Genomic DNA, 72,089 nt, shown 5'->3' with positions numbered 1-72,089 from the left:
GGATGGTCCCGGCCACGTTTACTAGCAAAATAATCTCACCTTTAGTGGTTTCGCTCGCCATATTGAAGCTGTTAAGTACTCGGGTTGCGGGAAAAGTTTGATCTTGTAGGCCGAGTTGTTCTTCGACCCTCGATCGAATAATATTGGCCGAGCTACCTGGATCAATCAAAACACGTTTAACTTGAATTTTATTCACAAGGACAGATATTACTAGTGCGTCTTTATGAGGTTGTTCGATCCCTTATGCATCCTCATCGTTGAAAGACAAAGTTTCTTCTGGTAAGTAAGCCCGCCTTCGCTTTTCCTTTGTGATCGTCACCTTGGTGCGTTTAAATATCGGTCCTTGAGGAATATTGATCCCTCCAACGATCATGTGAATCACAGGATGTGGCTCTTCTTGCTCGTTCTGTCTATTTGAATCTTTATTTTTGAAGTATTTTTTGGCCCGATCACTTAAGAATTCCCGAAGGTGCCCCTCGTTGAACAATCAGGCTACTTCCTCCCTTAGCTGTCTGCAATATTCTATTTTATGGCCATGGGTACCATGATACTTGCATATTTGGTCTGGATTTCTCTGGGTCGGATCGGTCTGCAGAGGTCTAGGCCACCTGGTATCTTTGATACGTCCAATGGCTGATACTATGGCGAAAGCATCTATGTTGAATTTATATTTTGACAATCGAGGTGCTTCTTTGGACTCAGCATCTCTATCGAGACCACTCTTGCTCAGGAGTCCTCGGGAGCTCTATCCTCGATCATTCCTTCTATCATTCTGAACAGGGTTGCGTCCAGGCCCGTTATTTCTCAAATCTCCACTGTATGCCTGATATCGGTCTATGTTCGACTGTGGTTCCCGGTCGAAGTCCCTTTTAACTCTATCCACGGACCTGTTAGGATAAACCGACCCGGTTGGAGCCCCTAATTGATCATCCTCGACTCTGATCTTCAATTGATCGATTATGCACATCGGCCCAAGTGACAGCTATATATTTGATCAAATTCTGCTTCAACTACTGTGAAGCTACGGAACTCCGAGTGTTGAGACCTTGAGTAAAAGCTTGAACGGCCCAATCGATGGTAACCGGTGGAAAATCTATCCGTTCCATTTGGAATCGAGATACAAATTCCCCGAGCATTTCGTTATCTTTCTATCTTACTTTGAAGAGCTCCGACTTTCTTGTAGTGACCTTAATGGCTCCGGCGTGTGCCTTTACAAAAGAATCTGCAAGCATAGCAAATGAATCAATAGAATTATGTGGTAAATTATGGTACCATATCATAGCAAGTTTGGCACTCACCGTGAGGCTAGGGATAATAGTGATTGACTGGTACAATTTTCGTAACACACACTATTTTACGCTTGTTCTTTAAAATGTCATTGATTCTAGGATCAACATGTCAAACTCTCAAGTAGCACCCACACACAGACAATGGCCTTAATCTTCATGGCGAGAATGACAACATAGCCGCCTCGGGAAATGGAGTACCTCCGGTCAACCCCGATAGAGCCCCAGTTATGGACCTAATCGACGTCAGCTCCATATTGCTATTAGTGGGAATTTGGCCGTCGATCCTGAAAATAGCATCCGCAGAGATGCTCGAACAGCTGATCAGAATGCACAGAGCAGTGAAGAAGGCAGAATTAGCCTTCGAATGATATTCGAAATGTTGTAGACTCAACAAGCTACTATAGCGCAAATCCAAGATTAGAATCGTGCACCAAGTAGGATCGAGCTCGAGCCATCACAAGAAATTGTTCATAGAGCCGAATTGGTGCCAAAGAGATCAAATGGAGGAGAGTCGGAGACCAATATTGCTATCGCAAAAATGCTCGAAGAACTCACAAAGCGAATCGAGACGGGGAAAAGAAGATCGAGGAAAACGATAAGAGGGTGGAAAAATTATAACTCCAGGGTCGACCAAATCCCGGGGGCACCACGGACCTGGATGCAACCCCGTTCTGAATGATAGAAGGAATGATCGAGGACAGAGCTACCGAGGACTCATGAGAAAGAGTGGTTGATAAATAGGGATTTTGACTACTTATTTGCACTCTTTTACTTTCGTTCTAGCTCAAATTGCTTAAATGTATTCCTGAAAACTGATGAAATGTGCTTACTTGCAGGATTGTTGGAATATGAGTAAAAAAGATGAAAATCAATTCAAGAAGGAGTAATTTTGGACAAGGACTAAAACAAAGCGTAAAGAGCAAAATGTGGACCGCATAATATTGAGTGTGGTCACAGACCATGAAGAAACCTTTGACAGATTTCCTTTGCAAAGTGCGGACTGCACAATTATTGTGCGACCACAAAAGATGAGGTTCAGAGAGGTGTGATTCTGGGACCATGAAGAAGTGCGGACTACACTATTATTGTGCGGTCGCAGAATTCAAAAGTGCGGCCACACTCAAAAATGTGCGGTCCGCAGAAGTCTCTCATGTCAAGCTCAAGTTCAAGAGTGTGGCCGCACTTAGAAATGTGCGGTCCGCAAAATCTGAAGAAGTGCAACCGCAACTCAGAATTGTGCGGCCGCAGAAGTCCATCTTGTCAAGCCAGCTTCAAAGTACGGACCGTACACAGAATTGTGCGGCTGCAGAACCTCTGTAGGGGCAATTGTTTTTGATAATTTCAGCTGTGTATAAATAGTCATTTTTGTCAAAATTAGGTTAAGTTTGAATACTAAAAATAGATAGCCATTTTTCCTTTACTGCTTTGGGTAACTTTGTAATAGTTTATCATTTTAATATTGGATTTTCTTTCCTTTATCATCTATTATGAGTTTAATCTTATTTTCTTCTTTAGTTTTTTCAATTTTCTCTATGAGTAGCTAATTTCTTAGTTAGGGTTGTGATCCAACCCTAGTGTGGGTACCTAATGGGTATTTAATTTAGGGCTTGTTTGTGATTGGGTGAGTGATATTTAGCCTAGTTCTTGCTTGAATTTAAGAACTAATGGTTGCAAACATTGATTCATGCCTAATCGACTTAGTCTCTACTTGAGAAAGGGAGACTAAGTCTAGAAATACTTGGCTACAAGGAATTGGGGTAAACTCAAGAAATTGATAGCCCCAATTAAAGAGTTAAATCTAGAGATAGTAAGACCCGACTTGAGCATCTATCACTTATTTTGTGAATTGCCCATTTGGACTTGAGAAACCAAATTGGGCAAAACCACTCTAACTACTGAGAGGTATCGAGTGGGTAATTGCGTGTCATTGCTATATTACATCCCGACCAATCAAACTTGCCCTAAAGCCCATAATCCATTAGGTAACCACCTAGGTGGAAGTCACGACCCTAGATCTTTTATAAACTTGAAAAATAACAACACCAAAAATATCGTTCTCTAGCTTTTCATTTATAAACCTTAGCATAAAATTAGAAGTATAAAGCAAAAACCAAACATGTTGAAGTGTATTTTGGGCATATCATACACTTAGTCTAGATATATACCTAATCCAATATAAGCTCTATATGAAATTGACCCCGACTCATGTTGGGTAATTATAATTGCATCTACCGCTTTACAATCCCAATTATTGATGTGAAATTGGGTGACATCAGTGGTCTCGATAGACATGACGTTTCCAAAGAAGCACCTTGATTTCCAGAATATAACTTCAATGTAGATGTTTCCGCCATAGTATCAGCCATTGGACGTATCAAAAATACCAAGTGGCCTCGACCTTTGTAGAACGATCCGGCCTAGAGAAATCCAAACCAAATATTCAAGTATCATGGTACCCATGGCCATAAAACAGAAGATTGTAGACAGCTAAGGGAGGAAGTAGCACGATTGTTCAACGAGGGGAACCTTCGGGAATTCTTAAGTGATTAGGCCAAAAATCACTTCAAAAATAGAGATTTAAACAAATAGAACGAGCAAGAAGAGCCACAACACGTGATTCACATGATTGTTGGAGGGGTTGATATTCCTCAAGGACCGGTATTTAAACGTACCAAGGTGACGATCACAAGGGAAAAATGAACACGAGACTACTTATCGGAAGAAACTTTATCTTTCAACGATGAGGATGCAAAAGGGATCGAACAACCTCATAACGACGCACTGGTAATAGCTATCCTTATGAATAAAATTCAAGTTAAATGTTTTTGATTGATCTAGGTAGCTCAACCAATATTATTTGATCGAGGGTCATAGAACAACTCGGCCTACTAGATCAAATTGTGACCGCAACCCGAGTACTTAACAGCTTCAACATGGCGAGCGAAACCACCAAAGGTGGGATTAGTTTGCCAGTGAACGTGGTTGGGACCATCCAGAAAATAAATTTCCATGTAATCAAGGGTGACATGAGGTACAACGCCCTGCTAGGAAGGCCTTGAATCCATAACATGTGGGCAGTACCCTCAACCCTTCACCAAGTTTGAGGGAGTCAAAACAGTGTACAACAGTGATTGAGGAAATCCCTGTACTACTATGAAGTAGCAAGAGAGGTCAAAGCAGCTTTTACCCGAGAAGGTCGGGATCGATTTCCAGAGGGAGCTAGATATTGGAGTTGAGTTTCTATCTAAAGTGGAGTTGTGTATTTGTTCCTAATTGCACTTCTAAACATTTTTGGTTTTGATACTAATTCTAATTTTATAATACTACAATGCTAAATTAGTCTAAGTAAAGTTAAGATTAAACTATTGAGATTTGATCAAATAGATAAAAGGCACTAGGGTAGTAACTTTATCCTAGGTGTTCAATTGACGGATTCTTGAGTCTAAAGCTAGATTGTCACATTCGGGTAATATGATATAACCATTGCACGATTCTACTCACTCTATACCTCTCGGTAGTTCGAGTGATTTTGCCCGAATTGATTTTCTCAAGACCAATTGAGTATGCAAATTTGTGCAAGCAATCAAGGTTCAAGTCGGGTATTACTATCTCTAGGTTTAACCCTTTAATTGGCGCTATCAATCTCTTGAATACGCCCCAATTCCTTATTGGATCAATTTTATGGACTTAGGCTCTCTTTCTCAAAAAGAACCAAAGTCTACTAGGCATAAACTAGTGTTTGCAACTACTAAGTCAACATTAAAACCCTAAATTAGTCCAAATATCAAACACGCATAGACAATCAAGCATCAAAACACAAGACCCATCAATTACCCACACTAGGGTTGGGCCACAACCCTAGCTAATGGGTCTAGCTACTCATAATTATAGAAGAAAACAAATAAATAGATGAAGAAAAGCCCATAATAAATAATTACTAAATAAAACTTGAAGATTCAATGTTGAAACTAAGCTAAAATTACTCAAAATGGTAAAAGAAATGAGTTCACAAGCGCAACTCTACGTCCAAAACTATCTAATGACCTAAAAATGGGAAAAGAAACTATTTATACTAGGCTGAATATTCTAGACAAAAATACCCCTACGGGGCTAATGCGGACCGTACAAAATCAAGTGCGGCCGTACTAAGGCTCTTGGCTTGATTAATCTGCTCTCCGAACTAGGGCTTTGCGGACCACACAAAGTCGAGTGCGGCCGCAGTGGCTTCTATTACGGTCCGCACAAAATGGACCACAGACCGCATTAGGCTTCATCCTCCAATCTAGCAAATCTCTGATCTTGGGCAATGCAGATCGTACGAAATCGAGTGCGGCCGCAATGAACCCAATGCGGACCGCACTAAGCCCTTTGCAACTGCATTGCCTGGTGGCCTGAAAAACATACTCTCTGAACTTCATCTTTGCGGACTGCACAGAATGGTGTGCGGCCGCACTAGCCCTGTTTGACTTTGCTTTGTCTTGTTTTGGTACTTGTGCAAGTTTCACTCCTTTTTGAGCTGGTTTTTGACACCTTGTCACCTTGTTGATCAAACCTGCAATCAAGCACAACTTGTGAGCCTTTAGGATTATTTTGTACACATTTCTAATCAAAACTTAAGCAAGAAGGAGTTTAAAATGCATCATAATCCCTAGTTATCAACTTCCCCAAACTTAAGCTTTTGCTTGTCCTCAAGCAAACAAAATAAGACCCACCCTTTATGCATCAATTCCAAGAAAATCAGCTGACCTAAGGTGACCTCATCTAGCATCAATTGAGACTAACAATTGCCCTCAATTCAAATGAATTATTAACAATATTCACTCTTTTTAAACACCATGGATTTAGTGCGACACAAGAGCATCAAGAGTTGGCTCAACACATCAAAGAAACTCTTTCTATTACTTTGGTCATTGTGGAACCCAAACTTGCACATCCTCAACTCTCCCTAAGAAAACCTCACCTTTATGATAGTGGGCTAGTGGCACTCAGAACGAGGTTAATGGAACTACATTCATTCTCTCAAGGAAAATTCACAAGTCCAGTTCTAAGTACCATATGCTTGCCCCTTATGTGAGTCACCACTAATGTAAGTTTCATTCAACTCAAGATCATATAGGGCTTTTATGGAGACATAGTGAAGGCTTTTGGTTCAGGGTAGAAATTGTTTGGTCTAAGTAGGTTCCATCTTCCCTTTAACACTTCTTTTGCTTCATTTTGGTACACACTCACTCAACTTTTTGAGTCATTTCACTTCTTTATAAGGGGTTAGAGAGACACACTGTCACTCTTTCTTGTCCATTTCAAATCTTTTCTCCTTTCTCAACTTTCCACACCTTTCATTCTTTGCTTTTATTGAATCCCTTCACTCATTTCTACATTGAACATTCTTTTTGTGTTTTTGCTTTTCTTTCTTTTTCATTACCTTTCCTTTTCTTCATTTTGTACCTTTTTACCACTTTGTTGCAATTCTCGTCTCCCCCCCCCAAACTTATACTTTTTCCATGTGCTAAGGGAAGATCGGGTGCCAAGAGAGGGTATCTTTTAGCACGGGTAAAGACTTGTATCATGGTTCTTGAAGGAAAAAGGTCTAAGGCTCAAAAAGGTTGACTAGGGATTTATCATTGGTAGGCTATGGAAGTGTTCAGGCTATCATTTGGATCAAAGAGAGCCTATAATCATGTCTCAAGTCAAATTACACTTAGGATTCGCCTCGACAAACATTCAAGGCAAGTTCTAGACCAATGGCTCTGGACTTGGACTTGCAATGCAATTTCTCACCACACAAGCTATGGAATCGCTAAAGAGACAGAGTCGAGGGCACACAACAACCTTAGATAAGATTTGAGCACACAATGGTCCCAAAAAACCACTTGATGATTATCGTCCAACACAAGAGTCTCAAGGTCACAACTTTCACCATCCTATACACAACGATTTGTTTTTGACTATAAGATCAAAGGTAAATGTGCTAGGCCAAGTGAAGCTTTGCTTGAGGCACCCTTACCACTAACTACTAAAAAGCAAAAAAGAAAAGAAAAACAGACTCAAACCCTTAAGAAGGTTGTCATGTTATCCATCATCGGGAAGAGCCACTCGGTTCACACAAATTCCATCTTTGGAAAGAACCGTGGCATTAAAAAAACCAAAGGCTTATTGCAAAAACTAAAACAAGAAGCTACAAACATAAAATAAGAAGCTAAGAAAAGGAAAAATACGAAAAGTAAAATGAATATGTACAAGAGGGGATTTATACAATAGGGGAGATGAATATATACAATGGAACATAACTTTTATATACATACCCAAGGTAAAAAGTGCGAAAAACGTAATGAAATGCTGAAATTATATACATACCAAAGATAAAAAGAAAGAAAGAAATCATTCATATATACAGTCATCCAAATCCAAGTAGGGCCTACCCCCTCAAATGAAAGCTGACATTGTCCTCGATGCCAACTAAGCAAAATAAGCACCACAAATAGAGGAAAAAGGATACAGAAACTCCTTATGGGCCGTCCATCTGCATGGGATCCTCTGTGGTCCCTGGGTCCTCTATATGCTCGGGAGCCTGTGACTGGCTCCCTGTAGTTTGTGGCTCTGCTGGGACCTGAGCCTGAACTGGCTCCTGGGCTGTATCCTGAGGCTGACTGGAGGAAGTCTCTGGTGGGTCCGCCAACTTGATAACTACATCATCAGTCTGAGGGATCACCCTCTTCCTCTTAGGAGGCCTCCAAGACTCCTGCTCTGGCTGGGGCTGGGCTGCAGGTGCTGGGTCATGCAATAGCAAATCTAAAGGCAGGTGATCTGCCTTCAATCTCTTAACCTCAACCCGTAACTCCTTCAAGGACTCTTTGGAAGCCTGAGTCTTCCTCATCCTCTTTGCCTCCCTAGCAAGCTCCTTGAGAGCCTTTCCGTGTGAATCAACAGTGTCCATGAGCAATTTTTGGTTCTCAAGGATCTTCTTCTAGTTGTCCAGAAGATACTTGAGAGTGTCCTCAATGGACTGTGGGACCTGTGGAGGAGGAGGTGCTGACTGAGCTGCCACAGTAGTAGATAATACAGATAGCTTAGAAGTCGTTGTCTGCATCCAATTGTTGATGCTGGTGAGGGCCTGGCTCAAACGGTGGGCAGTCAATGGATAGGCAGTGGTGGAGGGTATCTTTGGCTCTGCTGAAGTAAATGGGCCTGAGCCCTGGTTTGCTGAAGTGGAGGGAGGTTGTGGAGTAGTTACTACCACTACTGGCTCTTCAGACTGACCAGTTGAAGTAGTGGATTTCCCCTTGAAGTGCTTGCCCTTAGGATTGGTCCTTCAAGTACATGGTTAGGAAGTTGGGGAATGGGTAAGACCTGTCACCCTCATTCACTACCCATGTAATGACCCGGGACATCACATTCCCAATATTTATCGGGTACCCCGCCATGATGGATGCTACTAAGATCGCCCGGTGAATTGGGAGAGAGTTGTCATAGGTGGTAGGATCTAGCCTGCTGCACACAAATATCTCCCACCCCTTCGCCTCGAAGTTCAATGTCCTCCTTAATATCTTCACCCCTATAGTCAACCACTCGGGGGTGGTACCTGGGATTGCCGAGTACTCCACCAACCACGGACGAGCTTCTTCACCCAACTTCATTTTATCCAAGTACAAGGACTCATCCTCCTCCGTGAATCCCAAATAGTCATTGATGGTCTTGCCATCAAAATTCACTTTCAGATTCCGTACTTTGGTGACCGTGGTACCCTTTTTTATGTGGGCCACATTGGTGTAGAATTCTTTCACCAAGTGCTCATTGGCGTCATCCACCTGCCCTATGAAGTAGTCCCATCCAGTTCTTTCTCTGAATTGCCTCACCACATTGGGATTGTGAGGCAAAAGATCCCGGGTGATAATTTTTCTCTCAAGTATTAACCTCTTTTCTGGCCACCACTCTCTGAATTTATGGTAGGCAATCTCACTGACGAACCGGTCCTCCCATGCCTCTGGGTTCCTAGTCCGCTCTACCCCACCAACTTGGGGCTCACCCCCTTCTACTTCTTCCATTTCTTCTGCTACTGCATCCTCTCCGGATAATGAAGCTGTAGGAGAGGTGGAGTACTCATTTTCACATCGGCAGCTGAGCCTTCAGATGACTCAGAAGATACGCGCACTGAAGCTTGAGCAGTGGGAGAAGGTGGGGTATATCTCTCAACCTATTTCTCTCCGGCTAGACAGGAATGTACTCTGGCACGGAGTCTGATAATATATCCCGGGAGGGCTCATACGCACTCCCCGACTGGTCAATGGCCCTATCTGCAACTTTAATGTATTTCCTTGTGTTCTTAATGTGTCTCACTTGTGGGGTCAACTTTATCATCTTTTGTTTCCCACCCCGGGAGGACTCTCCTCTTCCTATTTGTTTACCACCGCAGCCTCTTGATCTCACAATTGTCTGCAAATAACATTCATTCAGACTTTATTAGTATCCAACAAAACAATAAAGTTCACAGTTGTATTAAAAATGTTGCAGACAGTATGAAAATTGCAGAGTGTGGACCGCACAAAATGCAGTGTGATCGCAAAGAAGCCATTGCGGACCATACAAAATCCATTGCGGTCCCCACAGATGTGGGGTTCAGACTACCCACTCTTTGAAACTATGCACCGCGGATCACACAAAATGCCAATGCGGTCTGCATTGAGGCACCGCGGACCACATAAAATGCAATGCGGTCGCGAACCTCAAATGTCAGCTTTTAGGACTTTCACCATTGTAGTCCGCACAAAATACCATTGCGAACAGCATAGGGGCACCGCGGACCGCACAAAATCCATCGCGGTCCGCACTGAATGCCCAATAGTAACACCAACCTAGGGTTCATAATTTGTTCAAGTTTAGTCCAATTTTACACCTATTGATGAGTCCCTAAGTGTTGGTTCAGTGTTTTAGCTACCTTAACCTACTTTAAACAAAAATTAACTAACCTAAGCTACAATATTCAAAGAAAAATGGGTAGGGAAAGAAGAAGAAACAAGGGAAACAAAAATTTACTGAAAATAATAAAATTGAAAAATTGAAAAGGGATTAAAGTACCAGAAGTAAGATGCTGAGATGATGAATAAGCCTTAGTGGTTGATTACGTGCAATAGAGAGATGAACAATGATTTTTTTTATGCTCTGAGAGTAAAGGGATCGAAAAGTTCAAAAGGAGGGTCTTAGGTCCTATTTATAGAAAAAGGTCCTGGGGCCCAGCTTACCTACCCACCACGGTTCGCACAAAATGGCACCGCGGTCCGTGGTGCTCGAAACCAAAAGTCACTAACAAATTGATCACTGCGGACCACACAAAATGTGATGCTACCACAGTGGACCACCGCGGACCGCACAAAATGCAATACGGCCGCGGTGGTAAACTTCAGAGAACCCCCACTTTTGTCAAATCATCAGTGCAGCCCGCATTGATTTCTTGCCCCAGGACAAGGGTCTTTGCGGCCGCACAAAATGAGTGCGGTCTGCATTGACAACTTCAGAGAGTGGTCATTTTCCAACTTTTTCCAGCACTGTATTAACATAATCCTACAGCACCTCACAACTAGTTAGTCCAAAAATAAATCCTACACTACAATGGAAATCAAAGAAAAACAAGGAGAAAAACACATGGGTTGACTCCCAAGAAGCACCTGATTTAACGTCGCGGCACAACGCCTGTTACCATCAAATCATTTGAGATGAAGAAGTGCCACCACGTGGCTGTCATCAATTTTTCCCAAGTAGTGCTTGACCCCGTGCCCATTCACTCTAAAAACTTCCCCATTTTTGTTCTTCAAGTCAAGTGCACCAAACGGGGTCACAAATACCACTCAAAAGGTCCACTCCATTTTGACTTAAGCTTTCTCGGAAATAGACGTAACCGAGAGTTAAACAAGAGAACCAAATCACCCGCTTTGAACTCCTTGCCACGAGTATATTTATCATGAAGGTACTTCATCTTATCCTTGTACAAGACGAACTGGAGTAGGCATGGAATCGGAATTCATCAAGTTCGTTAAGCTGCTCCACACAAAGATTTGCTACCACATCCCATTCAAGATTTAACTTCCTCAAAGCCCACATGGCCTTGTGCTCTAACTCAACCGGTAAATGGAAAGCTTTCCCAAACACCAACCGTTACAGAGACATACCAATCAGAGTCTTGTAAGCAATCCTATAAGCCAATAGAGCATCATCCAACTTCTTTGACCAATTGGTCCTATTTGCATTGACCGTCTTTGACAATATACTCTTGATTTCCCTGTTTGAGACTTCAACTTGGCCACTTGCTTGAGGATGATAGGGAGTAGAAACTTTGTGGTTGACACCATACTTTGCAAGAAAAGTATCAAAAGCTCTATTGCAAAAATGAGATCCCCCATCACTTATGATTGCATGAGGAGTGTCATACCTTGTAAAAATGCTCTTCTTGAGAAATGCAACAACACTCCGGGCCTCATTTTTGATTAAAGCCACAGCTTCAACCCACTTTGAAATATAGTCCACCGCCACAAGAATGTATGTGTTCCCACACGAGCTAACAAATTGGCCCATAAAATCAATGCCCCATACATCAAAAATATCAACCTCAAGAATGGTATTGAGAGGCATCTCATCTTTCTTCGAAATTCCACCCGCTCTTTGACATTCATCATACCTCTTCACAAGTTCACTTGCATCTTTGTACAAAGTTGGCCAATAAAACCCACAACTAAGAACTTTGGAAGCCGTCCTCGCCCCGCTATGGTGGCCACCATAGGGAGAGGAATGACAAGCCTCCAAGATACTATCCCATTTGAGTTTCTTCCTTTGGTTAGAAGAGAGCTCACACGAGATTATACTAGTCACAAGGAAATTAGCAACGTCCGCAAACCATGGCATACCATTCACCGACACCGAAAGGAGCTGTTCGTCGGGAAATGAGTCATTGATCTCTAGGCCATCACGAGGCCTCCCCTTCTCCTCCAAGCAGGACAAGTGGTCCGCCACTTGGTTTTTACTACCCTTCCGATCCACAATCTCCAAATCAAACTCTTGAAGTAACAAGACCCATCACATCAGTCTAGCTTAGAATCCTTCTTCGTCATCAAGTACCGGAATGCGGCATGATCGATATGAACTATGACCTTGGCACCCATAAGATACGACCAAAATTTTTCCATTGTGAACACAATAGCCAAAAGTTCTTTCTGAGTCACCGTGTTGTTCACTTGAGCATCATTCATTGTCTTGCTTGTATAGTACACCGGATGCAACATTTTGTTCACTCGTTGACCCAACCTCCCCCCCCCCAATCGCAACATCGCTCGCATCACACATGAGCTCAAAGGGCAAGCTCCAATTAGGTGCGGTAATGATAGGAGTGGTGGTAAACTTATGCTTGAGAAGTTCAAAGGCTTGCATACATCTCTCATCAAACACAAACTTGGCATCCTTTGCAATAGCTTGCACAAGGGGTTCATTACCTTCGAAAAGTCTTTGATAAATCTCTGGTAGAACCCCGCATACCCAAGAAAACTTCTAACTCCCTTGACAGAGGTAGGGAGGGAGCCTTGAAATCATACTAATTTTTGCTTTATCTGCCTCAATACCGTGCTTTGAAATTTTATGCCCAAGAACTATGCCCTCTTCCACCATGAAGTGGCATTTCTCCCAATTAAGAACAAGATTGGTTTCTTCACAACGGGCCAAAACTCTATCAAGATTTTTCAAACACTCATCAAATGAATCACCTACAACACTGAAGTCATCCATGAACACCTCCAAAATATCTTCCACCATATCGGTAAAAATGGCCATTATACACTGCTGAAACATAGCCTGTGCATTACACAACCTAAAAGGCATCCAAGAAAAAGCAAAGGTGCCATATTGGCAAATGAATGTGGTCTTCTCCTGATCTTCTAGAGAATCAAGATTTGGTTGTACCCAGAATACCTATCCAAGAAATAGTAGAAGGCACGCCCAGCAAGTCGGTCTAACATCTGGTCAAGAAAAGGCAATGGAAAGTTATCCTTGCGGGTCACTTTATTCAACTTGCGGTAGTCCATGCATACCCTCCAACCGGTGACGGTTCTGGTAGGAATCAGCTCATTTTGTGAATTGCAACCACGATCATGCCACCCTTCTTTGTTACACATTGCACCGACGAAGTCTAAGAGCTATCAGAGATGGGGTACACAACCCCGGCATCCAACCACTTGATCACCTCCTTTTTCACAACTTCTTGCATTGCCTCGTTCAACCTCCTTTGATGTTCCAAGGAGGGCTTTGCATCATCTTCTAGAATAATCTTGTGCATATAGAATGCGGGGCTTATTCCCCGGATATCAGCTAAAGTCCATTCAATTGCCTTTTTCCTCTTTTGAAGCACCGCCAATGTGGCATCAACCTGCATGTTAGTAAGACAAGAGGAAAGAATAACTGGCAAAGTAGAACTAGGACCTAAGAACTCATACCTGAAGTGTGGAGGCAACAACTTCAACTCCAACACCAGAGGCTCCTCAATTGAAGGTTTTGTTGGTGGGGTTTTCCGATTCTCAAGGTCCAAAGATAGTTTTCTAGGCTCATAAGAGTAAGATCCCATCCCATGTAAAGCATTCACACACTCCACTCGGCCCTCATCATCATGGCATCAAGATTCAACAATACGGCCTCCAGAGGGTCCTCCACATTGATCATTGCACTGGTATCATCAACTATCACTACCGTGACAAGTCCACAAAAGAGCACACCTCGGGACTGTTGGGCTGCTTCATTGACTTGCACACATGAAAGACCACTTTTTCATCACCCACCCGGAAGGTGAGTTCCCCTGCTTCCACATCAACTAAGGCCTTCCCAGTAGCAAGGAAAGGTCTCCCCAATATGATTGGAACTTCATAATCCACCTCAGAATCCAAGATCATGAAATCAGCTGGCAAGATAAATTTTTCCACTCGGACAAGCACATCATCAATAATATCCAATGGTCTCTTCATCGTTCTATCCATCATTTGCAATCTCATGGAAGTCGACCTCAGTTGCCCAATACCCAAAGTCTTGAAAACTGAGTAAGGCATCAAGTTGATACTTGCCCCCAAATCGCATAGAGCCTTAGCAAAATCCGCACTCCCAATGGTGCAAGGAATGGTGAAAGAACCGGAATCTTCAAGCTTCGGGGTCATTGAATGCACTATTGCACTAACTTGGTGGGTCATCTTTGTAGTTTCATAATCCATGGATCGTTTCTTTGTCACCAATTCCTTCATGAATTTAGCATAGCCCGACATTTGTTCAAGAGCCTCCACCAAGGGCACATTAATGGATAAGATTTTCATCATATCAATGAAATTTTTAAAATGATTCTCATTTTTCTACTTCACAAGCCGTTGAGGATAAGGTGGAGGTGGCCTTGGAAAAGGAGCCTTGGCTTTAGGCACAACCGGCTCCGGTATGTCTATTACGTGTTCCCTAGATGGGTTCACGTCATTTTGAGTTTCCACCTCGGCATCTTGAATATCAATCCTCACTTCTTCATTCACATTCCACCAAAGGAACTTTATCTTCTTGCAACTCAACTTCATCACTCAAAATTTGCTTTTGTTTAGAGGCATTCATATCACCGCCTCGTCCACTCCTTATAGTTACCGCCATAACATGATTGTTCTCACCTTTCGAGTTTACTACCGTATCACTTGGTAGAGCACCCTTAGGGCGAGTATTCAAGGACTGTGAGATTTGGCCTAACTGAACCTCCAAATTTCTAATTGAAGTATTATGGGAAGATAACTGAGCATCGGAATCCGCACTCTTCTTCATCATCGGTTCAAACATTATTTTAATTCTCCCTATGTCAGGGTTAGAAGAACTAGGACCTTATGATGGAAATGGGGGCGGATTGTTCGGTTGTTGGTACATTGGGGGCTTTGAAAGCCTTGCCCCCGGTTTCCTTGGTTGCCATTATTCCACCCACCTTGATTGTTATTACCACCCCAGTTGTTGTTGTTCCCATTCCAATTACCCTGATTATTCTGATTATTATTCTGATTGCCCCAGTTGGAGTTTTGATTGTTGTTCCCCCAATTACCATTGCCTTGTTGTTGATTGCCCCAATTGCCTTGGGGCCTCCATTGTTGTTGGTTGGAAGAATTGCCCATTTGGCCTTGATAATTGTTCATGTATTGTACCTCTTTATTTTGCCCGTCATAACTATCATCTTGGAATTCACCACAATCATTGTCAAATTGCTCTGAATTCCCTTGGTTCTGTTGACCTTGTTGTCTTCTTTTGTTGACACCCTCTATAGTATTTACTTGGCGAGGATTTTGAACTTGTTGCAACTGTGCCTTTGCTAGTTGGTTCATTGTAGTTGTCAACTCCTTGTGCAAATGAGTGACCATGGGGTCACCCTAGGGCATATTGGCTCTACTTTGCCAAGCAGAAGAAGTGTCAGCCATCTCGTCAAGAATGTCACAAGCCTCATCATAAGACAACTTCATGAAGTTGCTCCCAGCAAGTTGGCTCACTATGCATTGGTTTGTTGTGTTAATGCCCCGGTAGAAAGTCTGTTGGATCATTGCCTCAGTCATATCATTGTTGGGGCATTCCTTCACCATTGTTCTATAGCGCTCCCAAATCTCATGCAAAGGTTCAGTGGGATCCTTCTTGAAAGCTAAGATCTCATCTCTCAATGTTGCCATATGCCCCAGTGAGAAAACTTTTGCAATGAACTTGTCCGCCAACTCATCTCAAGTAGTGATGGAATAGTTAGGAAGTCGCTTAAGCCAATCCAATGCTTTCCCTCTAAGTGAGAATGGGAAGAGTCTCAACTGAAGTGCATCCCCGGACACATTAGTTTGCTTGCTCCCCCAATAGGTATCCACAAACCCCTTGAGATGTTTTGTAAGCATTTTGATTGGTAGAGCCCGTGAACTACCCACGCTGCTCCAGCAATGTCAGCATCACATTAGTAATTTGAAAATTGTCCTCCCGAATCCGGGGCGGGACAATTGCACTTGCATAGCCTTGGTTTGGAAGCACTCGAGGAGTCACTCTTGGAGGTGGCGGGGGAGGGTCTGGAATATTATCATTGACCTGGCAGCCTCTCTTTTGTCCTTGAGGCACAATAGGGACCTCATCTTCAACATTGTCATCTACTTCCTCCCCCGGCGGAAGATCTCCAAGAGGTGCGTTGTTTAAGTTTGCTGCCATTTTGTACCTGAAGTTGTGACACACACAAATTAGTAACGGAGAAGGAAAGAAGAACAATACACAAAACTATTTAGATAGATAGCCAAAAACATTAGCTCCCCGACAACGGCGCCAAAAAGTGATAGAGGCCAACCCTGTACTACTATGAAGTAGCAAGAGAGGTCGAAGCAGCTTTTACCCGAGAAGGTCGGGATCGATTTTCATAGGGAGCTAGATATTGGAGTTGAGTTTCTATCTAAAGAGGAGTTGTGTATTTGTTCCTAATTGCACTTCTAAACATTTTTGATTTTTGATATTAATTATAATTTTATAATACTACAATGCTAAATTAGGCTAAGTAAAGCTAAGATTAAACTATTGAGAGTTGATCAAATAGATAAAAGGCACTAGGGTAGTAACTTTCTCCTAGGTGGTCAATTGACGGATTCTTGAGTCTAAAGCTAGATTGTCACATTCGGGGAGTATGATATAGTCATTGCACGATTCTACTCACTCTATACCTCTCGGTAGTTCGAGTGATTTTGCCTGAATTGACTTTCTCAAGACCAATTGAGTATGCAAATTTGTGCAAGCAATCAAGGTTCAAGTCGGGTAATACTATCTCTAGGTTTAACCCTTTAATTGGGGCTATCAATCTCTTGAATACGCCTTAATTCCTTGTTGGATCAATTTCATGGACTTAGGCTCTCTTTCTCAAGAAAAACCAAAGTCTACTAGGCATAAACTAGTGTTTGCAACCACTAAGTCAACATTAAAACCCTAAATTAGTCCAAATATTAAACACCCATAGACAATCAAGAATCAAAACACAAGGCCCATCAATTACCCACACTAGGGTTGGGCCACAACCCTAGCTAATGGGTCTAGCTACTCATAATTATAGAAGAAAACAAAGAAATAGATGAAGAAAAGCCCATAATAATTAATTACTAAATAAAACGTGAAGATTTAATGTTGAAACTAAGCTAAAATTACTCAAAATGGTAAAAGAAATGATTTCTCAAGCGCAACTCTACGTCCAAAACTATCTAATGACCTAAAAATGGGAAAAGAAACTATTAATACTAGGCTGAAAATTCTGGACAAAAATACCCTTGTGGGGCTAGTGCAGACCGCACAAAATCGAATGCGGCCACACTAAGGCTCTTGGCTTGATTAATTTGCTCTCTGAACTTGGGCTTTGCAGACCGCACAAAGTCGAGTGCGGCCGTAGTGGCTTCTATTGTGGTCCGCATAAAATGGACCGCAGACCGCATTGGGCTTCATCCTCCAATCTAGCAACTCTCTGATCTTGGGCAATGCGAACCGCACGAAATCGTGTGTGGCCGCAATGAACCCAACGCGGACCGCACTAAGCCCTTTGCGGCCGCATTGCCTGGTGGCCTGAAAAACATACTCTTTGAACTTTATCTTTGTGGACCGCACGGAATGCTGTGCGGTCGCACTGGCCCTGTTTGACTGAGCTTGGTCTTGTCTTGGTACTTGTACAAGTTTTACTCCTTTTTGAGCTGATTTTTGACACATCGTCACCTTGTTGATCAAACTTGCAATCAAGAACAACTTGTGAGCCTTTGGGACTATTTTGTACACATTTCTAATCAGAACTTAAGCAAGAAGGAGTATAAAATGCATCATAATACCTAGTTATCAAACAACCTGCCGCCAAGGAGATGTTTGCAATCGATGAAGTGATACCGGTGTCGGCACTTTCTTCAGCAACACAGATTCAATCTCGTCATCTTCCAAGTCATTTCCCTTAATGGCGCACTCATATGAGGTGACGTTTTCGTTTGGATCTATCATCCCGTTATATTTTGGAATCTCGAGCATACGAAACTTCTTAGGGATTGGCTCCGGATATGTACTGGGGGGAAAGGTTTTTGGACAAACTTCTTGGAATCAAGTCCTTTCAATACCAGTGGTGCCCCCGGGATTTGGTCGACCCTGGAGATATAAGTTTCCACCTTCTTATCGTTTTCCTCGATCTTCTTTTTCCCTACTCAATTCGCTTTGTCAGTTCTTCGAGCATTTTTACGATAGCAGGATTGGTCTCCGATTCTCCTCCATTCGATTTCTTTGGCACCGATTCGTATTTATGAACAATTTCTTGTGATGGCTCGAGCTCGATCTTGCTTGGTGCACGATTCTGATCTTGGAGTTGCGTTATAGCAGCTTGTTGAGTCTGCAACATTTCGAATATCATTCGAAGGCTAATCCCACCTTCTTCACCGCCTTGTGCGTTCTGATCAGCTATTCGAGCATCTCTGCGGACGCTATTTTCAGGATCGATGGCCAAATTCCCATTAATAGCAATATAGGAGCTGGCGTCGATTGGGTCCACGGTCGGGGCTCCATCGGGGTTGACCGGAGGTGTTCTGTTTCCTGGGGCGGCTATATTGCCGTTCTCGCCATGAAGACCAAGGCCATTGTCTGTGTGTGTGGGTGCTACTTGAGAGTTTGATATGTTGATCCTGGAATCAAAGACACTTCAAAGAACAAGCCTAAAATAGTGCGTGTTACGAAAAATTGTACTAGGCAACCACTATTAGCCTTAGCCCCACGGTGGGCGCCAAACTGTTTACCCTTGAAATTGGATAACAATTAAACTTATAAGTGTTTTTAAGGATATGTGATTTCAATTGGCACAAACAGATAAATGTGATGATTAATATTAGAAATTAATAGTAAAATAAAGCAAATCAATGTGATGAACAATTGTGACCCTCGAGCTAAATCGCCCTCGAACCAACTGAGCATGCTATTGAAAAGTATGAACTGAACAACAGAGCTTGCAGAGAAAAAATTAAATGTATTGCTTCGTTATGCGTCCATCCAATGCTTACAAAGTGATTAGAACCTCCTTTATATAGTAGATGAATTCTACTTATGATACAATTCTAAATACGGAAGGAAGTCCCATGATTGGCTAAATAGCCGGCCCTGACTCGATACGTGCCGAGATTTCTGCCACGATCATTGCTCGATCACTGATATCTCGGCTTTCTGTTATTCGATTCAACAGGCTCCCTTCGGTCTCGCTCGATTTCTTTCCCGCTTCGGTCTCGATCACGGCTGTATTAATCTTGATCAGTCATTGATTCACGAGCTGAGCAATCCATCTCCGTGCTATGGTTCGATGCCATGTGAGGCCAAGCTTTGGTCTGCCACCCCGGTTTCGGTTAGCCATACAAAATTAGGGAAGCCCGATCCTGACCGCATACAATAGTAATGATACAAATCATTATTTAAAATAAAAAATAAATTCACTTCATAGTTTTATTAAATATTACGTCCCATGAGAGGATCACAAATATTTTTAGATTTTTTTAAAGAAATTCTATATAAAGTCTTAAAAGTATATATAAAAATTATATATTTATATGCCGGCTTGGTTCGATTTTTTTTACTCAATACCAATCAAATCAAACCAAATCTATATTTCTCTATTATAATTAATTTGGTTTGACTTTTAGATTTTTTCTAGAAGAAAGATTTGTTAGCTGTGAACAGAATTAAATAAGTAGATCTTCTAAAGGCAAGTTGAAGTTTGACGTTCAAGTCGCCTGAAGAATATTTCCCATGGGATTGTGACGATACTCGGGGAAAATGGCTGATTAAACTATGAGATTTTCTATTTTATACAGCATACAGGAAGGGCATATCACACTTATAATTTTTAATTAAAGTCTTTAAATATATATCTCATATATATGTTGCGTGTCTACATCTTCCTCCAAACCGAAATGTTACTATGAGTTATATATGTGAATTAAAATCAGTGTTACATTTTGGAAAACAATAATCATAGTACTATTTAGCTATGGCTTCTAATTTTTTGTACTTCCCCTTTTCTTATGAAGCTCTATAGAAGAAGCTGGAAAATAAATATGACCAAGATTAATTCCAGTATTTTAGCTTTAATTAAGTGACACTATATATATCTTTGAGTTTCAAACAGGAAGCTGGCAACTCTGAGCGAGTTGAGTTTCTTTCTTCTTCTTTTTCCCTTTTTTGTACAAGAAGCCTCAAACAAACTGCAAATTAAAGCATATGGTAAGAATTCATTGATTTTCCGTTTGTTTTCATTTATTTTAATTTCTCTAGAGAAACTAAAAATAAAAGTGTCTCGCAAGACATACTGAAAGATACTAATTGAGCCGACCATTATTCATTAGTCTAAATACCAAGAATCGTTTGGTCCCGTATTTAATGAGACCATTCGCATATAGACAAATTCTATCTACAATAAAAAATGTGAAAAGTGTACTTTTCCCGACACTAGGAAATATAATCCTATGAGCCGTGGTATTTTGTACTGATTACGTAGAAAGCAATTTGATCAGAAACGAACTTTTTATTCAAGAATATTCTATCATGAAAAAAAAAAATCTTTTTCTTTTGGGGGTTAAACTTTTCAAAAGTCAGTTGGACTTTAAAACATAACACTAAAAGGAGTGAAATCTTAGTTAATCTTGGAGAAGGATAATTAAGATATATTTATTTTAGTCTTCTTCATCAATAATCAATAAATATTGGATTATCTTTAAAATATGGTTCCTTACTTGAATTAATTAGAAGTTATATTCTATAGTCTCAGTTTAAAAGTGTTCACACATTGCCTTTTGGCATTGAATTCGTGCACATTGAACTCTGCCTCTATATATCCTTGTCTAATTTTCTTCTTCCATAGTTGTCATTAAGTGCTTAATTACTCTCTTTCTTCTTATTCCTTTCAACTCTTCTGCAACTATATACACGAGAAGGTATGTTATGTGTAATTATACATTAATCATATATATATATATATATATATATATATATATATATATATATATAGTGTGTGTGTGTGTGTGTGGTTTTATTTCTGTTTGTACATTGGCGGATATAGGTTGGTCATAGCTAGGTATGTAGTAGTATTGGTTTATTCTATTCACGTTGCTAAAGTACTCAAGTTCATAAATATAAACCATTTGAAGAAAAGCAATTCCATCTTTCTTCACGTTTCTATTACCCAAGAAAGACAAGACAAGGAAAAAAGAAAAATAATGGAGTACTATTTATCAAGGAATAGCTATATTTTGTCTCCTTTTTAGAAATCCTTCTTAGTAAAAAAAGGTGGCGCATGTTTTCAAAAGTGCTGAATTTTTTTTTAAATACCTTTTTTAAAAAAAAAATTCAATAAACACTATTAGAGAATGACTTTTTACTATCAGGATTTGTGGTAGGATGAATAAGATCTTTTTATCCTTAACTAAATGTCTTGTGTTCGAGTTTTGAGAAGAAAAAAATGCGCTCCTATATAAGTCGGACGCGAATGGGGAACCAATTGAAAGATAGAACAGTTATTCAGTTTTTGCATAAACTGAAAACTATTCTCTTATAGCGTTAATTTGGTTGAAAAAGGTTCTCTACAATTTTTCCAATTTTCACCTATTTTTGAAACAAACCCCTGCCCTCTAAATTACCCGACTCTAATAAAAGTTTCTATTTTCACGGCACAATTTTTGGGTGATTAAAAGCACCAAAATTGTTTCTTTTTTAAATCTATTATTTGGGGTGATGATCACAATTAAAATTTCACCCTTCCCCCACCTCCAAAAGAAAACCAAAACTAAAAATAAAAAAATAAGGATTATTCTGGCACCATAATTAAAGAGTTTTCATACTTGTAGTAAATTAAGCAATCCCTTTTCTTCACTTCATATATATCAAAAAACTGTGTGCCCGGCTAAGCCAATAAATACTTAATGGAAACATTATCCAAGTTTATTACGCCAAGGTTTTTCCTTTTTTATTTCATTTAGAAATCCAACATAAAATCCCGTATAACTTACTTGCTTTTTTTAAACATGTACATAAATTTCCAAAAGGGTAACTTAAGCTGAAAACTCAACTTTCTAGTCGTATCTATTCAACCTATAGTACACAAAGGGGTTGAGAGAGGCCGCTGTATACTGTATAAATAATGAAAAGACCTTTTGGTTTACAAACCTTTCCTCTTCATTAGAAATTGAACTTTCCTTTTTCCTATAAAACTCTTTTAAAAAGCTGGAATTCGTGTATCTGAATATGACCAAGAGTTTCCACTGTTCAGGCTTTAACATAGAATATATTTTGAGCTTCAAACAGGAACATTGAGAACTCTTATTGAGTTGGAGTAATTTTTATTAGAACTGCGGTCCTTCGCCGAACACGCGAATACTTTGTGTACGGGGCGGCCTTTTTTTTTTAAATGCTAGGTTGAACAAAGTAAATCATTATTTGAAGCAGAATCTCAGGCCAGGATTTGTTGTGTCTCTGGTAATTATTCTTTAATTATGTGTCTGTTTCCATTTATTTTTTCTAAAGAAGATGAGAAATTAAAAATAAAAGTGTTTGCAAAACATACCTAAAGAGTAATATTTAAGCCAACCATTAATGGTTAAAACACCAAGTGTGCTTTGATCACTTATTTGATGATAACGCTCTGCTAATTTAAGATAATATAATTCTGGATGAATTGTGATGTTTTGTACTAATTACGTACAAAGCAATTTGATCAGAAACGAACTTTTTATTCAACAATTCTTCCATTAAAAAAATAAGATAAACTTTGTCTTGGGGGATTTGGTCGGTTAAGCTTTTCAAAAGTTAGTTGGACTTTAAAACATAACACTAAAAGGAGTGAAATCTTAGTTAATCTTGGAGAAGGATAATTTAGATATATTTATTTCAGTCTTCTTCATCAATAAGGATTATTATTTTAAATATGGTTCCTTACTTGAATTGGAAGTTATATTTCATATTCTCAGTTTAAAAGTGTTCACACGCTGCCTTTTGGCCTTCTTTTAGAAGTGACACCCCATGTACATATAGAACTCTGCTTTAATATATTTATCTTTTTTTTTCTTCTTTTTCTCATGCGCCCTAGCCATCTTCAAATCCTGGGTCTGATTCTGAAAGCAGCTAGAGAAAGTTTTGATGTTTGAATTTAAGTTATATATACCGATGATGTTGTAAAAGATTTCCTATAATATCAGTGTAATAAATTAATGAAAACGAACGTAGCGTCAGTAATTTCTTTTACGAAGTATGAGGCAACTGGTGTTATCATTACTATTAGTCTATTATTATGATGTTGTCATTAGCAACACGTTAGTATATTTCTATAAAAAGTCCCTCTTATTAAACTAGATTAGCTTGATTCTCAAAAGTCGTTTCTCATTTTTCTCCTGAGTACAAAAGAACTAAAATGAATTTGTTTAACAAAAATAATAGTTTAACAGAAAAGTATCCCAATTGATAATTAACTAGTTATTGATTACTTGACAGGTTAGAAGATGAGATTTATGCATAGGAGGAAAGTGGCTATTTCCTTGCTATTAGTGGCTACCCTCCTTGCCCTTAACATCATTAGTCTTGAAGGAGTGAAAATCAAAGCAGGTAGACGCCTATTATCTTTCTTCTTCTATTTTCTGTTTTTTTTTTTTGGTTGATAGGACTCTCTTTCATGGGCTTTTAAAGAAATAGAATGGAAAAAAATGAGAAACTGATTTACAAATGCTAATTAAAAATTAGCCATAGTTTCAAAAGTAATCAAAATATAGCCATTTTTCATGTAAAAATAAAATATGAACAACAATACCCTTAAAAATCCAGAAAAATTCCAGCATAATATGTTAGATGTTCGAATTTTTTACATATGAGATTCTAACGTGATGTGTTGGAATTCATAATGTGTTGAAGTAACATAATACGTAGGAGTTCCATAATTCAACATATTGTGCTAGTACATTCCATGTTTTAGCTAGGTACTTTTGTCCAAATTTGAGGGTGTTTGGATTGGTTTTTAAGCAGGTCAAATCAGCTTTTAAGCTCTTTTTAATTTTTTTCGGTGTTGACAAAGTCAAAAAGTGCTAAAAATAAGTTTAGCACTGCTATTTAACGAATAGCCGAAGTTTAAAAATTTAGCAATCTCTTCAAACGAAGTCCGATAGTCTAAAGTTTGAACTACAACAACCTAACTTCACATTTTAAGTTTTAGGTATGCAAGAAGCCAACTTCAAATCTGACGTTTTGGTTTTAAGTTAGAGCTTCAAATTTTTGGACCTTTTGGCCTTTGGCAGAGCCTAACTTCAGACCCGATGATCTAACCTTTTCCATGCTAAGTAGTCTTTAGAGATAATTTTTGTCCAAGTTCTATTTACTTATTACAGAGTGGCTACACTTTAAATAGTATTTAAAAACCAGTTATATTTTAAACAGAAACATTACAAGCCGCTCCCTGGTGCCATTTTCAAAGCTTAATATATAGTAATGCCTTTAATTGATGAAAATACTTGTTGATTTCGGCAGAAAGAAGAATATTAATTGAGATAGACAATGATTCAGAAGCAAGGAAGCAATCAGATGATACGGTGAGAACAGACCCTTTGGACAATTTCAACAAATACAGAGGAGGATTTGACATTACAAATAAACACTATTGGAGTGTGAGTAATTTGCATTTCTTAATTCCTACCATATAATAATTTTATGTTGTTCGGACTCTTCAAGAATGATAAGACGCGAGTGTCGCATCCTCCAATAGTAGTGTATTTTGATGCGCGGGTGTTTTAACAGTTTTAGAGAGTCCTATCAACATAGATAAATAATTCCTCTATACTAATTGAGTGTTTATATTTTTCTTTTATACATCAATGTAATATAATCCCTTGTTTTCTTTTACTTTTTAACTTTTACCATTTTTTGTCCAATTTTTAACTATAGTCATAATAAGTACTCCATAACCTGCTTTTAAATTTAAAAAAAAAAACATATAATCTTTTGCCAATATATGCAAGTTATAGCAACTATGCTTCACGTATGACTCAAAATATTTTCAAGCACTAAATTTTAACTTGTTGTGCAGTCCACCATCTTTACAGGTATATATGGCTATGCCATTGCAGTAGTGTGGCTCTCCTGTGGCTTAGGATATGGACTATATCTTCTAACCTCTACCTACTGCGGCAAAAGGAAGAACCTGAAGCTTAAGAAGAGATCAACTTGTCAGTATCAACACTATTATCTCTGGCTTATTTTCTCAGCTGTTTTCTTGACAATTTTAGCAATGTAAGCATCACTTTGTTCTCTCTTATCTAGTTTTATGACTTTACCGCAATAAACATTAAGTTCATTTAACCTCTGGTTTTTATGTCTGCATATAATGCATCCTCTGAAGGGGAGCCTTGGAGCAACGGTAAAATTGTCTCCATGTGACCTATAGGTCACGGGTTCGAGCAGTGGAAGCAGCCACTAATGCTTCGCATTAGGGTAGGCTGTCTACATCACGCCCCTTGGGGTGCGGCCGTTCCTCGAACCCTGCTTGAATGCGATATGTTTTGGAGCAACGGTAAAGTTGTCTCCATGTGACCTATAGGTCACGGGTTCGAGCCGTGGAATCAGCCACTAATGCCTTGCATTAGGGTAGGCTGTCTATATCACACTCCCTTGGGGTGCAGCCGTTCCTCGGACCCTGCTTGAATGCGGGATGCTTTGTGCACTTGGATGCCCTTTTTATATAATGCATCCTCCAATGAAGTAGTTTCATTCACTCTGAAAGGTTAGAACAACTGAGGAGATAAAGTCTCTGTAATTGCAGAACTGCAACAGGCCTGGTACTAGGAGGGAATGCGTACCTACGTTCAAGAACAGATAGAGTTGTGAACATTATCATTGATACAGCAGATGGGGCATCAGAGACTATATATACTAGTACTGAAGCCTTGAGAGATATGAATAATGACTTAGAAGATACTGATATAGGTGATGAGGCTGCTAACTTCCTCATTCCCACTTCACAAAGTCTTGACAGACAGGCTGCTGATATACATCGGGGAGCCAAGAAAAATAGGCGTTTAGTCGAGAAAAGCCTCGAGATACTGTAAGTCTTCCTCCTCCCCCTTCGTCTTATGTTCTAGATAGGTCCCTTTCAGTAAGATGGATTCAGTATCTACTGTTAGTACATTCAGAATGAGTGCGATCTTCTTATATGTATATGTTTTACTTTGTTCTGCATATGCATGCATAGTTCGAGTCAAAAGCAATGTATTTAGTTGAATGCATAGAACTTGTCATCGATTCGCCTATGCTTTCCAGGCCGTACAAAGACTGACATGCACACTACTTTTTGTTGGCAGGTACATAGTAACTACACTGACTATTTCACTCAACTTGGCTGCTGCAATTTCCCTAACAGGTGAGTGTACTAAGTCCAACTTGAATTCCATTGTTCCATGTTATATCCTCATTCCATACTATTTCAAAAGAATCTATAAATCAGAACCTAAAATTGAAGTACAACACACCCCCTTGTTTGGGAGCTAGTGAAAGTAAAGGAAAGAAAAAGAAAGTTTCAAAATTTTGCCATTACTCTAGTCTAGTATGCGAAGAGGAAGAAAGGAGACTAATATCCAAAAATAGTTAGTAATTTTTGTAGGGCTATCATTAAATATCTACAACAAAAACAATAACAACCCGGTAAAATCCCATAAGTGGGGTATGAGGAGGGTAGTGTGTACGCAGACCTTACCCCTACTCCGGAGGATGACAAGATCACACTCATTCTGAACGTACTAACAGTAGAGAGGTTGTTTCGATAGACCCTTGGCTCAAGAAGATGAAAAGAGATAGTGGAGCAGTAACAGCAACGGAAGCCAGAAAGATAATACTAGCAACGTAATAACCAGAAAATAGAAAGAAAAGCAATAACAATAAGCAGTAACAATGGCACAATACTACAGACACAATGAAGTAATATAGACACAACAGGAACCACTAGCAGCCTAAGATAAAATATCTAATATCTAATACTGACTAAAGCTGAAATCTGTTTTCATTGCAGTATTTGGAATCCTCAAATTTAGAAGAAATTTTCACCTGTAAGTATATCATGTCAATGGTGCAAATCTTAGCCTCCTAACACTACCAACTTCTTGGCCATGTTCCAACAGTTGCAAAATTCTGAAACAATATATTCTGATATATGCAGGCTAATCGCAGTATGTTGGATCTTTACAAGTCTCTGTTGGTTATTTTTCGGGATTTATTTCTTCCTAGACAAGTACGAAAACGATTTCCGATAACTTACTCAAGTTTTCTGTTTCATCTCAAAATTATATTGCCTCGGCGTACTCATGATCAAGTTGTATTTATTGCAGCTTTGCTGGAGATGCATGCACAGCTCTAGAAAGTTTCCGGATAAATCCCTATAATAATAGCTTGAGTTCAATCCTCCCCTGTGATGAATTGCTCTCAGCACAATCAATCATATATACTGCCAGTGAAGGGATTCATCGAGTAGTGAACAAGGTAAACCTGAAATTTAAACCTGAAATAAAGTATTTTATTTACTAGTCTTGAAAATTTTGGAATTTTTGGAAATTTGCAGGTAAATCGTGAGCTATCTACCAATTATGGAAATGTTGCACAGATATGCAATCCATTCTCCGGTCCACCAGACTATAACTACGAGCCAGATCAGAACTGTCCATCTAGCGCAATCAGGATAGGAGAGCTCCCTGGGGTATAGCTCAAACACCTATGATTTACATTTTTATTTTCACAAAGTTTTAGTAGTTAGTAGTCGTTAGTTTTTCGTTACCTTTAATTTGATGGAATTCTCTCTTCTTCTATAAAGATAATCAAGATGTTGACTTGCACTGATCCAAGCTGCAAGGGAGGAGTCATGATCCCATATAGGATATTCAACAACATTGAGTCATACATAACTGCTCTCAAAAAGATACTGGATGTCTACCCTGGAATTGAAAGCCTAGCAGAATGTAACACAGTGTACAGTTCATTTTCAGATATCCTTGAAAAACACTGCAAACCATTAAAGAAAAACGCGCATATGACATGGGCAGGACTTGTTTTCCTATCAGTAGTAATGGTCGTGTTAATCCTCGTATGGACATTCGAGACACACCATGAAAAGGATCATCACAACATTGATAGTTCTATTAAGCCTCATTTTTCTGCAGCAGTAGTTATGCTAGAATTAGGCACGGTTAAAGAAGCCAAGACTGACTCCAAAATCAAAGTTCAGTCAGGGAAATAGCAGCTGATTAGGCACAGTATTAGTTTACAGTATTGTACAGATTGAAAAGATCGTAGGGGTTTTGGAAGAGTACAGAAGATTAAATGGATCTCTCTGCATGGGAAAACATTACCAACAAATTGGGAATTGTTTTAAGAAAGTTAAAAGAAGCCAGCTACGGGGACAAACCCCACAATGGCATGTAAGAAATTCAAAGAAGGAAGAAATGTATTTATTCAATCTTTTTCAGGAACTAGATGTTCAAGGATTGTCAATTGTAGTAAAGCATTTTGGTTACTGAATGTTTATACTGTCGAAGTTTGGCAAAATGCCAAAGTCCCACATTGGTTGGGAGTTAAGTTTGGGGGGGATTTTTCCCCTATAAAAGAAGGCCTAATGTTTAGGATTGAAACACACCTCTCATTTGCCTTCTCATCTGTTTAAGGCATTTGTATCTTCTCTCTTTAGTATTATTTCACTTGTATTTTTGGAGTGGAATAAAATATTTGGTTGTGTCCGAGGAGTAGGCAAAATTAGCCGAACCTCGTAAATTCTGGTGTTCACTTTATTGTTGTTTTATTGTCTTATTTATTATTTGGTGGCTGTCATAATTTTTGGTATAGTAGTTGTGACTTATTCACACTATATACATTTGGCTTCCGCAACAATTGGTATCAGAGCCAAGGTACTGTCTAAGTATGCTCTGTGGTTGCAGCATAGTCTGATCTTCCACATCAGAAAAGATTTATCTTGGTAACTGAGTCAAGGTTCTGTCTGAGTATGCTCTGTGGTTGCAGCTTAGTCTGATCTTCCACACCAGAAAGGAAATAATCTTGATTTGTGTCGTCAGCTATTAAATAATATTTGTGTCAAAGATGGGAGACAATAAACAAGAAGAATCTACATCAAGTGTCAGCAATACGTCATCATTGGCATCTTCGCTTATGACAAGAATTGTGTCAAATGCGAAATTTGCGGTTGAAATATTTGACGGGTCCGGACATTTTGGGATGTGGCAAGGCGAGGTTCTAGATGTCCTTTTTCAACAAGGGCTAGATCTGGCCATTGAAGAAAAGAAACCAGATGTTATTGGAGAAGAAGATTGGAGAATTATCAACCGTGTTGCTTGCGGTACCATTCGATCCTACCTTGCTAGAGAGCAGAAATATCCATACACAAAGGAAACTTCTGCAAGTAAATTATGGAAAGCACTGGAGGATAAATTTTTGAAGAAAAACAGTCAAAATAAATTGTACATGAAGAAGAGACTGTTTCACTTCACCTATGTTCCTGGTACCACGATGAATGAACATATCACCAGTTTTAATAAGTTGGTTACAGATTTGCAAAATATGGATACAACTTATGATGATGGTGACTTGGCCTTGATGTTGTTGGCGTCACTTCCTGATGAGTACGAGCACCTTGAAACTACTCTACTCCATGGAAATGACGAAGTTTCTCTCAGAGAAGTTTGTTCGGCTTTGTACAGCTATGAACAAAGAAAGCGAGAAAAACAGAAGGGCGGAGAAGGAGAAGCACTATTTGTGAGGGGTCGTCCTCAAAATCAAACGAGGACAAAGAAGGGAAGATCCAAGTCAAGATCCAGACCCAGCAAAGATGAATGTGCCTTTTGTCGAGAAAAAGGGCACTGGAAGAAAGACTGTCCGAAGTTGAAGAATAAGGCCAAACATAACAATGGAAAGGCCATTATGGATTCAAATGTAGCTGATTGTGATGATTCAGACTTCTCATTAGTTACAACAGAGTCATCAACATCATCAGACATATGGTTGATGGACTCGGCTTGTAGCTATCATATGTGTCCCAACAGGGACTGGTTCATGGAATTTCAAGAAGGAGAATATGGAGTCATCCACACAGCGGATAACAGCCCTCTTACCTCATATGGCATTGGTTCAATACGATTAAGGAACCATGATGGAATGATCAGAACATTGATAGATGTTCGATATGTACCGGATTTGAAGAAGAATCTCATCTCTGTGGGAGCCCTAGAATCAAAAGGGTTCAAAATCATTGCAGAAAATGGAGTGATGAGAGTATGCTCCGGTGCACTAGTGGTAATGAAGGCTAATCGGAAGAATAATAATATGTACCGCTATCGTGGCAGTACAGTTATTGGGACAGCGACAGTAACATCCAGTGACGACAAAGAGGCAGAAGCAACCAAGCTATGGCACATGCGCTTGGGACATGCTGGAGGAAAAAATCCTTGAAAACTCTATCAGATCAAGGATTGTTAAAAGGAGTAAAGGCTTGCAACTTTGAGTTTTGTGAGCATTGTGTTAAAGGGAAACAGACAAGGGTTAAATTTGGTACAGCGATCCATAATACTAAAGGCATTTTGGATTATGTACACTCTGATGTTTGGGGTCCTTCCAAAACACCTTCATTGGGTGGGAAGCACTATTTTGTAACCTTTGTTGATGATTTTTCCCGAAGAGTATGGGTGTATACAATGAAGAGCAAAGATGAAGTATTGGGAATTTTTCTCAAATGGAAGACGATGGTGGAAAATCAGACAGGCAGGAGAATCAAGTGTATTCGCACAAACAATGGAGGTGAATACAAAAATGATCATTTCAATAAGGTCTGTGAAAATGATGGCATCATCCGACACTTCACTGTTAGACATACACCACAACAGAATGGAGTGGCAGAACGTATGAACCGGACCTTGCTGGAGAAGGTACGGTGTATGTTGTCCAATGCTGGCTTGGGCAAAGAATTTTGGGCTGAGGCAATTACATATGCATGCCACCTCATTAATCGTCTACCATCTGCTGCTATTGATGGCAAAACACCATTTGAAAAATGGTACGGAAAACCTGCTGTAGATTATAACTCTTTGCACGTGTTTGGCTCAACTGCATATTATCATGTGACGGAGTCAAAATTGGATCCAAGGGCAAAGAAGGCTATTTTTATGGGAATTACTTCTGGAGTCAAAGGATATCGCTTATGGTGTCCTATGACAAAGAAAGTAATATTCAGCAGAGATGTTACCTTTGATGAATTTGCTATGGTAAATAAGGTAACAGAAGATACCAAACAAAATGAAGGTGCTTCTAAGCAGGTGGAGTTTGAGGGAAAATTTATTTTTCCTACACAAGAAGCAGAGGAGGAAACAAATGAAGATTACCCTCTGGAAGGAGAGCCAGTAGAGGAGATTCCAACTCAGGAATCTCAACAACAACTTGAATCAATAGCAACCAGCAGGCCAAAAAGAACAATAACGAAACCTGTTCGTCTCATAGAGACGGTTGCTTGTGCAACCTCAATTGTAGCTGATGATGTTCCTACTACTTATAAAGACGCTGTCCAAAGTTCAGAAGAAGATAAGTGGAGGATTTCCATGAATGATGAAATACAGTCCCTTCATCAGAATCATACATGGAGATTGGCCAATCTCCCGAAGGGAAAGAAAGCAATTGGGTGCAAATGGGTATTTGCAAAGAAGGAAGGATTTCCTAACCAAGTAGATGTTCGCTACAAAGCAAGATTGGTGGCCAAAGGATATGCTCAAAAGGAGGGAATTGATTACAATGAAGTGTTTTCTCCAGTTGTAAAACATTCCTCCATTAGAATTATGTTGGCTTTGGTAGCACAATTGGATTTGGAACTAGTTCAGATGGATGTAAAAACTGCGTTTTTACATGGAAACTTGGAGGAGGAAATCTACATGACTCAGCCAGAAGGATTCAAAGTTGCTGGAAAAGAAAATATGGTGTGCAAACTTGAAAAATCGTTGTACGGATTGAAACAATCTTCTAGACAATGGTACAAGCGATTTGACGAGTTTATGTTGCGGCAAGGGTACAAGAGAAGCAAATACGATCATTGTGTGTATTTGCACAAGCTTAAAGATGGTTCCTTTGTATATCTTCTCCTATATGTTGATGATATGTTGATAGCTTCCAAGAATTCGGAAGAAATTGATAAGTTGAAGATTCAACTGAAGAAGGAGTTCGAGATGAAGGATTTGGGTGAGGCAAAGAAAATTCTTGGCATGGAGATAATTAGAGATAGACGTTCAAAGAAACTCTGTTTATCTCAAAAGGAATATTTGAAGAGAGTACTTCAACGTTTTGGCATAGATGACAAGACTAAGCCAGTTAGTACTCCACTTTCTTCCCATTTTAAGCTAAGTACTACTATGTCGCCAATGGATGAAGCTGAACGAGAGTATATGTCAAAGGTACCATACGCAAATGCTGTTGGTAGCTTGATGTATGCAATGGTTTGCACAAGGCCTGACATTTCACAAGCTGTTGGAGTTATTAGCAGATATATGCACAATCCAGGGAAGGAGCATTGGCAAGCTGTGAAGTGGATTCTACGGTATATTCATAATACTATAGATGTCGGGTTAGTTTTTGAGCAGAAAGACAATCAGTTTGTAGTTGGATATTGTGACTCAGATTTTGCGGGTGATATGGACAAACGAAGATCAACTACTGGTTATGTGTTTACTTTTGCAAAGGCACCAGTTAGTTGGAAGTCTACTTTGCAGTCAACAGTTGCTTTGTCTACAACAGAGGCAGAGTACATGGCTATTACAGATGCTGTGAAAGAGGCAATTTGGCTTCAAGGATTGCTAAAGGAGCTTGGTGTTGAACAAAAAGGTATCACAATTTTTGTGATAGTCAAAGTGCTATTCAATTAGCGAAGAACCAAGTTTATCATGCAAGGACGAAACACATTGATGTTCGGTATCATTTCGTACGAGAAATCATAGAAGAAGGTGGAGTCACGGTGAAGAAAATTCATACTACAGAGAATCCTGCTGATATGCTGACAAAGGTGGTGACTGCGGTCAAGTTTCAACATTGTTTGGATTTGATCAACATTGTTGAACACTGAAGATTGAAGATGAAGACACAACCAAAATTTGTTATTGAGAGAGAATTGAAAATGTGGAATTTTGCCAAGGTGGAGATTTGTTGAAGTTTGGCAAAATGCCAAAGTCCCACATTGGTTGGGAGTTAAGTTTGGGGGGATTTTTCCCCTATAAAAGAAGGTCTAATGTTTAGGATTGAAACACACCTCTCATTTGCCTTCTCATCTGTTTAAGGCATTTGTATCTTCTCTCTTTAGTATTATTTCACTTGTATTTTTGGAGTGGAATAAAATATTTGGTTGTGTCCGAGGAGTAGGCAAAATTAGCCGAACCTCGTAAATTCTGGTGTTCACTTTATTGTTGTTTTATTGTCTTATTTATTATTTGGTGGCTGTCATAATTTTTGGTATAGTAGTTGTGACTTATTCACACTATATACATTTGGCTTCCGCAACATATACCCTCACTCTTTACTTTTTGCACATAATTGTAAAGCCTCCTCATTCAACATATTAATATTGCAGCCGAATTTTTTTTCAATGATACCAAAAATCGTGTTAGAGGGCCCAACAACCAGTACCACTTACAGCTTGGTTGGAGCTTGTTTACCTCGTATTGTTGCTTTAAATACAATATTTATTTTGATTGTTACTTATATTTTATTGTATCGTATCGTTAAATGCATTGTTACGTAATGACAAAAAGTGTCACTTTATAAAACGACAAATTTGATGTGGTAGCGTGGTTTACTTACTTTTTTCTCTCATCTTGACTTTATTATTAAATAATTATATTTTATTTTACTTTTTTATATATTAATTCTACTATGTATTTTATTTTTTCTTTGTAATATTGCATGTTTATACAATACAATGCAGTACAGTAGAATACAATAGGATACATTATCAAAGGACATGCAACAAAAATCCAAACGAGCTGATAATCTTGAACTAATTAGGGTTAATTAGTAGTATATCTCAACCTTTTTTTATCTATTGTGTTGTATTTTAAGCTCGTTCCATTTCGTTCCGACGCTTTCATTAATATAAAAGCTATGCCCCAGTAAAAATTACTACTACTACTACATGAACTCACGGGGTTGATACAATTCAGATTGTAGACGATAAAGATGGAAACTCAGGCAGCATCACCGGGATTAGGAGTGTCACTGCAACTGAAAGATTGCATAGAAGAGCTGCTGAGGTTCACACTTTCTTCCTCCGTAAACGGCACTTTTGAAATAGACATAGCTCTCTCCAAAGATTACTGCTCCGCCCTCTTACAAGACGATCCTTCCAATCTCTTTCCCAATTCCACTGGTAACTCTTGTTTTAAGGATTCTTGAGCTCTATCACTCTCATCTGTTACTCTTTTTTGTGGTTCCAACTATTTGTTTATGTATGTATACTATTAAAACAAGGGCATGATACTTACCACTAAAATAATTTCATAGCTGAGACTTTTGCAGCTGAATTAATCACCTCATTGACCCCACTCTATCGCTTACTATGTGTGGAAGATAAAGCAAAAAAATTACCCCCCTACTTTTTAGGCTAATGGTGCCTTAACTTTAGCAGTTGACTGTACATCGTTTTGAGATTTTGATACTAGCATAAAGAGTCTCCTACGTTCGCAGGTTAAGTCAACTTTCATCCAACAAATCCAGTATAATGATATTATCCCACAAGTGGGGTTTGGAGAGTGTAGTGTGCACACAGACTTTACCCTACCTTGAGGGTCGAGAGGCTTAAGTCCAATACTGAATAATTTGCCTTTAGAGGCAATTTAGGGGTTCTCACATCCCTAACACTGATAACTAGTCGTAATCCCAACTACAGTTGAAGTTGGTATTGTCTATATGGATCTTTGCTTCCGTGTAGGAAGAAAGGCTAAGGATGTTGCCCCCTTCTCTGAAATGAGAATTGTCAACCTCCTCTTCTTAAAGAATATAAAGTTCTCGTTTGTACTGTATGGCCCAGATATTGGATACTTAGCACTACATCAGGTTGATAATTCATTTTCTTGTTCTGCTTGTATGTGACAGACCTTTCTGAAGGAGTTCCATCATATCCTTTATACAAGCACCTTGCAGCATCCTTATATCAGGCTATATCTTCTGAAGCCTTGCCAAGGACAGAATACAAACTTGCAGTAATGCATGAGTCCAGTTCATTGAAGCAAAAGGAAGAAGAGTGGACTGGTGTGATAAGGGCAAAAGGTTCTCATTTGCTAAATGTAAGTTAAGCATGTAATGGAGTTTCTTCTTCTTTGTTTCAGTTTCTTATACATAATCCTGAAGTTAATGTATATTGGATGTTGCTAACTACAGGTGCTAAAATCTGTGGACTTTGAACTCCATGTTCAGGAACCTTACTTCTCCCTGCTTAGAAGTATAAAATATCTGTATATACTGCTTTTGCTAGCAAACTTAGTTTTCAATTTGTCATAGATTTAGATTTCCTTTACTTTTAATGCATTTTTCCCTTAGCAGTCGTAGTGTTTGTGCAGATGGACAGAAAACAATTGAAGGAAGATGTGCTGTTGGACATTATAATAAGTATGACTTCATTATGACTCGCTTCTGCCGTATACTTGGTAAATGTGTTGTGCTTAGGTTGCCAATCAGTTAAATCGTATGCCAATATAGGTTACCGATCAATCAAATCATGTGCCGAAATACTATTCTTAGCATACATTGCGGTCAACAAAACTGTCTTTGGTTAACTCTTGTTTTTCCCTGTCATATGAAATTTGATGCTCTGAAGAGCATACCGAAGGAGTCTTGTATGGTTGTATTATACTGACCCTAATCAAAGTTGTCATTAAAGGAAGAATTTCCATCTGTAATGTTTTAGATCATGAAGACCTCATTTGTTGGTAATTTTTGTTTAACATGTTTGCTTGTACTATTTCTTTCATTTTTCCTCCCGTTAACCTTCCGATATTCATTTCATAATAAAACCACATTTAGTACCTTGCCAAAAAGTTAATCCTGGTTTTTCTTCAAATGATTTGACACTAGAACCCCCACGATTCAACTTCAAGAAATATCCTTTCATCCTAAGAGAAGCATTGCTTTGAATGTCAGGAAGCATATTTTATACATTGACGTTCTAAAAAAAAGTTTTCTTCTCTTGCCTTCTTTCCTCTCTCAGATGATGTCTTTTTTTGGATGTTAGAATTGAACCAGGAGCTTTCATCCTCTTCAACAAATGTTTACTTCTTCAAGTTCAGGTACATTCATCATCTACATTTATTTTCTTTTTATATATTATAGTCAACTGAATAAAATACCCATTTGCAGGATGTCCATCATTATCATTCATTTCGTGAGATGCTAGAAGCGGAGAGTCTTCAAGAACTTCTTCCTGGAGTGGATACTGTTGAAGAAGGTTGAAATCCCTTGCTTTATTGTAGTGGGAATATTACTTCTCACTCCATTTCTTGCATGTTCTTAGGGACTTGTAATATGTTTGGAAGATAATTAAAGACATTGTACGGTTATATGCTTACCAAATATCTGTCTTCGAAACTAAGAGTAGTATCTTCTGCCAGATCATTGTTTATCTTTGATCCATCTATATATAGTGAGAGATGGTGAGGCTAATTATATACTGGACTTTATTGCTTTCTAGTAATAGCTAACTTTTCAATGCTTGCAATTGGTAAAATGGATAATCAGTTCAGAACTCTTTATGATGGATGTTCCTTTGTATGAAAGCTATCTCTTAAACATGCAAATTTCAGGTGTCCAAGTTTACAGGAAATTTTACCCAGAAGAGAAAGAAAGGTCAAATGGTGTTCTCGCTATCTGTGTTAAGAAGCCAGTTTCTCAGCCTTCCATTTGTCTGGGCACCATGCTCTCTGTGAGTATGCTTTCAGCTCGACTTATCTTGACATTGGAGATTCAATAATTAGATCATGTGAAAATGACGTAGTGCTACCCTATGTTGCTCGGACTCTCCGAAAATGTTGCCGGGTGCTTGGCGGATACTCCAAAAGTAGTGTATTTTTGGAGAATCCGACACTGGTACGGCAACATTTTGGAGAGTCCGCGCTACATAGGTGCTACCGTAGCAGTTGTGTTCTCCTGAAAGTTAGAAATTATTTTTGATCTATTTTTGTCAATAACTTGTTCTATCTGTATAAGGATCTTTCTATGCTGGTCCCTGAAATGAGTGACCTTCCCTGAGGGAAAGCTATGACTTAATATTTTCCTGACCTTCCCTTCTCTCTAAAGACCACCTCAAATATGTAGTAACATATTTTGTAGTCCAGGAGAGTGATGCATAAGCCAACTATTTTTGTAATGGGGGCTGGTCGTTTTCACAAGATAAATAGATTCAGAAACCGGATTTGGATATATACTGTCCAGTGTTCACTTAATTCACATAACAATATAATTTCTTACTACTTCAATGTTTGACGCTGCTTCTATGAGTGTTGTAAACCACTTGTATACCCGACTGTTTACATGTTTCTGAGAGGTTGCATCAAATCATCGAACAAGAATATGTCAGATTCTCTTAACAATTCTTTATATTTTGTACATCTGCATCCTCCTCCTTCTCATTCTGAGTAACTTGCTTGTCCCACAACTGTATGTGCTTTGATAGTGCATGTTTTCCCAGGTGTGTCTGTTTTGAGATCACACACAAATTTTAACTTCTATTATTGGTAACACGCTTGTCGTCCGACAACTGTTTGTGCTTATAATAGTGCGTCAGTTTGCTCTTGGTGTAGTTGCTTTGAGATCAAATCCAATTTTTAACATCTGTGTTAAGACTACAAAGTTTTATATATTTGTTTCAGCTACATATGAAGATAGCTGAGATGTTTGTTAATTCCTGATTCGAGTCTCTAATTTCATTCAGGAACTGAGCTATGCAGGTGTTCAGAAGCTTTTAGGATTTGTATGTACAGTTGGAACGGTTTCTGAGGCACTTCCACCGCCAGCATCAACTCTTATCTCATCATTTTTGTTGCCACATAATCCAAATGTATGATATGACCTGATGGCTATCTTGTTGGTTTTGCTCCGTGTGAATTCTTCCCTGCGCATAGCGAACTTTTGCTTCCTTGAAAATTAGTTGTTTTTATTGTTATTATAATAGTTGAAAAGTAAAGGGTGAATTGAGATGGCATTTTATCAGTAGAAGTAAATTGAGATGACATTAAGATGAGAAAGAAGAGAAAGTTGTATTAAATTGCTTCTGAAGCTCCATTAACCTCTTTGCTGCATTTTCTTGGTTACCAGAAGCAAAATCTTCTGCTTGCCATTTCGTTGGCAGTAAGGCACCACAAGTTAGTCAGAATTTCGAAGGTCCACTAGATAGAATCAGGTGACGTGAGTTGAACTCGTTATACTGAAATAGGACATGAGTTGAACTCGCTATACTGAAATAGTTTGAGAATCTTTGCTAATGCGGATCCTATGTTTAAATATATATCAGTTTGCTCTACCTTTTTTTGGACAAAGGTAACAATTATATTCATGAGAACCCAAGAAACAGGGCTGGTATCTAATATTTACAAGTACAACACCTGAAAATCTTACAGAGAATCAAAAAGGTCTAGTAGTGATTCTACATCACTACACCAAAAATGAAAAATAGAAATGTAAGAACTCTTGATTTTCTGTGTTGAACTGCTCTTGCCTTCAAAACATCTTGCATTCCTCTCCTTTCAAACTGTCCACCATATGCAAGCTGGAACAGCTTCCACTATTCCTTGTGACAGGTTCTTCCCCTAATACTGTTCCAGCTGCATATCAGGCCAATAGTGTCCTTGGGCATCACCCAAACAATACCAGCTAGTCATATAAAGAGCTGCCAAAGTTGTCTAGTAATAACACAATGTAAGAAAAGATGCTCATTGGTTTCATCTTCCTGTTGACATGGAAAGCATGTAGAGCTGGTCTGAATATCTCTTCTTTGGGGAATTTCTAGAGTGAGGCAGGCTTTTCTTATCACTAACCATGAAAAGCAAATAACTTTGAATGGTGCTTTGGTCTTCCAAATCTTTTTCCAAGGCCAAGGTGTGTTGGGATGTCCTCTAGATGATAGATAGTTGTATGCTGCCTTGACTTAAATTTAGAACCACTGCCTCCTTTCCATGTAAGAGAGTCCTCCACCTCCCTTAATCCTGCAAAACCTTCTAGCATTTTGAAAATCTCACTAACTCTAGCGACTTCCCAGTCATTGAGAAGCCTTCATTTTTTGTTCTCCATTTTTTGTTACCAATATTTTATGTGGGAGGGGGTAGGTTGAGGGATGGTGGATAAAACATTGACCTATTAAAAATAGGACAGGAAGAAAATACGAAAAGCAGTTAATGAAGCTAAACACACATTTGTTCCGTATCCAAAGCTTGTAGAGGTAACTAGATATCTTAGTTATTACCATCTCTTCCCAGGTTATTTTATTGTGGTATGCCAATGGATTTACTGACATTACTGAATGCTAGACAAATGCACGTCTAGTGTTAGCAGGAGCACTCCAAAGAGATTTGCTCATATTTCATATGTAAGTAACTCTTTAGGTATTTTGTCTTTGCAACAGGCTAAAGGTTCTACATTAACCGATGGAGCTAGGGCGATGTCAAAGCATGTAAACAGGAGCAGCGACAGCTACTGGGGTAGTTTTTCTGGAAGTGGTTAGTTCCTCATTCCAGGGCCATACAATGTAAACATTCTTGAGTTGCATGTGAGATTCTAATGCTTGAGCTATGCTTGTCATTTTTCTTCCTAATTTTCGTTTGCGGGTATCATTCTGCTTCTAGAAGGCAATTCCTGGCATCACCTATCCCATGAGACAAACCAATAATGTGCTAAACATGGGTGCATTAAGCTGGACTCTTTATTTCTGCCGACTTTTTTGCCTTCCGGTGGACTAATCTTACGCTCTACAAGATGTTGTACCTCTCTGTTGTGGAGAAGGAAATATAATAAAATCATATATTGCTAGCAAGAATCCTCTTTGTGCGATTATTTTGTCCTCTTAAGAAGCTACTATCTCAACTTTTTCTTTCCCAGATTCCAATAAAAATAGGGTCGCCCTGGATGTTATCAGCGATTTAATAACTCATTGCTGCTGGATAAATGTGCATATTGTTCCACCACATGGGGTTGTTTTTGAGATAAGAGTTGCTAATGGATATGGTGCACGGTGGTCCAAAGATGGAATTAAGGTGCATACACCCGTACACAGTTCCTATATTGGTTTATATATCGCATAAGTCTAACATAAAACAAATGCTACTAAGACATTATATTACTTGTCAGTGAAAAGTAAGATTTGCTTATTTCAAAAATTAGCTGGTGAGACCAAGACATTTCCTTTGGATATGCAGTTTATAGGTTTTCTTGAGCCCTATATGGAGGATGGCTATTCAAAGGGATGGAGGCACTGAATAGCAGCAGACACTGTTAAATCTTTGGTATTTATATGTAAACAGAGAACTCCGCTAGTTCTGTACTTCTCTTCTCATTTGTCATGGACTGCGCATTTTACGCTGATAGCAAAAAAATTTATTCACATTGTTAGTGTGTAATTGTAGCTCATCCCATCTGTCTTTCGGAGCTCCCTGATCGTTTGGATTATTTGATTGGGCTTTCAATGACATCAAATTGACTTGGAGCAATAATCAAATCGGACAGTGTTGTATTTGGGTCAGACAAGATAGAATCCTTTTAAATATGGAAATGATACCAGGTAGCCATTTTAAGCATGTTGTTTAAAATATATCTACTATTTACAATGTATTTAAAGATTAGCTTATTCGCTTAAATTTTAGGACATCGTATCCTAAAGTTCGAGAATGGTGTCCAGAAAGTCAAATCCTATGTCCTTAATTTTAAATTAGCAGTTTAGAAATTCAGACACTTAGAGCATGTTTGACCAAGCTTCTCCCCATGCCAAACGTGTTTTTTTTTCTTTCAAAAAAGTGTTTTCCCTCAATTTGATGTGTTTGACCAAGCTTTTTTTGGGGAAGAAAGTACTTCTGGCTAGAAGCAGAAGCAGTTTTGATGAAACAGAAAAAGTAGCTTCTCTCCGAAAGCAGAAGGAGTTTTGACTTTTTTACCTACCAAAAATATCCTTTGCAAAATATTATATATACCAAAATAACCTTACTTAGTTTAAATTATTAAGTAATATAAAATGACTTTTGAGATGAACTTTCATATTTATTGATGATTTTTTGATATATTTAAATTATCTTGAAAGATTAAAGTACTTTTAAATTTTATTTTTATATTTTACTTAAGTAAAATAAAAAATTTAATTATTATCTTTAATAATAAATATTTGTAATTATTTATCTACTTATATAATATTAACTATTAAGCAAATCTTTTCATGTCCTTATTTGTAATTTAACACTTAAAAGCACTTTTTGAAAAGCTTGGCTAAACACAAATTATTGTTCAAAAGTGCTTTTCAAATTTATTAGCCAAACACAAACTGTTTTTCTCCAAAAATGCTTTTTCGAAAAGCACTTATCAAAATAAGCTAATTTTTTCAGCTTTGCTAAACATGATATTCGTCCTGAATTTTAAATTAGCAGCTCAAAAATTTAGCATACAAAAATCCAGGATACTTAGAGCCCGTTTGGATGAGCTTGTTTTAAGTGACTTTTAAATTAGGAATTCTAAGTTAGGAATTCTAGCTTTTGACTTTTGGCTTATTTTTGTCATTTTAGCTTAAAAGCACTTTTTTACTTTATCCAAACACTACAAATGGCTTTGGCTTAAAAGCACTTAAAATAAGTCAATCCAAACGGACTCTTAGTCCTGAAGTTTGATTGAATTGTCTAATCTTTAAATACATTGTAAATTGTGGATAGGGGTGGCAAAATGGTTAAAGAAAATAGCTAACCACTCATATTATCCACGAAAAAATGGGTTGGATAATGAGCTTTTTAAAAACGGATCAAATATGGATAAGAACCATAGTATCCATTTAGAAAATGGATAACTAATGGGTTTAACTTTTACATTTGTAACACCTCAAATTAGGGGTTCCTCAAGTTTGGGAGATTAGGAATTCTCCCAAAAGTGGTCATACTCATGAAGCCATGGATAATATGGCAGTCGGTTAACCTATTTTTTATCCATATTAAATATCGGTCGGGCCGGATAATTTATCCGTTTTTTCATTACACGTTTCGACCCGTCCCATATCTGATCCGACTTGCCCGTTTATCACCCCTAATTGTGGATATATTTAATTAGCAGGCTTAAAAATGGCTACTGCTGGACTTCGTCCCATTTGAACAAGGACTGATTGCTTCTATATAAAAGCCGTTTGCTTCCACCAAAGTTGACCGTACCTGTATGTGGGGGAAATTTACTTCTAATATTACGACTTGATCAATTGTTATTTTTAATCATGATGGATTATTACCTCAATTAAAAGTACTTAACCCTCCGGAAAATAGTTCAAGATAGAGGCAAAAAGTCACTAACACAAGTTAATAATATATGCCATTTACCATTTGTGATCCAAAGAAGTCATTTTAATTAAAAAGTTTAGAGGAAAAAAGGACAGATGTCACAAAATTACATAATAAGGTCGATTTAATCGATTTACATGAGAAAAAGAATTGGTTCAGTAGCATAAACATAAAAATCCATAACTTGAATTTTAACTGTACATCCACTGAATACTTGGACTTAAGTAAGACAATCTTTTTTCTTTTGTAGAAAAGCTAATAACAATAAGAGTTTGTATGCTCTTTTTGTGTAAATTGGAGTTTGTTTGTCCGGTAATATATTCAAAAAAAAAAATAAAATGGTTGTAGGTGGTCTATGTTATGTTTACTTTTGTACAGCTAGATAGACCTAGTAGACAAAATTAAATTGAGTTTTAATTTACTTTTGTGTTGTTACCCAGACGGCCAGACCCCAAGTATAGTACTATAATTTGGGGCAAATTAACCTACCCCGTAGCTAGGGTTTTTGTCTAATAACGTCTCCCTCGGTCGCTTGAAGCTTTATCTCTTTAACTCGGGTCTCTATACACGCCACTCTTACCAAAGGTGAGTGATTCGCATTCCTCTTTTGTTTTTCTCATATTAGACGATTGGATTGATGTAACTGTGCTTTTTGTTGATTTTATTTTGTATGAATTGATGTCTTATGAAAGCTTACCCAGTTTCATTATATGTATGCATCTTCTGTTAAAGGTTTGAATACCGCAATCGTACAAAGTGTGAGAAATTTGTCAAATTCATTGCCTTTTTCTTTAAGCATTATTTGCATTAGCTGAACTAGCAAAATGTGACTGCCATTACTATGATACGAAAAACTTGTCTTGGTTTCAGAGTGGCATTTCATTTTGTGTTGGCTTTTCAATTTTTCTTTTGAAAATCTTGCTTTTCTCCTTTTTAAATTGAATCCTAGCTGTTGAATTAATTGACTTTAAAAGTCCCCGAGGGGATGGTTGAGTAGTTGAGGTGTAGGAGTAATAAATAACATGGAGCTTTGAGAGCTCACTTCCTAATTACTTACAGCACTCTGTGGATAGGTCTAGACTTGGCACTTATGCTTGTGGGAGGTTTAGTATGCTGCTTGGTGTATTAGTCGAGCTAGGTGCTCAGAGGCGGATCGAGAATTTAAGCTTGATAAGTTTTACTTTTAAAGTTCTTAGCACCGTCACATTGTATTTTTGAAAGTATGGGTTGATAATTTAATATTTGTTGAAATTTTAGTGGCTTTTCACGCACACACACACACACATGTTGTCAGAAAAACTTGGTTCAGCTGAATGCATTATATCTGAAGGTGCTGCAAGCTGGACCAAACACCATTGTCATCAAAGAAAAAATTAACTGACTTAGATTTAAGTGTTTACTTGCATTTCAGTCATGTTTTCTGGAATTAGCATTGGCTTATTCTATATACTGGACAGAATATGTATTCTTTTGTTTTAATTAGTGGTTTGTGTTATAGGCTACTGTTGTTGAGGTTCTTCTTTACTCCTCTAACTTCTCCATCTCCGTGCGGTGAAGTTCTGAAGTTGTTTTTCTCTAGCGGAATCAAACTGTTGAGATGAGAAAAGACAAGCCAGCTGTTGCAAGTTCGAGTAAAATCAAATTTGAAGACTCTGATGAACATGAATCTTCGTCTGAAGATGAGGAGGAGAAGGAGTTAGAGGAGGAGCTTGCTGATGTGACCTTTGAGGAATTGCAGAGAGCACGGTCTGATGGGTCGGATACAATGTATAGGAAGTTCAATTCTGAAGGAAAAAGTGGCCGAGCAAACAAGAACAGGCCAGTGGAGATGAGTAGCAAGAAGCCAGTGAGCAGATTTAGGGAAATTATCCAAGTCCCTAAAGAGGTTACTCGTGACCCTCGCTTTGAGTCTTTATGTGGCCAGCTTGACGAAGATGGATTCAAAAAGAGATACAATTTTCTTTACGAGGATGATCTTCCAGCAGAAAAAGAGGATCTGAAGAAACAGATGAGGAAATCAAATGATCCAGAAGAGATAAATGAACTGAAAAATCGCATTGGTTGGATTGACAAGCAATTGAAATCGGCAGGATTGAAGCACACTGAGAGAGAGATTTTGGCAGAGCATAAGAAGAAAGAGAGAGAAGCTGCTAAGCAAGGGAAACAACCTTATTACCTCAAAAAATCTGAAATTAGGCAGCGCAAACTTGTTGAGAAATACAAGGAACTCAAAGCATCAGGCAAACTGGAAGCATATATCGAGAAGAAAAGGCGCAAGAATGCTGCAAAAGACCACAGATACTTGCCATATCGGCGTCCTGGCGAGCAAGAGAACAAGTGAAATAACAGGTTTGCATGCTGTAGCAAATTTGTTTGCTTGGGTTCCTCGTCGCATATCAGCTTCTAACCACAGATGCTCGTTGGTATGCACGAACATGGGCCCTCTCATTCAAGATGTAGAGGCATTGGGGAGAGCCGACTTCTTTTGTTACTTCAAAGGTGCAGCTACTCTTCCTATTTATGCCTCGGTACAGCTAATCTTGATGAAATGTACTAGTTATATTTGAGAGCCTTGAAGAAAAAGTTAATTTACGATATCACTAGCAAGTACACAATGCCTGTAGTTGATCATGCCTCAAGTGAGTTATGTGCCTTCAGTTTTGCTGAAAAATTGTTGATGGTAGAACAAGGGAACGTTTTTGAGTTTGTCGATTGTAATTGCTACTTGGTCTATTTTTTTCTACTTGCTAAAAGAATGAAGCGGACATTCCTGTTAAAGGAAGCTGAACACTTCCTTTCAAATTCAACTAAAAAAAGTATTACTATTGCTGAATAGCTATAGAGAAATTAGTTTCTCCACTATTAGTGTTGCTACATCCATGTGTCCCTAATGTGAAAATCCTCCGGGATTGTTACACAAATAGCCCTTTAGATTCACTGTTTACTTTTTCTAGCCGATATATATAGATTATACATAGTTATGCATATATTATACATGAATTGTGTATATATTATACATTTATAGTTTAAGAGATTACCTTTTGCAATAAAAAAACGTATCTCGCTCAAAGACACTGCAATTCTTTCAATAAGCAAGTGGAGGATGAAAAACTTGACGGTCCAATTTTGCAAGATGAGATATACAATTCAGATTTGCTCTCCTTGGGGCTTTTTTTTTTTTTTGTCCAATTACAAAGATAGCTAAGATTGAGAGTCGAGTTTGCATCTCCGTTTTATCATTTCGTAAAAAACAAATTTGAACTGATAGTAAATTGAAAATTCTGGGTTTTGGACGGGGTATCATCACGTCCTAATATATTAGGATATTATCACTTTTAGCCCGCACCAGAAATTATTTACCGCCGGTAGCCGAAAAAGTATATATAATTTGTATAATTTTTGTATATAACATACAAAATGTATATATATATATATATATATATATATATATATATATATATATATATATATATATATATATTTTTTTTTTTTTTGAATAAAAAATTATATGAAAAATATATATTCGACTATTATTTTTTAAAGCGGCTATATAGTGTCATTTTCCCTGATATATTGCAAACGTTCCCTTTGTTAAATCATATGGGCTTATGACCCTGGATGATCTTTAGTTTGTAGAATAAACGTTTGGTCTAATATTTGGAGGAGTTTTTATAAAGCACTATCTTTTAGTAGTAATTAGTCATCTATAGATACCATTTGCTATATTACGGATTATAGATACATTTTCTGTGGTTATATGATGTATTTGATGTATTTAAGCTATTGTAATCATGAATACAGTAGCAAAAATAGGCGTGAATCAGGGAAGTCCAGCTAATCAGTTGTTGTATTCGAGTGTATTCGCTTGTATTCATGGCGTGAAACATGGGATTACAGCTGGACAGATTACCGTATTCAGTTGTATTCGACTGTATTCACGGCGTGAAACAGGGGATTACACTATTTTTAAATGGAAAGTGTATCAATTAACATAATAGACTACTAATATAACTCAACAAACTCAATTATAATACACAAAATTTGTATTTCCGGTTATAAAAAAGATTCTCAACTGGAAAAAAACCCAAAAAACATAGCAATCTTCAGAGAAATTATATAATACATCTGAATACATAAATTATATTAATTGAAAAAAGCATATGAATACATAGAATACAAGGGGATACATTGAAATACAATGAAAAAAAAGACAGTGAACACAATGAAATACACGGAATACAACGAGATACATTGAATTACGATGAAAAAAAAGACAATGAATACAATGAAATACATGAAAATACACGTGATACGTTGAAAATACATTGAAATATATATATTAACAGAAAATCAAGTTGATCAGCCCAAAACTCCGTCATCTTTGCTCAACAACAAACCCTAATTTCCGCCTTGTAGTCAAATAGTCCTTCTATCTTCAAAGATCTTACACGCTCAAACCTGGAGGAAGTGACTTCTTCAAATCTATGTACCTCCACAAGTCTTAGAGATAAAGTCCTAAATCAGGCAACCATAAAATACATGATCTTTGGCTCCGATCTTCTTCATCCCTTCCATCATGGTGGAGGCGAGCTCGTTTGTCCCGGTCCCTGTTATCTTTTTTTGCAGATTCAATTTGTAATTACCATCTTTTCCTTTTAGCTCTGACCTGTGTTGCTCAATATCTCTCTTATAATAATCTCTAAATACTTAGCGAAAAAGAATGATGGTTTGTGCTTGTTTTGTGTGGGTTAGGGGTTTGTTATCGTTGTGCGTTAGAAGGAGGAGGAGAGCAGAAATTTTAATGGGATGGGGGAAGAGAATGAGATGTATCAAAATAGAGAGAGAAAGAAAATAGTGTAACTGATTGGCGTATTTAGTGGCTTAGGGCTAGGAAGTAACCAAAATTAAATATTTTGCTATAAACCTTAAAAGGTATCCATAGAATATAATTTTTTAAATGATATTTATTTAAAATAAATAAGGTGTTGGAGGTAAAAATTCCTAATAGTTATTACCAAATCATATGGGCTTTAGAAATTTCATTCCACTTGAAGTTCCTACTACGTACTGGATAATCATTACAGAAACATAGCACGTGGAATGCTAAATAAACGAGTCCCAACTAGTTTAGTTAGGACTTAGGATAGTCTGAGTTATTAACAATCACACTTACTTAAAGTGTCTCAATCTTGTTATCAACTCAATTCTTTACTATTATCAACGGTAACAATCTGTGTCCAAAAGTTCAATCCTACTTTTCTCCACTGAAAATGATTAGATACTCATTTTACAAAGTTTTTTGGATGTATCAAATTTGCTAACGCTACTTAATTTTGAGAAATTTGCTGTTCTTCCAAGTTTCGACCATAGGAAGAGAAATCACTTTGGTATATTTAGATAGTGATATTTTCTGGATTTATTTAACGGAAAAGGGCCAAAATTGTGCTTGAATTATTTGAAATAGCTCAAAAATATCCTCCGTTTATTTTTGGTGCCAAAAATATCCTTGTTGTCTATGTTTTGGACCACAAATGCCCCTAAACCGTTTGTCTTGCCATTGAAGCTAACATGACAGTCCAACTAGGTTAGATTTGCTTACATGGCCATCCACCTAAGTTATCCAACATGACAAAATTGTTTTTTCGAAAAAATTATTTTTCTGAATTTTTTTTATTAAAATACAAAATCAACATTTAGTCCCAAAAAAGTAAAAAATATTCGAAAAAATTATTTATTTTGGAATTTTTTTATTAAAATACAAAATAAACACTTATTCCGAAAATAGTAAAAAAAAATCAGAAAAATTATTTATTTATTAAAATATTATATATAATATACAAAATAAATTATTTTGGTGTGTGCTTTAATATATTGTTCCGGAAATTTAAATTATGTTGGAGCGTGCTTTAATATATTGTTCCGGAAATTTTTTTACCTTTTTCGGAATACGTGTTCAACCGTAAAAATTTTAAATTTCACTTAAAGTTAAATTTCGGAATTTTGGAAAATTTAAAAACTCCAAAAATTATAAGAACTTCGGATGAACCAATTGATACTTACAGTAGAAGTGTGCCTTTTGTGAAGCTATAACTGATAAGTATCTAAAAATTTAGATCAAACTAATCATAAATTTGCAAAAGAGTACAACTGAGTTTTTTAATGAAATCATAAAGCCAATCAAGAATAATTTTTCCGGAATTTTTTTACTATTTTCGGAATAAGTGTTGATTTTGTATTTTAATAAAAAAAATCCGAAATAAATAATTTTTCTGAATATTTTTTACTTTTTTCGAAATAAATGTTGATTTTGTATTTTAATAAAAAAATTCGGAAAAATAGTTTTTCCGAAAAAATAGTTTTGTCATGCTAGATTGCTTAGGTGGATGGTCATGTAAGCAAATCTAACCTAGTTGGACTGTCATGTCAGCTTCTATGGCAAGACTAACGGTTTAGGGGCATTTGTGGTCCAAAACATAGACGACAGAGATATTTTTGGCACCAAAAATAAATGGAGGATATTTTTAAGCTATTTCGAATAGTTCAAGAACATTTTGGGTCCTTTTTCGTTTATTTAATTTGAAAAAAAATGTAATACGTTCCCTTAGGGAATCCCACAAGCTAAAACTTCATTCTCATTCATGGAAGTCTCAATCTAATAATGTCCAAGAAAAACATCAATCTCAATCACTATAGAAAAAATGAATTCATAAGATGAGCCTAAAATGAAACATCAACATCAGGACAAGGATCATGAGCCACATCTTTCTTAAGTTCTGGCCCCATAGTACTATATTTTGGCTATTCCGCCATGGTATTGTATCCTTGACTTCTGTGTCTACTTGTTGTTGTTGCTTTCCTCCTGGCCTTAGCTTTAGTTTTGAATCTTTGTATTTTAGTTTTAATTTTTTAATTGGTGTGCTTGCTGATGTCCTTCTTTTATTTTTCCGAAGCCGAGGGTCTTCCGGAAATAACCTCTCTGCCTTCTTGAAGATAGTGGTAAGGTCTGCATACATTTACCCTTCCCAGACCCTACTTGTGGGATTATACTGGATTTGTTATTGTTGGCCATGGTATTCTAATGCATTTTAGTTGTGTTCAATTTTTTTTTTTACCTTTTTAGATAATTATCACTTAGCCTCCATCTACTTGGATGTAAAATATTTTACATCGAGTAACCCTTTTGGGTGAAAGATTTTCTAACAAACTCAAGAATTTATTTTGTGGGGTCAATAAACAAGAAGCAATTTTGAAAAAGAAAATAAATAAAAAAATTAATCATGAGCAATATTGTTAAGCAAACCCTAATTCAAATTATTTGTGCGGCTCTAAAAAGTAACAGTATCTATAGGAAAACCTATTTCATCAATTATTCGAATAAATGAGGCATCATTGGCTGCTTGCCTACTTTATATTGATATAAGCAAGTCATTTTGTGGGGCTCTATATAATTGCTACTTAGGTTTCTTATTGATCCCCTCAAGACCAATTCCCTTTCCTTATGATTATATTTGTGAATACACATGTCATGTATTAATTAAATTGGTGTAAAACATTTTATGTGAATAAGTATTTATTTTCTTTTCTCTATTTGAATTCTCCGATTTGCATTATTCCAATTGTTTTCGTGAAAAATGTTAAATGACAAGAAAAGGAAAATAATTGAAATTTAAGATAGTGAAAAAGGTTGTAGCGTATATAGCCATCTGGTGCAAGACTATTAAGCTTGTTACATGAGACTATTTTTAGGGGTTGATAAAGTACATGCCCAGAAAATTTTAAAAACCTTAAAAAGTACATCTATCTATCCAAAAAAATTGGTACTTTTTGCTTGCCAAGAGTCCATTTGACCATTCTTTTAGAGTTAATTGAACTGGAGTAGCCAACTTTTTTCAAATCAAAATAGGATATCCAGAAAATACAGAAAAGTGCAATAAGTAGCAACTTTCATCATTTCAAAATAGTGAATAGTATACATTCTAAAATGACGGTCAAATTTTACTTAGTTCACCAGAAAGCGAATATTAAAATTATGTGTCACTATTAGAACTAGGTACCAAAGTAGTTAGTGGTACATATATTGCTCGGACTCTTTAAAAATATCGGCAGCTGCATACTGAATTCTTCAAAAGTATTGTATTTTTGGAGGATCTGACACGGATGCGACACATTTTGAAGAGTCCATGCAATATAAAGTGGTACATATGTGTAAATGACTCTTTTGTCCTTGTCCAATCATCACTATTATAATACTTTGTGTTTGCCCTAACCATAAAAAAAAATAAAAAAACAGAGCTTTCCATTCTCGAAATAATTATTCATCTTCACCATAAATGATTTACTAAATTTGGGAAGCTAAAATATTAACCAAAAAATAGGAAGCATAATAGTCGGTGCATATGTAGCTCACCCCCTTTGTGTGAAAAGAAAACCAAACCCTCCAAAGGATCCAACTTCAACCAAAGCATTAATAGCACAAATTACTTAAATGTCATGATCGAGTGGCCACCTTGAATGTTATTTGTTGAGGCAACATAAGGACCAACACTAAGATTTCTAGTCTTTGTCATTATAATCTTTTCGAAAATAATTACTGAATGGAGAAGAATTAAAATATTATAATAAATAAAACAAAAAACTTGAAAATAAAAAAGTTTTATGTTTGAAAAGTTTTTCTTGTTTTTGTTTGCCCTCAAAATCGGATAACAATTGAATTTATAAGTGGTTTTAAGGATACGTAAATTAAATTGACACAAAGTAACAGGTTAAATTGAAATTGTAAATAAGGTATGATAAAGTAAGTTCAAACCACATGAATTGGACAGTAATAGCCTTGGGAGGAGGGTCCTCCTAGAACAGGATGCACTTCGATCACAATATCAAGACACAGTTGAAATAGAGCTTTAAAGAGAAAATAACAGTATATTGCTTCTCGGTGAATGTTACAATGTCCTTTATAAATAATCAAACCCCCTTTATATAGTAGGGGAGTCTTACTTTATGTACACTTCTATATAAGATAAAAAATCTCATGATTTGCGAATTAATCGGTTTCTCATTGATACATGCCGAGACTTCCGTCGTGATATTCGACGGGTTACAGATATTTCGGCCTTCCGTTATGTTACACCCTTATATTTTCGTACGTAAAAGTGCGTTGTAAGCAAACTAATGTAGGACGAAAAATGAGATCATCTTTGAAAGTATATAAAGTATGTAAATCATGTTACCTCGGAGGTTACAAATATTGAAGATCATGAACAACAAGTACAAAGAGGGTTGGAAGGTTCAGAAGCTAAAGGAATTGAAGAAAATAATGTTTCGACGAAAGGCAGCAAGTTGGGAATGTTATAACATGTACTTTTTTGGGTGAGACTAGGGTGCGTAATATGATAAGGAGGTTATGCTATGAGTTATGTTAGTCGAATGATAGTCGTGTCTTATGTTTTGAAGTCAAGGGATTTGTGGAACAAAAGTCGATCAAAGTCATCACAAGTTACGTTCATAAGTTTTACTGAAATTTGGGTCAAATATAACTGCGATTTTCTCCCAATATACTTAGAGTTACGAAGTGTTCCAACCATCAAATTGAAGATCTATGAGTCTATTTTCTAACGCATTAAATTGTTTGTCAATAAGACATCGGAGTAGAGAGATATATGAGTTTTTGCGAGACTGCGTAGACTGCTAGATGACTAGTATGTATGTCACCTACTTGCTTAAATGAAAGTCCAAAAAGGGGTTATTTCGCCTCGGACAAAGAACCCAATAAGGGACTATCTCCTGCTATATAACACTCATTATATAACACAAATAACCAGAGCTAAACCCTGCAAACATTCCCCCAAAAATTGCTCACAAACCCTATTTGATTTTCTCTCATTTTCAAGTTCTAGTTGGAGGTAAAACCTAGAGTTTGAAGAACCAAGATAAGAGCTGAATTATTCAACAAATAAGGTAAGTTTACTGCTCTCTTTCATCCATTTTTTCTGCTGGAGATGTAATGAAAGTCGTTCTATAATTGTAAGAACTCACGGGACGGTGATCGGAAGCCGTGAGTTCGAGTTATTCACTTGTAGCAGTCTGTTTTATGGAATATTTTGTGTTGATGTTGGATTGCATGTTTTACTACTGTTTTATGGAGTTTTGGAGGAAGGAGGGTGTGGAGAAACACCACATAAATGCAGGGTGGTGGGTGTAAGCACGTGATTTTTGACCCTCCCCGAGAATTTTCACATTTTTAGCGTGAATATGTGAAATTGGGTCTAGTATAGCTATTTTAACTATTTTTACTTTATTTTGTTGCAAAAAGAAAATTACAAAAAATATATATATAAATTTTAGTTTATGTATCTCTCATAAACTTGAAAAAATACAAAAATTGCACTTTATTTTTGTACTTTTTATAATTTCGAAAATTACAAAAATATAGTTCTATTAATGTTTTGTAGTCATTTTAATTGTTGAAAAAAATTAAAAAATATTACTTTATATTTTACCTTTATATAAAAACGAAAATTAAAAAATAGTTTTATTGATATTTTGTAGCTATTTTAAATCTTGAAAAAATATTAAAAAAAGATATAGTTTTGTTTTAAATATTAGTCTTATTTTTGTAGTTATTTTGCTTACATAGGATTAGTAAGCAACGTCGTGTTCTTATTCTCGGATCCGGGCAAAAGAATAAAATTCGGGTTCAAACTACCCGGTTTTAGGCCTAATTTTCGGACCTAGCCCATAATAAACCGAGTCCACCGTACACGGGGAACCCCACCACGCGTGGGGGACATAAACCTTGAACCCCACCACGCGTGGGGCTCATTTGTCTTGACCAAAGCCACAAATACACGGATTTGGACATTTTTGAAAGGGGGGAACGAACAGATTTTAAAGGAAAAACCCAAAAATGCACTGTGGATCTCCTTCTTCCTGAAGGAGAACCAAAAAAAACCCTAACGAACACCACCCCAAAACCACCATCAACAACCTCACGACCACCACCAAACCACCACCAAACACCCACCTCCTTCACGTCCGTCGACCAACAAACCTAACCAAACCCGACCCCAAAACCACCAGGAAAACCACCGCCAGTCCCATCGTTCACCATCCTCCCACCAGCAAACTCCACCACCCAAACACCATTACCAAGCAGACCACTCCATTTCCAGCTTCCCCGTCGCAACCAGCTCCCCTCCCCAACGTCTGAACCTAACCACCAGCCTACCCCCCCCCCCAACACCTAAAACCTACTGTCCAAAACCAGTCGAAAAACCAACAAACCACCATTCCCTCCTTCCCGGCCAGCTGACCCCTCTCCGTCTCGCCGCCTCCATCAAACAACCAAACCCTACACCAAACAGACCCTTCCACCACCATAAACAACACCATCGCAGCTGCTTCTGCCTCCTCCATAATTATCGTCAACAAACCACCCAAAAACCCTACGAGCCCCTACTACCTCTCGTCCAAACAACACCACTAAACACCACCCCCGTCAACCATCGTCCACTGCCCAAACGACCCCACGCATTCCTGAAGCAAACCAGTAATCACGGCACCAAACAGGCCCGTCAGTAGCCCCCCCCTCGCGTCGACCTTACTGCTGTCGACGTTGTTCCATCTTTCGCGAGTAGTTGTTGGTTGCTGCGATCCTGCCTTGCCGAGTTTTCTGTTTTCCGTCGAGGTCGACTTTGGGTCGTCGAGGTCCGGTACGTCGAGGTTGTTGTCCGAGGTTTCGTCGCAGGTCCAATGCATAGGTTTCCGATAGTTATCGGGACAGTTTGGTTGTTGTTCTTGCTTCAAACAGGTGCATACACATTTCCAAACTTGTTATATTTGCTTAAATGGAATGAAATGATATGGATTTCCTATTCACTGTTTGTGTATCGGATTTGTTGAATATCGAATTTCCTATTCTGAAAGGTGTTAATTACTTAGTTTGTCTTAATAGTTGTTTATACATGTGGTAGTAATGTTAAAATTTTAGTAGCAATTTTAATTCCGCAGAAAGATACCCACTTCATCAAATGAGTTCAATTTATAACCCATGATCTCGTGAAGTAGCAAAAAACGTAGTTATTTTAGTCTTGTCCTTTTTCTAAAAGAAAAAAAAGAGAAAAATAAATAAATAAATAGAAAACGAGACTAGCTTCGCCAAATAAAAATGTACAGATTGCGAAGCCCTCACAAAATATATGTATGAAATACTTAGATTCCGGGACGGGTCGTTTAGCAAATCTCACGGCCCTACCCCAAAAATAATAATGCGCTAGTTGCTTTAGGCGCGCCTTTAATAATGTTACCTCCCTAAACTCGGGTGCACATTTATGTGACCCAAATCCAAATCTCAATGGAGTCGAAATATGTCTCTAGTCACGGGTATATTGATTATGGCGTGGCCCGAGATGCATTTCCATGACGTTGTAAATTCCTTTTAATAATAAATGAGACGAGCCTCGACAAACAAAAAATGTAGAAGCTGTGGGGCCCTCTAAATGTATACATATTAAAAATACTTAGAATTCGGGACATGCCGTTTAGTAAATTTTACGGCCTTTCCCAAAAATAACAATACGTTAGTTGCTTTAGGCGCGTCTTAATAATTTATTTTTCCTTAATTCGGGTGCACATTTATGTGACCCAAATCCAAATCTCAACTGAGTCGAGATATGTCAATAACTACGGGTGCATTGATGTAACGTGGTTCGAGATATATTTTCACGACGTTGCAATTCTCGTAAAAAATAATAATAAAAACGGTCAAGAGTTTAAAACTAGCACATAGGTTTAACATGTACAAAATCAGATAATCAAGCCAAATATAACAGTTGAGCGACCGTGCTAGAACCACGAAACTCGGGAATGCCTAACACCTTCTTCCAGGTTAACAGAATTCCTTATCCGGATTTCTGGTACGCAGACTGTAATATAGAGTCATTCTTTTCCTCGATTCGGGATTAAAATTGGTGACTTGGGACACCTTAAATCTCCCAAGTGGCGACTCTGAAATAATTAAACCAATCCCGTTTCGATTGTCCTTTAATTGGAAAAAACTCCCGTGCGCCCCCGCGGGTGCGGAAAAAGGAGGTGTGACAGCTCTGGCGACTCTGCTGGGGATTAGTGGCCCAGAACCACTGGTTCAGGGTTAGAAATTCGAGCTTAGATAAATTGTTATATTTGGTTTTATCTGATTTTTACATGTTTGAGCCTAATGTGCTTTATGCTTTTACCGCTTTGATATTATTTGAACTGTATATAAATTGTGCCGAAACATTTCTCTTCTTACCTCCGGGGATGTGCTTACTGGTTGAGACTCCCTATTCTGTTAGTGTCGTACCCTAAATAAAGGAGGCTCGGAAAGTTTCTAAGCCGGCTGGCCTTTTGGTTCCCGGAAAGGAGCTCCTTCCTCAGCTCGAGTTGTCCGCTCGGGTACACTGTCTAGAACAAATACCCAGGTTATGAACTTAGAATAACTCAGCTTCATGCCGGATCCCTAGTAGGAACGTTTATTTGCATCATGTGCATCTGACTTAGGGGACTCAACACAGGGGTTGGGTCCGTCTAGGACAAGCAACCTGAAAATAATAGACCATATTCGGCATCCTATGTGCTACATGTTGTATTTATTCAAGGGTGAATGGGTCATTTGGCGGACCAATGATAGTGGCGGACAAATGACACACTTTGTTATGTTGACCACATTTAATAAGAAGGTGGCACGTTTTTCCAGCATGATGTTATTTTAATCAAAAGCATGGGGAACAATTGTGGAGCCCAAGAAGTCTTGGAATTCTCTATGTCCCCCATCCTTTATTTTTGGGAAAAGACACATGGGGAACATTTGTGGAATCCAAGAAGTCTTGGAATTCCCTATGTCCCCCATGCTTCACATGTTGGGAAAAAGCGCACGGGGAACATTTGCGAAATCCAAGATGTCTTGGAAATCCTTATGTTTCTCATGCCACATTTTGAAAATAATAATAAATATAAAAAAATAAAAATACATATAAAAACAAAGCATGGAAATTCAAAAGATTTTGTATGTCTTCATCATTTTCCACGGATTAAAAAAAACGTGAAAAAAATGACAAAATAACAGTGTAGAGATATAACTACTTATTTTTATAAATAAAAAAAAACGAATGTCCGAGTAGTATCGAAACTCTGCCGAAATTTTGAAAATGAAAAAAAATATCTTATTAGTTTGTTATATTAAAAGCAAAGGAAAAATAGAAAAAAAATCATCATTGTTCTGTCAAAAAATATAGAAAAGAAAATAGTTTGTTTTGCCATGAAAATGAAAATGAAAAAGAGTCTGGTTTTTAAAATGTTTTATTTTATTTTATTTGTCTATGAAAATGCCAAAAATAAAATAAAAAGAGTCAGGCGTTGAACGTGATTTTATTATTTGTTCCAAAATAAATATGTATATAATCCAAAAAAAAATCAAAAATATTTTGATTCTTCTTTAAAAAATTCAAGCATTTCTTTTATTAAAGGAAAAATTCCAAAAAAAAAAAATATTTTCTTTAGAATAAGAAAAACAAATGAAAAAGAAGGAATGTTTTTAGGTTTTACGTTAGTTAGTTTGTTTGTTATGAATGAAAAATAATAGTTTGTTTGTTTGTTATATATATAAAAAAAAAATAGAAAATGGAAAATGGTCTTCTCAAAAATAGTCTATTTGACCGAACTACGCGGGTTTGATTCTCACCGGATGTGAGATACGTAGGCAACCCTCATCGGGTCCAACCCCACCTTCTCCAAAAAAAAGAAGGAATGTTTTATGTTTTTCGTTAATTTGTTTGTTTGTTATAAATGAAAAATTATAGTCTATTTGATTGTTGTGAAAATAATAAAAAAAAACATGGAAAAAATAGTTTATTTGCCCGAACTACGCGGGTTTGATTCTCACCGGATGTGAGATACGTAGGCAACCCTCATCGGGTCCAACCCCACCTTTTGCTAAAATAGCCAAAAATCAAAATTTTAATCTTGTCATAAATAAGTCGGGTGATGTCCAACCCACCTTTTTGCTAAATAGCCAAAAACAAATAAAAAGAAAAACATGTCAAAATTTTAATTTTGCCATAAAGAAGTCGGGTGACGCTGTTTTATCAAGACATAGCCGAATGTTCCCGAAAGGGACGCCGGAAGGCTGACTTTGCATAAACAGCCATCTTTGGGTCATTTTTTAAGATTTGGTCCAGTTGACCCACACAACCTTAAAAATCTTCGTCCCCGGGACGTTGAAAGGTCGTGTTTGCAGTATTGAGTTTTCCAATTTGAAAAACGATAAAAGAGTCGTGAATAGGTCAGGTGATGCTGTTTTGTCATAAACAGCCAAATGTTCCCGAAAGGGACGCCGGAAGGCTGACTTTGCATAAGTAGAGTAATACGTGAAAAACTCTCAACTCACGGGATTAAAAAATCACGACCTACACTTGTAGGATTTTAACTTCACTATTGAACAAACTTCAGATTACAAACTATTGTAGAATTAAACTCTTAATCTCTCACTCACTTGTAACAACTCTATTACAAACCTTTTTGTAATAACTCTATTACAAAGCTCACAGCTCGACTAACACTAGCCAAGATACAAACACAAGGTTTATGGTATAACAAATGGTTTCCTACACAATGCTTCTAGCTAAGCGAAGTAGGAATCATAAGTAGATCACTCTAATAAAGTTACAACACAATTAAGGACATATGATAGCACAGTGCTGGAAACTGGTCCTTTGTTCTGTTGTTCTTTGTTCTTGAAGCCATGAATATTACTTGCAAGATGGTAGCATACTTGAGAGAAAACTTAATCAATTTCCAGATGTGCAAGTATGTGTTTTTCCTTTGCTTCATGTTGATAATATACAAGTGATGTCACTTGGATGATGCAAGCAATTCCGGTACAAGGCATTCCCCGTAAAGTGACTGTTGCACTATTTGCACTGTTGCGTGTGTGTAGAGGAATAATTGCAGCGACTTTATAGCTGTGGGGAGTTGACTGGCACAGTCAGCAAGGGAATTGATGTCCATCTGTTCCCTATGTCGTCTCTTTGACTCTAGTTGTTGGAACTTGTGCCCGACTTGAGACTTATTATTCTTGAGCACTTTGATGATATGTAACAAGTTCCCGATTTGATTCTTATCATAAAGTTTGTTAGATCATCAAAATATAAAAACCTTTTGGGTCATGTTTTGGATTTTTTGTCCAATTGACCCACACAGCCTTAAAAATTTTCGTCCCCAAGGCGCTGAAGGGCCGTGTTTGCAACACCAAGTTTTTATTATAATTTGAAAAGAAAAAAAAAACACAGAGTCGGCGGTCAGGTGAATACCGTTTGAATTTTGTCATAATAAGCCGAGCCAGCTTCGGCCGCGTCATAAACCGTTCTTGCCGAAATAGCCTTAGAGTATCTTTCAGTTGTCGAAAGGCTATTTTCGTAAAAGAACGGACAAGTTTGTAAAGTGTCATAAATAATCCTCCCCGGCCTCAAAATTCATGTGAAATTTGGAAGGGGCTACATTTGCAAAAATAACCGTTTGGTTGCATTTGTCGAACAGAGAAAGGGAGCTAGCCTTTTGTTTTTTGAGTTTGTAAAGCTTTTGATTAGAATATGTGGGTTGTTTGATTTTCGAGTTTGTAGGTCATCTTCAAACCTTTGAAACCCAGTTTGTTCTAATATGAAAAATGTTTAGTATTGTTTATCTTTTAGTGGTCCGAACTACGCAAGGTCTGATTCACGCGGGGACGTGATACGTAGGCAATCCACATAAGATTCGACCGCCAGTAATAAAAAAAAATAAAAATAAAATAAAAAATATAATAATAAATAAATAAAAGAGAGTGTGGAAGATTTTCAGGGGGCACAATTGTCTAACTGCTTAGGTACATTGTATCTCTGATATATGATTGTATGTCCAATGCCCTAACACTAACGTGATGGCTTCCCTTTGATGTGTCCATATATAGAAAGTGGTTGGTTGTGGTAACTCCTCCCTGCAAAGCAAAATCAAAGGACAATGGCTCAGAACCGCAGAACCGAGTGGGTCGGTACTGATGACCGACAACAATTGATCGAACGGAACAGCGGGTTGGTAGAAGAAGTGAGAATGCTGAGACAGCATGTGGTAGACATGTATCAGGCATGGATAATGGGAAAAGCACCACCCCCTCTACCGCCAAGTCTCTTAAGCTCGGTCATTTCCCAAGCACCCAACACCATAATGGAAGATCCCCCATACTCTCCATCCCAACCCACTTATGGCAGCTTTCCCAGCTATCCGAGTAGCTCCATCAATCCTCAATGCTTCTCCGCTCCCCAACACCACTTCTTTCCCCGTGACCTCAAAAGTCATACCTCACTTCCCAGGGACCCGACTCCACGAAATGCTTACCCACCCATACAAGCCCATCAAAAGCCATCTGGATCAGGTTTCCGGCCCTGTCAACATGCAAGAATGAAGAGGTTGCTGAAACGAGGAAAGGCTCTCACCCCCATCGGGGTATCTTATGCCAGTCTGTTTGAAAGGCTAAGGCATGCTGGCTCGATTGAGCCACTCCCCGCATGTACTCTAAATCCACTTGCAAGGAGCTTTGATCCGGCAGTGCGATGCGCCTACCACTCCAATGTCATAGGGCACAACGTTGAGAGCTGTCGTACTTTGAAAAGGGAAGTGGAGAAAATGATCCAAGAAGGGCGGATTGTGATTAATGACAGTGACATGGAGCACTCGAACCCCCTCGAGAACTGGCCGACGGAGGTTGATGAGGTTGAAGCTGGTAATGGTCTCGGTAGTATTGATGCAAAGCTCAGTGGCTAAAATGCCAATTTTGATAAAGTGGGAGGACGTTTCGTTCCTTGGTCAGCAAGAGAAAAGCTTGTGGTGGCTTATTTTGTGGTCATTTCTGTTGTTCGGATTATTAAGGTTGTAATTGGGATTTTGTCCTGTGTCAAACCTTCTTATCTTTCCATTTTGTCATAGCAGTTTGTTTAAATTTTGTCCAGTTTGTGTTAGGATTTTATTCTGGTTGTTTTGTTTGTTTTATTATTCAAACCATTTCGCCGGTAGTCTAATACAAAGTCGGTCTTTTGTTAGTTCCAGTCGTCTTTTGTTTAGTCCTTTTATCATCTCGTTCAATGCCGATTCTAGGGACATGACATGCGCACACACTTTGGGCCTAGTCTTTAAAGTTAATCATATAACCCTGGAAAGGCGATCAGACCATTTAAAGAAAATAAGGACGGTTTGAGATTATTCAGAGCTCGAGTCATGTGGAACTGGGGCAAGTTAAGCACAAAGAAAACCGTTAAAAGCAAGATTCGCCAAATTGGCATGAGGGTCGGTCATGATAATGAGAGTGTCGCCCAACGGTGCTTAGAAATGACAAAGGAAAAATAAAATGTTTAACATAATTGTCAAGTCCAGCACCATCAGAAGAGACTACAAATTTAAAGTGTGTTGTTTGCACTTGGCATGTTTTGAAGACTGGAATGACGAAGACATTTTGTTCTGCTACCCAAACACTTTATCCTTCGTTACCCCTTTTGAGCCTTATTTATTTTCTTTCATACCCCTCGTTCGGAATCAGTAGCAACGAAGAAAAAAGGAAAAAGAAAGAAAATGACAAAACAAAAAAGAGAAAAAAAAATTAAAAAAAAAGAGAAAAAGAAAAATGATAACAAAAACAAAAGAAAATCAGAATGAAAAAGAGGAATTGGGAACTACGTTTGACCTGATTCCTCAAAGAGGATACGTAGGCGCTTCACGGCTCGGTCATAGTTTTGAAAAATGAAAAAAAAACAATTAAGATATCCCCAAGCAAGAAACTGGGGCAGAGGTTGCGATCGTTGTAAATAAATCTAATTCCGAAGGTTGTAACTAATAACCCAAAACTAATGCATTTTTTTTGAACGTTTAATACCCTTTTTTTTCTAGCCCTATCCAAAAACCCACATTACGGTCCAAAGAAAGACCTTCTGATCAGTTTTCAAAAAATGCCAAGTCAGACAAATGAAGAGTCTTACCGGCGATCATAACATTCTGTTCCACAGCAGAAAGGACTCTAATCTCCAACAGAGAGAGTCATACCAGCAACACTCCAAATCACCAGCTGGAGAGAGATATAAAACGAGAGAGTCTTATCGGTGAAAACCTTCACAGGCACAATAAGGCGATGAAAGCTGAGAGAAAAACCAAAAATGAGAGAGACTTGATAGTGAAAACCCTTCGGGCACTACAAGTCGAATAAGATTGAGAATCAGATGGGGAATCGCCAATTGAAGATCTTGAAAGATGATTGACGGTAGAGGATAGGCCACATGTGCATGTCATGACCATTAGAGTCGGTATCTGCATTTGATAGGTTTTTATTTATAGTTTCTTTTGTTAAAGAGTCATCTTTTTCCTTTGTCTTTTTATTCTATTCCCTTTTATCTTTTCCTTTCATAGAAAAATCCCCAATAGAGTCTGTCTGGTCAGAACAAGTGTGAATTGACTTCAAATATGCCATCAGCTTTCTAATTATGCAAGACCGGATAAGATTAGAATATCCAAATGGTCTAAGTCAGTAAGGAACAAGCGCGAGGCCAGTATCAATAAAGATATCCCCAGCAAAAGGGAATTAACCAAAGGATTGACGAATGTCTAGAGGGATACCCTTGCCGAAATCAAAGGTTATAAACCTCAAGGCCAAGGCCCATGAACAGAGCAAGGAAAGCAGTGAGCATGATTTGGCGAAATCCATACTAGACTAAAAGGTCGGGGAAATGCCAGTTTCCGAGCTATGCCACAAAAGAAGAGGGATATCCCCAGCAGAAAGGGATTATCCCCAACAAATAATATCATCCCCAACAAGTTGTGGAGCGCAGAGCAAGGAAAGAAAAGGGAAAAACCATCCCAGCAGGAGTATCACAACCAACCACCATGTTTTAAACTAACAAATTTTGTCTGATTTGAAACAGGTAAGGGAAATGGCATAGATGCCAGAAATACATGCACAGGGATATTATCAAACTGGGGCAGAAAATTTTCCTTCCATTTAGAAAATTTTCTGGAAGTCAGGTACCCATTCGGGGAAGAATAAAAGATAACGCCAGTCTCGAGGGAAGTGGTCTTAGAGCCAGTGTTGCCCCCAACATAATAAGTTTCAATGGAGGAAGTTGTTCCCCAGCAAAGGGATGAAACTTGAGCTCAGAAAAAGCAAGAGGCCAACATCATTCCTAACAGCCTTCCGAAGAGTGAAGCACTAGTTCTGAAAGAATCAAAATCCCCCGGCAGTGTTATCCTCGACAGCGTTATCCCCAGCTAATAACATTTTATCCCTAACAGGTAAGTAAATAATTTCCCAACAGTGCTATCTCTGGCAGTTTCGAGGAGTCCAACACAAGGTTGGAAAGTCGGTACCCTCAGTGGTTCCTTGCGGGGAAAGGCAAAACGACTCTCAAGGGAGGTAGTCTTCGAAGGAAGAAGCTATGCAAAAACAAAACAAAAAAAATAATAACAAAAAAAGAAAAAGAATAAAAAAAAGAATAAAAAGACAATAATGAAAAAAAGAAGAGAAAAGGAAAGTCATCCCCGTCAATAATCCCCAGCAGTTTCGAGGGAAGACAACACATGTAAGTAAATAATTCAGGAAGAAGGAATGGTTCACGCATAGGAGACGCACTTCCTAAGCGAAGATTTCATTAATTGGAGACGCACTTCCTAGTTTGAAATTATTAGAGTTTTCATAGGAGATGCATTTCCTCCTAAGTTTAAGTTTTCACCCATAGGAGATGCATTTCCTCCTAAGTCTAGTTTAGTTTCACCCATGGGAGATGCATTTCCTCCTAAGTTTAAAGTTTTACCCATAGGAGACGCATTTCCTCCTAGGTTTATTTTAGTTTTACCCATAGGAGACGCATTTCCTCCTAAGTTTATGTTCTACCCATAGGAGACGCATTTTCCCCTAAGTCTAGTTTTACCCATAGGAGATGCATTTCCTCCTAAGTTTAGTTTTACCCATAGGAGACGCATTTCCTCCTAAGTTTACTTCACCCATAGGAGATGCATTTCCTCCTAAGTTTATTTTACCCATAGGAGATGCATTTCCTCCTAAGTTGTTGTTAAAAAAAATAAAAAATAAAAAAATAAAAATAAAAAATGACCTAGTCTGATGAACCTTCTCCTAGGATCAAAATCTTAGTCTGACGAATTTTTCTCCTAAGATAGAGACCTAGTCTGACGAACCTTCTCCTAGGATCAAAATCTTAGTCTGATGAATCTTTCTCCTAAGATACCAAAAAAAAAGTAGAGACCTAGTCTGACGAACCTTCTCCTAGGATCAAAATCTTAGTCTGACGAATCTTTCTCCTAAGATAACAAAAAGAAAAGACCTAGTCTGATGAACCTTCTCCTAGGATCAAAATCTTAGTCTGATGAATCTTTCTCCTAAGATAACAAAAAGAAAAGACCTAGTCTGATGAACCTTCTCCTAGGATCAAAATCTTAGTCTGACGAATTTTTCTCCTAAGATAGAGACCTAGTCTGACGAACCTTCTCCTAGGATCAAAATCTTAGTCTGATGAATCTTTCTCCTAAGATACCAAAAAAGAAAAGACCTAGTCTGATGAACCTTCTCCTAGGATCAAAATCTTAGTGTGACGAATTTTTCTCCTAAGATAGAGACCTAGTCTGATGAACCTTCTCCTAGGATCAAAATCTTAGTCTGATGAATCTTTCTCCTAAGATACCAAAAAACAAGACCTAGTCTGATGAACCTTCTCCTAGGATCAAAATCTTAGTCTGATGAATTTTTTTCCTAAGATAGAGACCTAGTCTGACGAACCTTCTCCTAGGATCAAAATCTTAGTCTGACGAATCTTTCTCCTAAGATAACAAAAAGAAAAGACCTAGTCTGATGAACTTTCTCCTAGGATCAAAATCTTAGTCTGATGAATCTTTCTCCTAAGATAACAAAAAGAAAAGACCTAGTCTGATGAACCTTCTCCTAGGATCAAAATCTTAGTCTGACGAATTTTTCTCCTAAGATAGAGACCTAGTCTGACGAACCTTCTCCTAGGATCAAAATCTTAGTCTGACAAATCTTTCTCCTAAGATAACAAAAAGAAAAGACCTAGTCTGATGAACCTTCTCCTAGGATCAAAATCTTAGTCTGATGAATCTTTCTCCTAAGATAACAAAAAGAAAAGACCTAGTCTGATGAACCTTCTCCTAGGATCAAAATCTTAGTCTGACGAATTTTTCTCCTAAGATAGAGACCTAGTCTGACGAACCTTCTCCTAGGATCAAAATCTTAGTCTGATGAATCTTTCTCCTAAGATACCAAAAAGAAAAGACCTAGTCTGATGAACCTTCTCCTAGGATCAAAATCTTAGTCTTACGAATTTTTCTCCTAAGATAGAGACCTAGTCTGATGAACCTTCTCCTAGGATCAAAATCTTAGTCTGATGAATCTTTCTCCTAAGATACCAAAAAGCAAGACCTAGTCTGATGAACCTTCTCCTAGGATCAAAATCTTAGTCTGATGAATTTTTCTCCTAAGATAGAGACCTAGTCTGACGAACCTTCTCCTAGGATCAAAATCTTAGTCTGACGAATCTTTCTCCTAAGATAACAAAAAGAAAAGACCTAGTCTGATGAACCTTCTCCTAGGATCAAAATCTTAGTCTGATGAATCTTTCTCCTAAGATAACAAAAAGAAAAGACCTAGTCTGATGAACCTTCTCCTAGGATCAAAATCTTAGTCTGACGAATTTTTCTCCTAAGATAGAGACCTAGTCTGACGAACCTTCTCCTAGGATCAAAATCTTAGTCTGATGAATCTTTCTCCTAAGATAACCAAAAACAAAAATGACCTAGTCTGACGAACCTTCTCCTAGGATCAAAATCTTAGTCTAATGACTCTTTCTCCTAAGATACCAAAAAGAAAAGACCTAGTCTGATGAACCTTCTCCTAGGATCAAAATCTTAGTCCGATGAATTTTTCTCCTAAGATAGAGACCTAGTCTGACGAACCTTCTCCTAGGATCAAAATCTTAGTCTGATGAATCTTTCTCCTAAGATACCAAAAAAACAAGACCTAGTCTGACGAACCTTCTCCTAGGATCAAAATCTTAGTCTGACGAATTTTTCTCCTAAGATAGAGACCTAGTCTGACGAGCTTTCTCCTAGGATCAAAATCTTAGTCTGATGAATCTTTCTCCTAAGATGCTAAAAAAAACATTTTGAAAAAAAAAGAAAAAAAAATGAGTCATTTTCCTAATTCCAGGCGCCCACCTGTATAACGAGAGGAATACATTTCAGTCTTTACTTTCAAGTGTTGAAATTGGGAGCCCGCCCATAATAACAGAGGCATACATTCAGTTTTTACTTTCAAGTGTTGAAATTGGGAGCCCGCCCATAATAACAAAGGCATACATTCCAGTCTTTACTTTTGGGAGCCCGCCCATAATAACAGAGGCATACATTTCAGTCTTTACTTTTCAAGTGTTAAAATTGGGAGCCCGCCCATAATAACAGAGGAATACATTCAGTCTTTACTTTCAAGTGTTGAAATTGGGAGCCCGCCCATAGAATAGAGGCATACATTCCAGTCTTTAAATTTCTTGTCAGGCGCCCACCTACATAACGAGTGGAATACTTTTCAGTCTTTAAATTTCTTTTCAGGCGCCCACCTGTATAACAAGAGGAATACTTTTTAGTCCTATACTGCAGATTTTGGAAATCAGTAACCCCACCGGAAGGTAGAAGGTTACAACAGGAATCCCCAGCTCCGGGAAGCAGAAGGCTACAACAAAAATCCCCAGCATTCAACCAAGTTATAAATAGCAGAAGCTCGCCTCAAGAATGCGAGTCAACATCTGAGATGGTCGACAAAAGCTGGACACAACAAAAAAGAAAAAAAAAGAAGAAGAAAAAAAAATGAATGAATCCGAAGCACGGAAGTGGAGAACGGATGTGATCTGCTCAAGAACTAGCGCCTACAACTAGCAAGTATCAAGGTTCAAATCCAAAGTCTGTATGAAGTACCATTCAAGACTCAAGATCAAGTTTCAGAAGACTTAGAGATAGGAATCCTTGTAATTAGTAGCTGATAGGTTTAGTTAGTCTTTTTCAGTCATCATTTTTTTTGTTGTAATGACAGGACCGCGGACCGGAACCTCAACGGAACGACACCTCGATCGGCTCTTCACCTCGGTACACTTAACCATCTCTTGCATTTTCGAACTACACGTGGCCTGATTCCTGTATAACCAAGGATATGTAGGCAGCTCAGATACCAGGGCTCGGTCACATTCCCTCCCTTTCCTTAAGTGTAGTCCGTCCAAGTAATGGTCGGGTCAAAAACACGTCTAGTCGTTCTTTGTCGGAAAACTCTTCGTGTTTCCAATCAAAGAGGGGCAGCTGTAAGCACGTGATTTTTGACCCTCCCCGAGAATTTTCACATTTTTAGCGTGAATATGTGAAATTTGGTCTAGTATAGCTATTTTAACTATTTTTACTTTATTTTGTTGCAAAAAGAAAATTACAAAAAATATATATATAAATTTTAGTTTATGTATCTCTCATAAACTTGAAAAATACAAAAATTGCACTTTATTTTTGTACTTTTTATAATTTCGAAAATTACAAAAATATAGTTCTATTAATGTTTTGTAGTCATTTTAATTGTTGAAAAAAATTAAAAAATATTACTTTATATTTTACCTTTATATAAAAACGAAAATTAAAAAATAGTTTTATTGATATTTTGTAGCTATTTTAAATCTTGAAAAAATATTAAAAAAAGATATAGTTTTGTTTTAAATATTAGTCTTATTTTTGTAGTTATTTTGCTTACATAGGATTAGTAAGCAACGTCGTGTTCTTATTCTCGGATCCAGGCAAAAGAATAAAATTCGGGTTCAAACTACCCGATTTTATGCCTAATTTTCGGACCTAGCCCATAATAAATCGAGTCCACCGTACACGGGGAACCCCACCACGCGTGGGGGACATAAACCTTGAACCCCACCACACGTGGGGCTCATTTGTCTTGGCCAAAGCCACAAATACACGGATTTGGACATTTTTGAAAGGGGGAACGAACAGATTTTAAAGGAAAAACCCAAAAATGCACTGTGGATCTCCTTCTTCCTGAAGGAGAACCAAAAAAAACCCTAACGAACACCACCCCAAAACCACCATCAACGACCTCACGACCACCACCAAACCACCACCAAACACCCACCTCCTTCACGTCCGTCGACCAACAAACCTAACCAAACCCGACCCCAAAACCACCAGGCAAACCACCGCCAGTCCCATCGTTCACCATCCTCCCACCAGCAAACTCCACCACCCAAACACCATTACAAAGCAGACCACTCCATTTCCAGCTTTCTCGTCGCAACCAGCTCCCCTCCTCAACGTCTGAACCTAACCACCAGCCTACCCCCCCCAACACCTAAAACCTATTGTCCAAAACCAGTCGAAAAACCAACAAACCACCATTCCCTCCTTCCCAGCCAGCTGACCCCTCTCCGTCTCGCCGCCTCCATCAAACAACCAAACCCTACACCAAACAGACCCTTCCACCACCATAAACAACACCATCGCAGCTGCTTCTGCCTCCTCCATAATCATCGTCAACAAACCACCCAAAAACCCTACGAGCCCCTACTACCTCTCGTCCAAACAACACCACTAAACACCACCCCCGTCAACCATCGTCCACTGCCCAAACGACCCCACGCATTCCTGAAGCAAACCAGTAATCACGGCACCAAACAGGCCCGTCAGTAGCCCCCCCTCACGTCGACCTTACTGCTGTCGACGTTGTTCCATCTTTCGCGAGTAGTTGTTGGTTGCTGCGATCCTGCCTTGCCGAGTTTTCTGTTTTCCGTCGAGGTCGACTTTGGGTCGTCGAAGTCCTGTACGTTGAGTTTGACGTCGAGGTTCCGTCGTTCCGTCATTGGAGAGGTTTCCGATAGTTGTCGGGACAGTTTGGTTGTTGTTCTTGCTTCAAACAGGTGCATACACATTTCCAAACTTGTTATATTTGCTTAAATGGAATGAAATGATATGGATTTCCTATGCACTGTTTGTGTATCGGATTTGTTGAATATCGGATTTCCTATTCTGAAAGGTGTTAATTACTTAGTTTGTCTTAATAGTTGTTTATACATGTGGTAGTAATGTTAAAATTTTAGTAGCAATTTTAATTCCGCAGAAAAAAAAACCGCTTCATCAAATGAGTTCAATTTATAACCCATGATCTCGTGAAGTAGCAAAAAACGTAGTTATTTTAGTCTTGTCCTTTTTCTAAAAGAAAAAAAAGAGAAAAATAAATAAATAAATAGAAAACGAGACTAGCTTCGCCAAATAAAAATGTACAGATTGCGAAGCCCTCACAAAATATATGTATGAAATACTTAGATTCCGGGACGGGTCGTTTAGCAAATCTCACGGCCCTACCCCAAAAATAATAATGCGCTAGTTGCTTTAGGCGCGCCTTTAATAATGTTACCTCCCTAAACTCGGGTGCACATTTATGTGACCCAAATCCAAATCTCAATGGAGTCGAAATATGTCTCTAGTCACGGGTATATTGATTATGGCGTGGCCCGAGATGCATTTCCATGACGTTGTAAATTCCTTTTAATAATAAATGAGACGAGCCTCGACAAACAAAAAATGTAGAAGCTGTGGGGCCCTCTAAATGTATACATATTAAAAATACTTAGAATTCGGGACATGCCGTTTAGTAAATTTTACGGCCTTTCCCAAAAATAACAATACGTTAGTTGCTTTAGGCGCGTCTTAATAATTTATTTTTCCTTAATTCGGGTGCACATTTATGTGACCCAAATCCAAATCTCAACTGAGTCGAGATATGTCAATAACTACGGGTGCATTGATGTAACGTGGTTCGAGATATATTTTCACGACGTTGCAATTCTCGTAAAAAATAATAATAAAAGCGGTCAAGAGTTTAAAACTAGCACATAGGTTTAACATGTACAAAATCAGATAATCAAGCCAAATATAACAGTTGAGCGACCGTGCTAGAACCACGGAACTCGGGAATGCCTAACACCTTCTCCCGGGTTAACAGAATTCCTTATCCGGATTTCTGGTACGCAGACTGTAATATAGTGTCATTCTTTTCCTCGATTCGGGATTAAAATTGGTGACTTGGGACACCTTAAATCTCCCAAGTGGCGACTCTGAAATAATTAAACCAATCCCGTTTCGATTGTCCTTTAATTGGAAAAAACTCCCGTGCGCCCCCGCGGGTGCTGAAAAAGGAGGTGTGACAGTAGGCTGGTCTTTTGTTATAATATTTTTGGGCTGCTTGACACTACCACGGTGGTCGTTTTGTGTATGAAGAGATTGAGATGTGTTGGACTATTTTGTAGTATTTTGTGGTGTATATAAGGTTGGTAAATAATGTATATATGTTGTTATTGTTGTGTTGTTGGTGTTATCCTAAATTTGGAAGATGTAAGGATTATAGGGGAAATGCTGCTCGTTTTAATACAAAATAAGCTTGTCGTTCGTTGTGCGATAGTTATACCTTTCGTAACTTAATGATAGTATTATTATCGTTGTCGTAGATTAAGGTGAGAAGAGGCGAGTTCAACTTGGTGATTGGAAAGATTGTGATAAGGTATGTTAAGGCTAAACCTTTCTTCATTTTGGCATGATCCCGTAACTACATGAGTTTCATAACAAGGCATAAAGAGAAGTTCATATTCCTGAATTTATGTACATTATCCTAGTCTCATATGTTACAGTATTCTCCCTTATTGGGACTTTATATTCAGTTAAGTATTGTCTTCTTCCAAGAGAGCAGAGGGTCTATATATATATATATAGTATTTTCGCCACCATCGAGCTATAATCGGTGAGTAGGCCCCTATTAGGCAACCTTTGATCAGATGGTAAGTTATATACCGAGCCTACTGTGGCCGAGCGCCTATGAGCGAGCCCAGAATGGCCGAGATGGCCTAGTATGGTCGAGCGCCTAGGAGCGAGCCTACTACGGCCGAGCAGTTATACGTACCGAGCCTTATAGGGCTGGACATTTATTTTACTTGCTATATTGAGAGAGTTGAGTTAGTATCAGCATGTAAGTATATCTCCAGATCATCTTTGACTCCCAGTTACTTTCAGTTATTATATTATCAGTTCACTTTCAACTTTCAGTTATTTTATTGCCTTACATACTTGGTACATTATTTCGTACTGACGTCCCTTTTCTGGGGACACTACATTTCATGCGTTCAGGTTCAGATAGACAGACGGGTAGACCTCCTCAGTAGGTGTTGCCCGAGTTCAACTTGATTGGTAAACTCCACATCCTTCGGAGTTGGGGTCTAGGGTTTTGTGTGCATATTGTGTATATATGTATATATGTTATGGGTAGGTCGAGGCTTTGTTCCAATCACAGTATATCCATCAGTAGAGGCTTGTAGACATATCATGTTAGTTAGTGTAGTATGTTGGGCTTGTAGACCTTGTATAAATATTTTGTTGGTTTGTCAGTTGTAGCAGTTGTGACGGTCTTGTCGGCCCAGCTTTATATTGATATTTAGTCAAAGCTAGTTTCCATTTAGTTCTATATTTTGCTTTGCAAATTGTCTTGCAATGTGGTCCCATGGCCAAAATATGACATTGTATGTTCAGAGTCCCTCGGTCGCAAGTTGGTACGCTAGGTTAAATGAGATACCGGATGTCGGTCTCGCCCCCCAGGTTCGGGGCGTGACACGTTATTTGGTCCGACAATGTTTTCTCGAGTTCATTTGGAGTCGGGGTCGGTTCCTGAGTCACGAACTCGATGATCTTGAAGACGCATGTTCTAATCTCGTATCTTGGTTCGATGAAATCCGGGGTCGATCTTTAATCCATTACGTTTTCCATCCCGATCTGTCCTGCAGTAGATGAGCCCGATTTTGACCGTATACAGTTTTAATTGTCATTTTTCACTCTGTTATTTTATCTAGTTTTTTTTAATAATATTATTCTGATCAGCTTGCGCACATCAAGAACCGAAATTACACGCAGGTGATGTTAAAAAAAAAAAACTACATTTACCTCATTTCGTTGTGTAAAGGTTTTAAAAGAATGGTCCTGAGCCGCTCGACCCATTGCCTAAACATTTTGTGCTAGATGTTGAAATTCTTTCACATTAGTTAGTGAAAAATGCAACAGTTCAACAGAGTGCACCTTT

At 38.1% G+C, this 72,089-nt stretch overlaps 3 protein-coding genes across 8 annotated transcripts; all 3 read left to right on the top strand.

The window, feature by feature from the left end:
- Nucleotides 1–22,661: 22,661 nt before the first annotated feature.
- LOC107774259 (uncharacterized) lies at nucleotides 22,662–28,801 on the top strand. The gene is made up of 11 exons (XM_016593756.2): nucleotides 22,662–22,790; nucleotides 23,802–23,912; nucleotides 24,825–24,961; nucleotides 25,381–25,583; nucleotides 26,113–26,394; nucleotides 26,651–26,709; nucleotides 27,355–27,391; nucleotides 27,502–27,573; nucleotides 27,671–27,821; nucleotides 27,901–28,035; nucleotides 28,150–28,801. Exons 2-11 carry the CDS (start codon nucleotides 23,810–23,812, stop codon nucleotides 28,570–28,572), a joined length of 1,602 nt encoding a protein of 533 aa, XP_016449242.1. The 5' UTR covers nucleotides 22,662–22,790; nucleotides 23,802–23,809; the 3' UTR covers nucleotides 28,573–28,801.
- Nucleotides 28,802–34,404: 5,603 nt separating this feature from the next.
- On the top strand, nucleotides 34,405–41,228 carry LOC107774304 (uncharacterized). Of its 5 annotated transcripts, XM_075219364.1 has the most exons (12): nucleotides 34,406–34,734; nucleotides 35,460–35,650; nucleotides 35,745–35,818; nucleotides 35,913–35,972; nucleotides 36,595–36,649; nucleotides 36,720–36,807; nucleotides 37,163–37,281; nucleotides 38,290–38,415; nucleotides 39,976–40,069; nucleotides 40,449–40,603; nucleotides 40,766–40,852; nucleotides 40,973–41,228. In XM_075219364.1, exons 1-11 carry the CDS (start codon nucleotides 34,545–34,547, stop codon nucleotides 40,823–40,825), a joined length of 1,212 nt encoding a protein of 403 aa, XP_075075465.1. In that variant the 5' UTR covers nucleotides 34,406–34,544; the 3' UTR covers nucleotides 40,826–40,852; nucleotides 40,973–41,228. The 5 variants fall into 5 exon arrangements, with proteins under 5 accessions (XP_075075466.1, XP_075075465.1, XP_016449303.1 ...); XM_016593802.2 differs by lacking the exon at nucleotides 40,973–41,228 and having other exon boundaries at nucleotides 34,407–34,734; nucleotides 40,766–40,947; XM_016593810.2 differs by lacking the exon at nucleotides 40,973–41,228 and having other exon boundaries at nucleotides 34,410–34,734; nucleotides 35,745–35,805; nucleotides 35,924–35,972; nucleotides 40,766–40,947.
- Nucleotides 41,229–43,235: 2,007 nt separating this feature from the next.
- Nucleotides 43,236–45,727, top strand: LOC107774289 (uncharacterized). 2 transcript variants are annotated; one of them, XM_016593793.2, is made up of 2 exons: nucleotides 43,236–43,453; nucleotides 44,426–45,727. In XM_016593793.2, the coding sequence occupies exon 2, from the start codon at nucleotides 44,466–44,468 to the stop codon at nucleotides 45,207–45,209; it is 744 nt and encodes a 247-aa protein (XP_016449279.1). In that variant the 5' UTR covers nucleotides 43,236–43,453; nucleotides 44,426–44,465; the 3' UTR covers nucleotides 45,210–45,727. The 2 variants fall into 2 exon arrangements, with proteins under 2 accessions (XP_016449279.1, XP_016449273.1); XM_016593787.2 differs by having other exon boundaries at nucleotides 43,240–43,453; nucleotides 44,367–45,727.
- Nucleotides 45,728–72,089: the final 26,362 nt, after the last annotated feature.

This window comes from Nicotiana tabacum, chromosome 8 (genome assembly GCF_000715075.1).
Source record: "Nicotiana tabacum cultivar K326 chromosome 8, ASM71507v2, whole genome shotgun sequence".
Lineage (NCBI taxonomy): Eukaryota > Viridiplantae > Streptophyta > Magnoliopsida > Solanales > Solanaceae > Nicotiana > Nicotiana tabacum.
This window is presented reverse-complemented; position numbering and strand designations above follow the sequence as displayed.

Coding starts and splice junctions, on each gene's coding strand:
- LOC107774259 (XM_016593756.2), top strand. CDS start 23,810: ATGAGATTTATGCATAGGAGGAAAGTGGCTATTTCCTTGCTATTAGTG. Junction 23,913..24,824: donor AGGAGTGAAAATCAAAGCAG/GTAGACGCCTAT, acceptor TGATTTCGGCAG/AAAGAAGAATATTAATTGAG. Junction 25,584..26,112: donor TTCTTGACAATTTTAGCAAT/GTAAGCATCACT, acceptor CTGTAATTGCAG/AACTGCAACAGGCCTGGTAC.
- LOC107774304 (XM_075219364.1), top strand. CDS start 34,545: ATGGAAACTCAGGCAGCATCACCGGGATTAGGAGTGTCACTGCAACTG. Junction 40,070..40,448: donor GGGTAGTTTTTCTGGAAGTG/GTTAGTTCCTCA, acceptor TTTCTTTCCCAG/ATTCCAATAAAAATAGGGTC. Junction 40,604..40,765: donor GGTCCAAAGATGGAATTAAG/GTGCATACACCC, acceptor TTGGATATGCAG/TTTATAGGTTTTCTTGAGCC.
- LOC107774289 (XM_016593793.2), top strand. CDS start 44,466: ATGAGAAAAGACAAGCCAGCTGTTGCAAGTTCGAGTAAAATCAAATTT.